Source organism: Amblyraja radiata, chromosome 15 (assembly GCF_010909765.2).
Source record: "Amblyraja radiata isolate CabotCenter1 chromosome 15, sAmbRad1.1.pri, whole genome shotgun sequence".
NCBI classification, from domain to species: Eukaryota; Metazoa; Chordata; class Chondrichthyes; order Rajiformes; family Rajidae; genus Amblyraja; species Amblyraja radiata.
In genome coordinates, this window is record NC_045970.1 from 52,204,809 (window position 1) to 52,276,897 (window position 72,089).

Sequence of the window (72,089 nt, forward strand, 5' to 3'; positions counted from 1 at the left end):
CCCCCCCTCCCCCCATTCCACCTGGATGCATGTACCCATATTTTCTCTCATTTGCCCTTGTTCTACTTCCACCCTATTACCCATATGCTTCTCGCTCACAAAATCTGGATTGTTTACTGTGGAGCGTCGGAGGCTGTGGGGAGACTTGATAGAAGTATATAAAATGACAGGAGACATCGATAGGGTAGACATTCAGAACAATTTTCCCAGGGTGGAAATGTCAAAGTCTAGAGGGCGTAGCTTAAAGGCGGGAGGGACAACTTTGAAAGACTAGCGGAGTGTATGCATACACGATCATAGCATTTAAGAGGCTAATGGGGAGGCATGTGAATATGCAGGGAATGGAAGGATATGAAACACGCGGAGGAAAGGACATTGTGGGTCGAAATGCATGTTCTTGTGCTATGTACTGCGTTCTATGAAAGTCGATATTACCTTAATCGTTGTTGTCAATGCGCCGTATATGGTACTGATCATCAAGAGGATCACGAAGGCGATAACTGTTCCAGCAGAATTTCCCTCCTCGTCTATGTATTCTATCATTCCGTCTTCTGCTACAGAGTCATGGAGACCTTCTTCCATTTCAGGAAATTCTGGAATTGACAGATGATCATTATTATTTTTTTATTTGCCAAAAGCAGAATGAACTCAAAAGCCGTCGCAACAATATAACGCGCCAGTTACGATGGGCATTGTGGTTTGGCAATCGAACTGAGAGAAATTCAAAGATGCCCAATATATTGGAAGAAATATGATGTTAATTAATGTAATTGCCAGTGCGACGTAGAGACTCGTAGTGCATAATACCATATCGCTAACACAACACGCAGGGCTGACGAAACACAAAGAACTACAGATGCTGTAATGTTGAGCAAAACCCAAAGTGAGTCAGGCAACATCTCTCGTGGGAATGGAGAGGCGAACTTTTGGATCAGAACCCTTCTTCAGACTGAAATCTCGCCTGTCCACTCCCTCAACGGATGCTGCCTGACCCCTCAAGTGTCTTCATCATTTTGTGCTATGCAGGACAGAGCATTATTTTAACCGTTACATAAATCCATAGTTCAGAATCACAATCAGAATCAGAATCACACTTTATTCGCCAAGTATATTTTGCAACATACGAGGAATTTCATTGGCCAGGTCAGTCATACAAATAAAAGTAACAGATCACTCAAAAACACATTTTAACATGAACATCCACCACAGTGACTCCTACACATTCCTCACTGTGATGGAAGGCGAAATAAACTTCTAGTCGTTCCTCGGTCGTGGGGCTCGAGCCCCCGTTGACGGGATGATCTTGACTCCCGTAGCCGGCGGCGTTCGGGTCCTCCGCTTCAAGGCGATCAAGCTCCCGCATCGGGGAGATGTCAGCTCCCACGCGCCGGACGATCGGACCTCGCGTCCTGGCTGGTCGAACCTTCCGCGACGTTGGAGCTCCCGACTCGGCCTCTCCCGAGACTGCTAGCCCCTGATGGTAAGTCCGCGGTGGCCGCGGTGCGAGCGATCCCAGGCTAGGATCAGCTCCGATGTTAAGTCCGCGCCCCGCGGTGTGGTTTACGACAGTCCGATGAGGCTTCCAGTTCTATCGAGGGTAGGCCGCAGAGCCCGGAGAATGTGATCCGAAAATGGATCACATCTCCGGGAAGGTAAGAACCTGAAAAAAGGTTTCCTCCGATCTGCTCCCTCCTCCCTCCTCCCCCACCCCCCCACCCCCCCCCCCCCCCCCCCCCACCCTCATAAAACAAACCGAAGAACATTAAAACAAAAACTTTTAACAAACTAAAAAATACGAAAAAGAGTGAAAAGCCGAACAGACTGCCGGCAAGGCAGCCATCGCCCCGGCGCTACACACAGATTTAATATTCCGCCGTGTGATTAAAACAGATTAAAACAGAATTCTGTTGAGCCGCCGACAGCAACCATACAGCGAGAGGATCAATCTTGTTTGGAAGTTTAAGAGGCCGCACTATTATGAGGAGAAGGATGGATTGGCCGAACGGCCAAATCTCTGGCACATTACATCCCAATCTGATATACGAAATGCCCAGTAAAACTGCCGCAGTTTACAATCTAACCTTGTCTTCCCTGTTTCGCGGAAACTACAGTACCTCACAGACACTTTGTAATCAAAGGAATTTGCTGACCCAGACACATCCTATAAATGAATTTCGGTCGACTATCACCGACGTGTTTAACATTATCAGCCGCGGGGTGAACCTGGAGGCATCTTTCTAATAGATCGTTGCATTGTGATTCCGCAGTCACACGAGGAGCCGGGGGACATTTGGGGAAGATATGACATTTGGGGAAGATAATTGGTAGCCGGTTGTCCGAAGGCACATCATATACAGAAGATTCTGATGTTCTGGTTTATATTTAACCATAGGTCCATTATGTACGCTAGTCCCAAACATAAATTCCCGCGTGCATGACCTGCCTGGTTACACCATTGCCTAACGAGGGGGAAATAGTTCAATAAACTAAACCAAACTAAACTAAACCAGTTCTGCAACGACTTTATCGGTTTTTCATACCTTTTTCAAATAATTGATCGCGCCGCCTCTCATGCTAAATTTCAAACAATACAATCCTAGATAGTAAATCTCTCTTCGCAGTTTAATCGATGGCTGCAGGGGAGGGGGGAGGGGTGGGGGCTAACGGGGTGGAATGGGGGCGCAGATTGAAATGGTGAGTAATTGCGTCTCGGAAGCGGAATCTAATCCTTCGTTTTAGAATGGGAACTGCACCCTAATTCAGAGATGTAAAGTCAATAGACAACAGACAATAGGTGCAGGAGTAGGCCATTCAGCCCTTCGAGCCAGCACCTCCATTCACTGAGAACCTTCTGAATTTTGTAGTCGGCACAAAGGGACACAAAGCCAATTAACCTACAAACCTGTACGTCTTTGGAGTGTGGGAGGAAACCGAAGATCTCGGAGAAAACCCACGCAGATCACGGGGAGAACGTACAAACTCCATACCAACAGCACCCGTAGTCGGGATCGAACCCGGGTCTCTGGCGCTGCATTTTGCTGTAAGGCAGCAACTCTACCGCTGTGCCACCGTGACCGCCCATGTGATCGTGACTGATCATCCACAATCAGAACCCCATATACCTTGACTCTTCTGTCTTTAAGAGAGATAGAGCTCTTAAAGATAACAGAGCCAAGGGATATGGGGAGAAGGCAGGAACGGTGTACTGTCTCTTGAAAGCATCCAAAGAATCGGCCTCCACTGCCTTCCGAAGTAGATAATTCCTCAGATTCACAATTGTGGGCAGAAACGTTTTCCTCACCCCCGTTCTGAATGGCCTATCCCCTTATTCTTCAAATAGTCTACCCATTATTCTTTAAATGAACGATGGTGGTAGTAGGAGTGGGTGGGTTGATTTGGGACTGCCATAAACTCGGGACGAAATGTGATTTCCAACTTCTTCCTTCATAACGTTATTAATTGTAGGAACAGAATTAGGCTATTCGGCCCATTAAGTCTCCTCCACTCATGGATGACCTATCCTCTAACATACTCGCTCCAACCGCACCCCCCCCCCCCTCCCGTCCCCATCCTCATTTAGTTAATCTAATACACTTGGCATTCCTTCCCCAAGGCTGGTAATATTTGTCGCTGCACTATTTCTTCTACGCCCGTGTCTTGATGTTCCATATACAAACAGTATTGGATTGGTTACTTATTACTTATTAAAGTAACCTGCATTTACATAATTATTCCAATATTCCTTTAGATCATTGGAATATCCACTGTCTTTCATACAATAGAGGATTTCAAATGTAATTTCATTTACGCTCTAAACTGACCGACTGGCGCTTTAAAATAATTGTCAGAATTTGGCCCATTCTTGATGACATCAAATCCTAAAAACCTTTGTAGAAACAAGGAACTGCAGATGCTTGTTTACAAGGAAAAATGCAACCAGTGCACGGGCAACTCAGCGGGTCAGGCAGCATCACTCCAGAACACGGATCGGTGACGTTTCGGGACGGGGCCCTTCAGAACCTCTTCAAACACCTTAAGATTACTTGTAATATTACCGGTTTTGTGTTATCGATCACCCATACCAGATTGTGGGAAAGTTTCTTCCCAGCCGTTATCAGACAACTGAACTATCATATCAAGAACCAAAGTGGTGTCCTGGCTTACTTCTACCTCTTTGGATACCCTCGGACAATCTTTAATCGGGCTCCACGGGACTTCACCTTCCGCTAAATGATGCTCCCTTTATCCTGTATCTGTACAATGTTGCTTGATTGTAATCATATATAATCTTTCCGCTGACTGGATAGCACGCAACTACAAAGCTTTTCACTGCACCTCGCTACACGTGACAATAAACTAAATTAAATTAAACTAAGCTAAACTACCTTTCTATCCTACCAGATGAACCGTTAATGAAGCCGGTAGAGACTCCCATACAAAAGGCACCGGCTCTGTAGCTGGACCCGAGAATCTTCTGATTCAAAACCGGCATCAAAGAGTTGAGATAATACTCAACTGCGTTAAGGAGATATTCTGTCCAGATTTATCTTTGATGGTATTTGCAATTTCACCAATGGACCAATACCAGAACTTTGAATTGATTTCAGCTGTACTGATTTAGCCAGTGGTTTCTTAATCTGCGCCTGCAAATTGCAACGCGGAAGTCAGGAACCGTGTGCAATTCAGATACCGGGATTCCCACTTGGTCCTCGATTAGCAAGACCATGGCAGTTGCCATTTGTACGATTGAGGTGTCTTGACTGAACTTTAAAATGGAAGCTGGGGTGGTCTTTTCAACCCCGCATATCTTCCCCGTCTTTCATTACAATCCTGGCTGTTTTTTGTCCACTGAGCTGCACATACTTGCACCAAACTCATCAACTGTGCTTCGACGATTTATATATCTGCGCCTTGAATGCTCCACACATACCTCTCATGGAAATAATTTGAAAAATGTGCCACCATGTAGCTACAGATATGTTACTAATTTCTGCCCTGAATGTCCAGTTTGGAATTGTGATATGAGATATTTAAATGTACAGCCAACCGAAGCAACCTCTCCACTTCTCCCTACTGGGTATATAATGATAGATAGCGTGATGTTCTGTCGGATGGCCTCTTTCACTTTGAACACTGCAATATAGTTTGTCCCCCTCTGCATAATGATTCCTCAGGCGCATTCCAATTTCAAAATAAATTTAGTACAATTTCCTTGCCAATCCTCACTACTTCCGCGGCAATCCGCAATATTCCGACTGCAACTCAGTGGGGCTCTATGGATTAGTTCTGACATCTCACAGTAAAATTATGTGAATCTTCACAAAATATGAAAATATTTTATTAATTTCTGATACAGTTGGTGTTTTTTTTTAAACTAAATTTGGTAAAATTACTTTCTAAACGTTTTAGAAACATAGACACATAGAAAATAGGTGCAGGAGGAGGCCATTCGGCCCTTCGAGCCAACACCGCCATTCATTGTGATCGTGGCTGATCGTCCCCAATCAATAACCCGTGCCTGCCTTCTCCCCGTATCCCTTGATTCCACAAGCCCCTAGAGCTCTATCTAACTCTCTCTTAAATCCATCCAGTAATTTGGCCTCAACTGCCCTCTGTGGCAGGGAATTCCACAAAATTCACAACTCTCTGGGTGAAAACGTTTTTTCTCACCTCAGTCATAAATGGCCTCCCCTTTATTCTAAGACTGTGGCCCCTGGTTCGGGACACGCCCAACATTGGGAACATTATTCCTGCATCTACCCTGTCCAGTCCTTTTATAATTTTATATGTTTCTATAAGATCCCCCCTCATTCTTCTAAACTCCAGTGAATATAAGCCTAGTCTTTTCAATCTTTCCTCGTATGACAGTCCCGCCATCCCAGGGATCAATCACGTGAACCTACGCTGCACTGCCTCAATCACAAGGATGACCTTCCTCAAATTAGGAGAACATAACTGTACACTGTAATAATCTACCCCCTTGTTTTTGCCACCAAAGTGGATAACCTCACATTTATCTATATTATACTGCATCTGCCACGCATCTGCCCACTCACTCAAACTGTCCAGGTCACCCTGCAACCTCCTAACATCCTCTTCATAGTTCAGACTGCCACCCAGCTTTGTGCCATCCGCAAACTTCCTAGCGTTGCTCCTAATTCCCTCTTCCAAATCATTAATATATATGGTAAACAGTTGCGGCCCCAACACCGAGCCTCGCGGCACTCCACTCGCCACTGCCTGCCATTCTGAAAAGGACCCGTTAACTCCTACTCTTTGCTCCCTGTCTGCCAACCAACACCCTACCTCCACGTCAACACCCTACCCACAATCCCACGCGCTCTAATTTTAGTCACCAGTCTCCCGTGCGGGACCTTATCAAAGGCTTTCTGAAAGTCTAGACACGCTACATCCACTGGCTCCCCTTCATCCATTTTACTTGTCACATCCTCAGAAAATTCCAGAAGATTAGCCAAGCATGATTTTCCTTTCATAAATCCACGCTGTCTTGGACTAATCCTTTTACTGCTATCCAAATGTCCCATTATTGCCTCTTTAACAATTGACTCCAGCATCTTTCGCACCACCGAAGTCAGGCTAACTGGTCTGTAATTCTCCGTTTTTTCTCTCGCTCCTTTCTTGAAAAGTGGTATAACATTAGCTATCCTCCAATCCACAGGAACTGATCCTGAATCTATTGAACATTGGAAAATGATCACCAATGCGTCCACTATTTCTAGAGCCAGTTCCCTGAGCGCCCTGGGATGCAAACCACCAGGCCCAGGGGATTTATCTTCATTAGCCTGCCCAATACTATTTCTCGCCTAATGAAAATTTCTTTCAATTCCTCTACCCCTCTTATATCCTCCGTCCTCCAGTACTTCTGGGAGATTGTTTATAACCCCTATAGTATAGTATAGTTTAGTTTAGTGTATTTTATCACGTGTACATGGGTACAGGGGTACAGTGAAAAGCGTTTGTTGTGTGCTAACCAGTCAGCGGAAAGACAATATATGATGACAATCCAGCCCATCCACAGTGTACAGACACATGGCACAGGAAATAACGCGAATAACGTTTAGTGCCAGATAAAGCCAGTAACGTCTGATCAAAGATAGTCCTCGGGACTCTACTGAGGTAGATATTAGTTTAGGACTGCTTTCCAGTTGTGGTAAATTGGATTCTAAAGATGGAACCATAAGCAGAGGTTGACTGGGTGCATCGCACAAGATGAATCTTTCATCCGTTTCAACCAGTCATCAACAATAGGGATGGTGTCAGTGAGAGGGCAACGCTTACTCGGAGGCCAGGGTCGATGTCGCTGGATCCGCACTTACAAACACGCATGACCAAAGGATTTCGGAGAAGCAGCATAAAACAACAAATGAAGCGAGGGAAGACAAGGAACTGCTGATGTTGGAATCTTGACCAAAACACCACGCACTGAAGTACCTCAGCCAGGCAGCAATTGTGGAGGGAATGTCCAGGCAACGTTTCAGGTCCTGGCTCCTCGCCGGCCTGAAGGCCCCCGACTCGAAACGTCGACTGTCCACTTCCTTCATCGATGTTCGTTGGCCCCTGTGCTACTCCAGCACTCAGTGTTTAGTTTAGTTTAGTGTAGTTTAGAGATAATGTGTGGAAATAGGCGCATCTGCCCACCGAGTCCGCGCGAACGTAAAAACCGTGTAAAATGAAGCGTGCAGTCCCGCGAGGCGAGTGAATTCAGTTTTAAGTGGGGACGTGTGGGGTTCGGCGTGTGATGCCAGCAAAAGGGCAATATGCATTCATAAAGCAAATGAGGGAAATATAAATATTTACTTGACAACATTTACAGAAATAATCCGGGAGGGAAGGCGAGTCTTTGCGGGAAATATTCACGCCATCGTTGGATAAGAATGAAACCAGAAAACCTCCAGATTCGGTGAAAATTTCAATCGTAATTTAAACCAATGCGCATTCACCCTTATTCGTTAATTCTGATACGAGGTTGTCTTTGCACAAATACGTCAAGTAAATCAAATACGTCAAGTAAATCAATCAAACTCTAAAATCTGAGCTGCGATGGTGTGCGAGGATCTGAGTAAGCTGAGTAGTTCTCACTACATCGACTCGGCCCTCCGTCCCAGTCTCCGAAAAAGCGAGAGCGTAGAAGTTTTCCTTCATATGAGGGAAGTTATTACTTTGGACTCAGTCATGCCTTCCTCTTAATTGCAAAGACAAAAGCACGCATTGGGAAACCAGAAGTTTTTCATTCTGCATTTATTGCAATATGAAGCCACAGACAAGAACAAGCGAAATCTCCTACCTATTTAACAACATTTCTGAAGCATTCGCAACATTACAGCACAATCAGAACCGTTATATTTTTTACATATTCTCGTCATAGTTTTCTGTGATTGATGAAATTATTGAGTTTACTATTTGTCGGATCATCTGAAGGGTGGGATACGTAGGAGACCGGCGGACGCAGAAACTCACACAGCGACCCAAGGCTAAGCTCTCAAGCATTAGATATTGAATCACAGAGAGTTAGATGCACGATTTAAAACTGTCGGTCAGAACGATTGACACATTAACTAAAGTAGGTTTACCGTGAGCCTTATTGATACTTCTGACTAAATTCGTGGCGAGGGACGGGTGTCCAACCAAACAGCTAAAGGTGGTCCCCTTCTCCCAGTCCTCTGCAGTCACTTTTAACTTGCTGGCAACCGAGCTGGAGCCGTTTTCCTTGTCGGTGTCAAGTTGGATGGTGTAACCCGAATCCAACAGGGTGTCGTTGGCCATCCAGGCGACGTATATGTCTGACGGATAAAACCCGGTGGCGAGGCAAACGAGCGTGGCAACTTTCTCGGCTTGAATCTCTTCCGATGATGGGTGCAGCAGGTAGACTTTAGGACGTTTCATTTCGGTAACTGGAAAGAGAACAAAACCCGTTGAAAAAGACACAATGATTTGCAGATGCTCGAATCTTAAGTAGATTACAAACTGTTGGAGGAACTGAGCGGATCAGATAGCATCTATGTAGGGGAATAGACAAGTCACCTATTTTCAGATATGCTGTTCTATCTGTGACCTAAACTTCACTCCCCATTCCATCTTTTCGCTAGATTCGGGGCGTTAACATATCAATGAAAGCAACAAATGAGGAGATCACCCGGTGCTTATGCTCTCGCCAAATATATGATGTATTGCATTTCCCCCTGTGGGATAGAAAGTTTAACATTTAGAAACTTATTCTTTCATATCTGCGGAAGCCTATATTTTTCGTTTCAGATACGTTCAGATAGTTTCACAGGAAAGGGCCCCTAGGCCAATCGAGCTACGCCCACCATCGATCACCCGTTCACCATCGTGAATCTCTGGAATTCTCTGCCACAGAATGTAGTTGAGGCCGGTTCATTGGCTATATTTAAGAGGGAGTTAGATGTGGCCCTTGTGGCTAAAAGGATCAGGGAGGGGGTATGGAGAGAAGGCAAGTACAGGATACCGAGTTGGATGATCAGCCAATTTCATATTGAATGGCGGTGTGGGCGCGAAGGGCCGAATGGCCTACCCCTGCACCTATTTTCTATGTTTCTATGTTTCTATGTTTTAAGTGACCCCAGTTTCTCATCAATCATTATTCATCTTGGCAGTTTACAGAGATTCATATTGGCAGTTTACAGAGGGCAATTACCCTACACACAAACACGTCCTTTGTATGTGGTGACAAAGCGGAGCACCGGGGGGACCTGGTCAGAGTGCGAACGTGCAAACGCCAGTCACAGAGCATCGGAGGTCAGGGTCGAACCCGGGTCTCTGGCATTGTGAGACAGCCGCTTTATCAGCTGCGTCCCCCCCCCCCCCCCCCCCCCCCCCCCCCCCATCCATGCTGGCACGGGTGGCGTGAACGTCCTATTCTGATGGGTTGCCATTCGCTGCTAAATGTAGGGCTTGAAGCATAAGCTGAAGGACAATTCTGTTATTTTCATCCTATCACCTCGGCGCGGGATAGTTATGACTCAGACTTTATTGCATGGACTATAATGGCTCTGAACGACTGTTAACTCTGCTTACCCTTGGAGCTTGTCGTGGAAACTTTCACTGGTGTTGGCAGATCACTGTCTTCTACAAAGCACAGGTATTCAACCCCACTCTCCCACTCTTCGACGCTGACCCTCAGCTTGCTGACGACGACAGATTTACTTCCCCTCCACTCAGGATCCAGAGTTTGTACCCCTTCCATTCTCAGACTCCCATTCACTCGCCACGAGACCTTGACGTTCTGCAAATCGGTGTAAACGACTTCACAAACAATAGTTGCTTTCTGAAGCGTCCAGATCTCTTCAAATGAAGGTGTTTGTATGGCAGCATTGATGTCAACCACATCGCAGTCTCCTGGCAGGAAAATAAACGGGAGTGGTTATTTTCCTTCCGAAATGTTGAAGCTACGGATAATAACAACTGTAACCGGGTTAAGTGTAACTATTAATTCTACTTACTGCATATTCTCCATAGATTTCTGTTTAGCTAAGAAGGCTCCTCCCCCATCGTGCCTTGGTTCCTGTCTTTTTAGGTTGATGTCCTTAGTAATATTTCCATTCACTTATACGCAGTGCAAGAATTACACGACCTGACTTTAACTAGAACCGATTTCGCGCGTTCCGGGGATGCAAGCATTCACCCTCTCGTCTCTCTGAAGATTGTTAGCATTTACCACTGGCTTGAACAAAAGGACCAAATCGTTTCTCTCTTTCATTCTCCAATTTAATTCTAAAACCTCCTTAACCGAAGGGGGCGAGTAAATCGAAAGTTCCTCTCAGTGCCCAATCGCCATGTTTGACAGTTATTTCCTCCATTAGGTGGTGGTGTGGGGGGGGGTTAATTATTCGAACAAAAACCACTGCTGGATGGGTTGACATTCAGTACACCCTCGTTTTATGAAGTGACTTTTTAATCTGTTCAGTATCCCCAGAACGCGCGTAATCTGTTCAATTCGTGGTGAATTAACCAGAATTGGCAAACCGTGTCTTTAATCTCAAATTAAAGCGACCACTGTGGTTTCTTACATGATCACGTGACCAAACACAACAGTGCGAATGTATTCCGCGGGTGTTCTCACCAAATGAATTACGTCGGAAATTATTTAAACTACAACAATGTATTCATCGACAACGACAACGTTTAATTTCCAACAGGTTGGATAAAGCACAGTGTTTTGTTTAAAAAGGTTCGCCGTGAAATTCGCCCACTATGTCAATAGCATAGAGGGCATTGTGGTCGATAATGCTGATGTCCTGAAGAGGGCAGAAGCTCTCTGATTTAGCTGACTTATTTGCCATCAATCTTTATCATTGCGCTCCTTACAAGATCTGTTATTTTTTAAAACGTATATTTTGATTTATAGTAACTGTTCTGTACTGCCTGGCGCTGAATGAATATATTAATGATAGTTAGGCGTAGAGAGAGGAGGTGGGAGGGGTGTGGGGCTGGGGGATTCGGATGGGATGGGGTTAGATTGCGCACATGGCGGTATTGGTAAAATAGTAGACAAGCGACAATAAATGCGATTTCCCCAATTAAACGTGTTCAGAAAGTGGAAATGTATCCCAAATATCCAGCCGAGCTCTATTAAATCCTGGTATCTTTCACTTTGCACTACCTGATGTAGTTGTATATGACATGAGTGTATTCATTATAATACGATTTGCTGTACAACGCGCAGGCAAAGTTTTACACTGTATCGCAGTACACCTGACAATATTAAAGCAATGCACTACTGCTGAAATCCATTATAATTGCAAACAGCTATAAGTGACTCAGCGATGGTAGGATATTGTAAAGTTCCATAATCACCACTGAAATGTGTTACTTTGTTCAACTGTTGCAGTCCAACTTCTGTTCTGTAGGGTATGCCAGGTTGTCAGAGTATCAGGCTATGAACCAAGCGAAGATGAAAAAACTAGATATTTGCAAGGCAGAAAGTGTGAGCGTGGATGAGAACATGCAAGTGAGTGTATTCCCGGAATTACAAACCACATGTCCATCTGATGTCTGAGGCTTGGGAGGTGGTGTCAGTACAGCATGGGTGAATAATAGCTGCGCATCTTTTAGATGGTAAATAGTGCAACCACCGTGCACCAGTGGGGCAGTAAATAATGGTTCGTGGTCGAGTGAGCTGAGGCCAACATGGTATCACGCAGATCAGCACTGGGTACTCTAAATCCGTTTGAATAATTTGATGGGGGGGATTAGATTAAGTGAAGCTACATTTGCTCTTAGTGCAGGTTCTATGGAAGTATGGGAAATATGGAGGATTTACTGGGATAAAGACGTTCAACAAATGGGTAGATGCTTCGCAGATAAAAAATAATGTGAAAATATATGACGATATCGACTTTGCTAGAAGCAAATGGAAAGATAGAGTAAGCTGGCCAGAGACTGAATGGTAAAAAGTGTTGCAAGCATCGGAAAGACAGACAGCATCTGGGGAGAGAATGGACAATAAGACTGAAGAAGGATCCCGACCCGAAACCTTGTCTGTCCATTCCCTGCACAGATGCTGCATGAACCGCTGAGTTCTTCCTGCAGCACTTAGTGTTTTGCTGTAGAATCCAGTACCTGCCGTTTAATGTGTCTCCAGAGATGAGATATTGGTGTTCAGAGATGTCCTCGTATCCTTGGGCATGAACTATTGCAAATCAAGTGTAGGTTGTCAAAATTGTAGTTTAGAAAATGGCAGCACAAATTGGAATGGAACTTTCTTTACACAGGCATGGACAAGGGCGTGTGTTAAATTGTTGTGAATTGAGTTGAACCACATGCCGACATCTGACCTAAACATCTCTTTTGAATGCATCCAGTGAATCGTTCCCCCACTGCCTTCTGAAGCAGAGAATTTCACAAATTCACAACTCTCTGAGTGAAAAAGTTTTTCCTCATCTCAGTTCTAAATGACCTACCCCTTATTCTTAAACCGCGGCCCCTGGTTCTGGACTCCCACAACATCGGGAACATGTGTCCTGCATCTACCGTGTCCAATGCCTTAATAATGTTACATGTTTCTATAAGATCTCCTCTCATCCTTCTAAACCCCAGTGGATACAAGCCCAGTCGTTCCATTCTTTCATCGTGTGACAGTCTCGTTATCCCGGGAATTAACCTGTTGAACCTACGCTGCACTCCCTCAATAACAAGAATGTCTTTCCTCAAATTAGGAGACCAAAACTGCACACAATATTCCAAGTGTGGTCTCACCATGGCCCTACATGGCCCTTATAGAAACTTATAAAATTCTTAAGGGGTTGGACAGGCTAGATGCAGGAAGATTTCTCCCGATGTTGGGGAAGTCCATGACAAGGGGTCACAGCTTAAGGATAAGGGGGAAATCCTTTAAAACCGAGATGAGAAGAACTTTTTTTCACACAGAGAGTGGTGAATCTCTGGAACTCTCTGCCACAGAGGGTAGTCTAGGCCAGTTCATTGGCTATATTTAAGAGGGAGTTAGATGTGGCCCTTGTGGCTAAGGGGATCAGAGGGTATGGAGAGAAGGCAGGTACGGGATACTGAGTTGGATGATCAGCCATGATCATATTGAATGGCGGTGCAGGCTCGAAGGGCCGAATGGCCTACTCCTGCACCTAATTTCTATGTTTCTATGTTCTATGTTACACAACTGCTGAAGGACCTCTTTGTTATTCTACTTAAATCCTAATCACGTATAGTACTTTCGCTGACTGGATAGCACGCAACTAAAATGCTTTTCACTGTACCTCGGAACACGTGACACGAATAAACGAAAGTAATCTAAACTAAAACTACTGAGAGCTCTTGTGATTATACTATGATGGTCGCCATTATTTGAGTTGGTGCACGATATGGTCCGGTTACGACGATACGACGATGCGATTATATCTCCCAGGAAAGGTTATACGATACGATTGACAGGTCTTCATTATCTCAACAATTATTGGTCTTGTATACCTTCTGAACCTTCTGAATCTGTAGCCGGCAGGACAGTACTCTGCATATCGCCAACTTGTATACTGTCTTCCCTGTGGATTGGGAACTAATGGCGTAAATAACTCCCGCATTTAAATTAACACATTTTGCTTCGTGAGTACCGCTTTATAAATGTTACTGTTATCCCAGACCCCCACCGATAATTAGCTGCGCCTACGTTTTGCCTCCAATCAATGAATCGAAGATAATCGAACATCGCCAGGCTGCTGAACAGAGAATTCCAGTGACTGGATTCTTAAACCGCTTTCCATGCCGTGCACATTGCGAGTTTGCCATTTAAGCAACTTACTTATCACTTCATTATGTTATAAAAGACGCAGGAGTAGAATTAGGCCATTCACCCCACTGATCATCCAATAGATTGAACATAGATTATTTATCTATCTACTGGCTAATGTCGCGTCAATTAATACTCATGGATCACATTCTACCTTAACGGAGAGCAGTCTGATTACAAGTGTGATCCATTAGTCCATGATCGCGGATTATATTCGAAGACGCCAAGGAAGGTTCCATACACGGTGCCATTCCTGAATTACGACCCAAATATACTGTCCATGCTACACCCTATTGGGATCTTATCACTCGTGGGGCACTTTAAAATGTCTCATGCAATTGGCCTCGATTATTAAAGGGTTGACGGTGGATATGCAATGGAAGGCATTTAAAGACTGCATGAATAAACCACAAAAAATGTTCATCCCAGTTTGGCAAAAGAATAAATCAGGGAAGGTAGTGCATCCGTGGATAACAAGCGAAATCAGGGATAGTATCAAAACAAAAGATGAAGCATATAAATTAGCCAGAAAAACCAGCCTACCACAGGACTGGGAGAAATTCAGAGTCCAGCAGAGGATCCACAAATGGATTAATTAGGAAAGGAAAAATAGATTATGAAATAAAACTGGCAGGGAACATAAAAACCGACTGCAAAAGTTTTTATAGATATGTGAAGAGAAAAAGATTAGTTAAAACAAATGTAGGTCCCTTACAGTCAGAAACAGGCGAATTGATCATGGGGAACAAGGACATGGCAGACCAATTGAATAACTACTTTGGTGTCTTCACTAAGGAAGACATAAATAATCTGTCGGAAATAGCAGGGGACCGGAGGTCAAATGAGATGGAACTGAGTGAAATCCAGGTTAGCCGGGAAGTGGTGTTAGGTAAATTGAATGGATTAAATGCCGATACATCCCCAGGGCCAGATAGGCTGCATCCCAGAGCACTTAAGGAGGTAGCCCCAGAAATAGTGGATGCATTAGTGATAATCTTTCAAAACTCTTTAGATTCTGGAGTAGTTCCTGAGGATTGGAGGGTAGTTAATGTAACCCCACTGTTTAAAAAGGGGGGAAGAGAGAAAACGGGGAATTACAGACCAGTTAGTCTAACATCGGTATTGGGTAAACTGCTAGAGTCAGTTATTAAAGATGGAATATCAGCACATTTGGAAAGTGGTGAAATCATAGGGCAAAGTCAGCATGGATTTATGAAAGGTAAATCATGTCTGACGAATCTTATAGCATTTTTCGAGGATGTAACTAGTAGAGTGGATAAGGGAGAATCGGTGGATGTGTTATATCTGGACTTTCAGAAGGCTTTCGACAAGGTCCCACATAAGAGATTAGTATACAAACTTAAAGCACACGGTATTGGGGGTTCAGTATTGATGTGGATAGAGAACTGGCTGGCAGACAGGAAGCAAAGAGTACCAGTAAACGGGTCATTTTCAGAATGGCGTGCAGTGATCAGTGGGGTACCGGAAGGCTCGGTGCTAGGACCCCAGCTATTTACAATATATATTAATGATTTGGACGAGGAAATGGTCTCCAACATCTCCAAGTTTGCGGATGACACGAAGCTGGGGGGGCAGGGTTAGCTGTGAGGAGGATGCTAGGAGGCGGCAAGGCGACTTGGATAGGTTGGGTGAGTGGGCAAATGCATGGCAGATGCAGTATAATGTGGATAGATGTGAGGTTATCCACTTTGGTGGCAAAAACAGGAAAGTAGACTATTATCTGAATGGTGGCTGATTAGGAAAAGGGGAGAAGCAACGAGACCTGGGTGTCATGGTACACCAGTCATTGGAAGTCGGCATGCAGGTGCAGCAGGCAGTAAAGGAAGCAAATGGTATGTTCGCATTCATAGCAAACGGATTTGAGTATAGGAGCAGGGAGGTTCTACTGCAGTTGTACAGGGTCTTGGTGAGACCACACCTGGAATATTGCGTACAGTATTGGTCTCCTAATCTGAGGAAATACATTCTTGCCATAGAGGGAGTACAGAGAAGGTTCACCAGACTGATTCCTGGGATGTCAGGACTTTCATATGTGGAAAGACTGGGTAGACTCGTCTTGTACTCGCTAGAATTTAGAAGATTGAGGGGGGATCTTATAGAAATTTACAAAATTCTTAAGCGGTTGGACAGGCTAGATGTAGGAAGATTGTTCCAGATGTTGGGGGAGTCCAGAACAAGGGTCACAGTTTAAGGATAAGGGGGAAGTCTTTTAGGACCGAGATTGGAAAAACAGTTTTCACACAGAGAGTGGCGAATCTCTTGAATTCTCTGCCACAGAAGGTAGTTGAGGCTAGTTCATTGGCTATATTTAAGAGGGAGTTAGATGTGGCCCTTGTGGCTAAGGGGATCAGGGGGTATGAAGAGAAGACAGGTACGGGATACTGAGTTGGATGATCAGCCATGATCATATTGAATGGCGGTGCAGGCTCGAAGGGCCGAATGGCCTACTCCTGCACCTAATTTCTATGTTTCTATGTTTCCATGTCTCCCCGAATGAAGCAGATATCCGATAATATATGCGGTATTTCGGTTGATATTTTTATACCGGACCTTCAGAGAATCCCGATTACTCCTCCCCTGCTTTAAATAAACCGATCAACCTGGTCTCCCAGTAATCTAGATCTGATCATTGGAGACCTTTGGTGGTATTTACCTGCTAACTCCCGATGAAGTGCGCATATTGACTGTGTGTATTTTGACATGTTGCCTTTACCTTTCGGGATCCGGATGCTTTGCTTTAGAGTGGATTGTGAAGGGAGGTGCGAGACTACACAGGAGTATCTTGCTCCTTTCTTCCAATCGGCTGCTGTCAAGATGAGAAGGCTCTTTGTGCTGAACAACTTGCCCTGTTCCAGCGCCGCGGGGAAGTTTGTAGCGTTAGAGAGGAATGCGGCTCCGTCTTTCTCCCAGGAAACAGTTATATCGTTTGGATAGAATTCTGTGATCAAACATGTCAGTGTCGCGGAGTTCGCACTTTCAAGCTCCTCTGGAGATGGCGGCAAGAGACGGATTGTTGGTTGCACTGGTTTGACTAGAAGGGAAAGTAAAGCAGAATTATTCTTCCAATAATTGATTGTTCCGTTCCGGGACACATGACAATAAACCACTCTTGACTCCTGACAGCAGTGATGAAATGACGCTCTATATATTTAGGGAGCCAGGAAGGTTCACACAAGGAATGGCTACACAAGGAACATATCAGAGTGAAAGTAGGCAGATAATTAATAGATGGAGTTCAACCCCGACGAATGCGACTAGATGCATTTTGGGAAATAATAGCGTTGCGGGGCATATACGGTAGGTGATAAGTCATTAAGGAATGTTGATCAAGTGAAAGACTAACGTTAAAGTTCATAGTTTCTCGAAAGGAGCGACACGGATAGACAGGACAGTGTAGTGTGGCTTACATGTTTTCACCGGTTAGGGCATACAAGTTGGAAAGTTACATAACAACTTTCCAAAATACATGTTAGGTAGGTACGCGACGCTTGGAATATAGATGGCAATTCTTGGCGCCACGCAGTAGGACGAATACCACAGCGCGGGAGAGAGCGCAGATGAAATGCACCGGATGTTGCCTTAATTAGAGGACTTTAGTTACTAGGGGAGGTTTGATATGCCTGGTTTGTCTTTAGTGAAGTAAAGGAGACAGAGGGTGAGATGATAAAGGCATACAATATTCAGAGACACATATTCAAAAGGCTTCCCCCTCGCTGTTGTATCAATACTAAAGGGGGATTTATTTAAGCTGGGAAGAAAGTGTTTTACGTGCTCTGGTTCCACTTTGCAAAGACGGGGCACTGCTAGTTTGATCGGCCTTTGAAAATCAATGATGGAAATGAGGGTGGAGGGGGGTACGCAGGGGTACGGCGTTCCCCTAGTTTTCAATTTCCAGCTCGGATGTAATGAATACTGCAGAAAGATTCCAGCCGTTTCTCACTTTATTCAACTCAGCCGAAAAAGATTTGTTCACATAACATAGAAACATAGAAACATGGAAAATAGGTACAGGAGGAGGCCATTCGACCCGTCGAGCCAGCACTGTGATAATTGTGATCATGGCTGATCGACCCCTATCAATAACCCGTGCCTGCCTTCTCCCCATATCCCTTGACTCCACTAGCGCCTAGAGCTCAATCCAACTCTCTCCTAAATCCATCCAGTGACTTGGCCTCTACTGCCCCTCTGTGGCAGGGAATTCCATAAATTCACAACTCTCTGGGTGAAAACGTGTTTTCTCACCTCAGTCTTAAATGACCTCCCCTTTATTCTAAGACTGTGGCCCCCTGGTCCTGGACTCGCCCAACATTGGGAACATTTTTCCTTCATCTAGCTTGTCCAGTCCTTTTATAATGTTATATGTTTCTATAAGATTCCCCTGATCCTTCTAAACTCCAGTGAATACAAGCCTAGTCTTTTCTATCTTTCCTCATATGAAAGTCCTGCCATCCCAGGGATTAATCTCGCGAACCTACGCTGCACTGCCTCAATCACAAGGATGTCCTACCTCAAATTAGGAGACCAAAACTGTACACAATACTCCAGATGTGATCTCACCAGAGCCCTATACAACTGCAGAAGAACCTCTTTACTCCTATACTGAAATCCTCTTGCTATGAAGGCCACATTCCATTCGCTTTCTTCACTGCCTGCTGTACCTGCAGGCCAACTTTCAGTGACTGGTGTACAAGGACACCCAGGTCTCGCTATACCACCCCCTCACCTAACCTAACCCCATTGAGATAATAATCTGCCTCCTTGTTTTTGCCGCCAAAGTGGATAACCTCTCATGTATCTGTATTATACTGCATCTGCCGCGCATCTGCCCACTCACTCAACCTGTCCAGGTCACCCTGCAACCTCCTAACATCCTCTTCACAGTTTACTCTGGCACCCAGCTTTGTGTCATCCGCAAACTTGGTAGTGTTGTTCCTAATTCCCTCTTCCAAATCATTAATATATATGGTAAACACTTGCGGCCCCAACACCGAGCCTTGCGACACTCCACTCGCCACTACCTGCAATTCTGAAAAGGACCCGTTCACTCCTACTCTTTGCTTCCGGTCTGCCAACCAATTTTCTATCCATGTCAACACCTTACCCCCATGTGCTCTAATTTTAGTCACCAGTCTCCCATGCGGGACCTTAACTGCCACTGTTGGCACCCGTTAAGAGCCAGTAGTTAACAGTAGTTATACAACGTGTCATCAATACACCGATCCACATTCCTCAGTAAATGTAATTGTGTTTTAACGCCGCGTTCCTTTGACTAAAATTAAAGGGAGAATTTCTTAAACTCACTATCAGGGCTACCGGACCGCGAGCACTGGCTCAGGTAAAGTCGCGTTATTTTATTATTCCACGTTATTTTATCTGCCTCCGTGCCTCTCTCTCTCTGCCTCCGTGCCTCTCTCTCTGCCCCCGTGCCTCTCTCTCTGCATCTGTGCCTCTCTCTCTGCCTCCGTGCCCCTCTCTCTCTGCATCTGTGCCTCTCTCTCTCTGCCTCCGTGCCCTCTCTCTGCCTCCGTGCCTCTCTCTCCGCCCCGTGCCTCTCTCTCTGCCTCTGTACCTCTCTCTCTGCCCCCGTGCCTCTCTCTCTGCCTGCGTGCCTCTCTCTCTCTGCCTCCGTGCCTCCCGCTGCCTGCGTGCCTCGCTCTCTGCCTCCGTCTCTCTCTCTCTGCCTCTGTACCTCTCTCTGCCTCCGCGCCTCTCTCTCTGCCTCCGTGCCTCTCTCTCTGCCCCCGTGCCCTCTCTCTGCCCCCGTGCCTCTCTCTCTGCCCCCGTGCCTCTCTCTCTGCCTCCGTGCCTCCCGCTGCCTTCGTGCCTCTCTCTCTGCCCCGTGCCTCTCTCTCTGCCTCTGTACCTCTCTCTCTGCCCCCGTGCCTCTCTCTCTGCCTCCGTGCCCTCTCTCTGCCCCCGTGCCTCTCTCTCTGCCTCCGTGCCCTCTCTCTGCCCCCGTGCCTCTCTCTCTGCCTCCGTGCCCTCTCTCTGCCTCCGTGCCCTCTCTCTGCCTCCGTGCCCTCTCTCTGCCTCCGTGTCTCTCCCCGCTCTCGAAAACTCGATGATGTATTTTGGGAGGTATTTTGGAGAAAGGAGATGCATAAAACGTGCACATTTTAAAAAATCCGGTTTCGGATATACAAAAGCAAATGAAAGGCTACATTTTCAAATGGGAAATGATGCTTAAGAAGCTAATAGAAAACTTGTATAATTCATTGGTTTTGGTACAGTTGGAATTCTGTGTTCAATATTTCTGGAACGATATGTCCTTCAGCTAACAAAAATAATGAATAATTAGTCTGAGCTAGTCAATTAGTTAAGTAACGCTTGGCTAGCAGTCACCGTTGAATGGTATTCGATATACTAGTTAAGAGGGAAGGATGAGTCGGAAAACAAGGCTCTAAATCTAAGTAAACTTTGGGAAAGTGAGGCAGAAGAGTAGACTATGCAGAGCATTGACAAATAATGTGAAATGTTCCAAGATCTTCTTGGTAATAGACCTGTACATTTTGAATTGAATTGAAATTATTTGTCATTCAAAAATAAATGAAAAGAAATGAATGTTATCCATAACAACTAAGTTCAGGTAGACAGCAACATGGATAAGGGAGAGCCAGTGGATGTAGCGTACCTGGACTTTCTGAAAGCCTTTGATAAGGTCCCACACATGAGATTAGTGGGCAAAATCAGAGCACATGGTGTTGGGGATAGGGTATTGACATGGAATGAAAATTGGGTGGCAGACAGGAAACGAGTAGGATTAACGGTTCCCTTTCAGAATGGTAAGTAGTGACTAATGGAGTGCCTCAAGGCTCGGTGATGGGACCGCAGCTATTCACAATATATATTAATGATTTGGATGAAGGAATTATAAGTAACATTAGCAAATTTGCAGATGACACAAATCTGGATGGCAGTGTGAACTGTGAACAGCATGCTATGAGGATGCAGGATGACTTGGATAGGTTGGGCGAGTGGGAAGATGCATGGCAGATGCAGTATAATGTGGATACATGTGAGGTTATCCATTTTAGTGGCAAGAACAAGAGGCAGATTATCTTCTGAATGGCAGGTAGATACAAAATTCTGGAGTAACTCAGCGGGTCAGGCAGCATCTCTGGAGCAAGGGAATGGGTGACGTTTCGGGTGGAGATCCTTCTTCTGTATGGTGTCAGATTAGGAAAAGGGGAAATGCAGCGAGACCTGAGTGTACTGGTACATCAGTTACTGAAAGTAAGCATGCAAGAAATAGCAGGTAGTGAAGAAAACTAATGGCATGTCGGCTTTCATAATGAGAGGATTTGAGTATAGGAGCAAAGAGGTTAAAGAAGGAACTGCAGATGCTGGAAAATCGAAAGTAGACAAAAGTGCTGGAGAAACTCAGCGGGTGCAGCAGCATCTATGGAGCGAATAAAAGGTTCTTCTGCCGTTGTACAGGGCCCTGGTGAGACCACACCTGGAGTATTGTGCGCAGTTTTGGTCTCCTAATTTGAGGAAGGACATTCTTGCTATTGAGGGAGTGAAACGTAGATTCACGAGGTTCAATTCCCGGGATGGCAGAAATGTCATATGATGAAAGAATTGAACGATTGGGCTTGTATCCACTGGAATTTACAAGGATGAGAGGATATCTTATATAAACATAAAATTATTAAGGGATTGGACATGCTAGATGCAGGAAATATGTCCCTGATGTTGGAGGAGTCCAGAACAAAAGGCCACAGTTTAAGAATACGGGGTAGGCCTTTTAGAACGGAGATGAGGAAAAACCTTTTCACCCAGAGTGTTGTGAATTTGTGGAATTATCTGCCTCAGAAGGCAGTGGAGGCCGACTCGTTGGATGCATTCAAATTAGAGTTAGATATGGCTCTTAGGGCTAGTGGAATCAAGGGATATGGAGAGAAGGTAGGATTGGTGTACTGATTGTGGATGGTCAGCCATGATATCATTGAATGGCTCAAAGGGCTGAATGGCGTACTCCTGCACCTATTTTCTATGTATCTATGTAAAATGCTGGAATAACTCAACGGAACAGGCAGCGTGTCTAGACAGGGGGAATGGGAGACGTTTCGATTCGAGACCCCTTTTCGTACAGATGTCAGGGATTTGTGGGTCAGAGATAGAAAGCAGTCGGAGACAGTAAGACTGGTGGGAGAACTGGGAAGGGGGAGGGGATGGAGAGAGAGGAAAATCAAGGGCTATTTGAAGTTGCAGAAGTCAATAAGCTACCCAAGCGAAATATGAGGTGCTGTTCCTCCAATTTGCACTGGGCCTCATTCTGACAATGGAGGAGGCCCATGAGAGAAAGGTCAGATTGGGAATGGGAGGGGAATTGTGTGAATTCGCAGTTTTATCCTGCGCTATTTAATCCAAGGGCGAGCGGACAAACGGACGAAAGCAACGATCATAGAGTGCAATAGATGACATTTCGGGTCAAGACCCTTCTTCAGACTGAGTCAGGGGAAAGAGGAACAAGAGATATAGACGGTACTAAGGACAAATGAATGGAAGATATGCCTATATCTCCCGTTTCCCTTTCCCTTGACTGTCAGTCTGAAGAAGGGTCTCGACCCGAAATGTCATCTATTCCACTCTATGATCATTGCTTTCGTCCGACTGAGAGAGAAAGATGCAAGAAAGCAGCTATGACTTATAATACACAATAAACTAGATTATACATACATAATAAACATGTTATACATTCTTGTTACATGGGTATGACCACACGTAACCCCCCCCCCCCCCCCCCCCCCCCACTTCATCCCAAGCTCAGCGTCACGGACCTTAGAGTACCCATAGTTCCTAAAATCCACCTCTATCACTGTTGAAAATGATCAGGTGTATGAAGGTGGGCGGTGGAGGAGTTATTGAAACAATGGCAACATAAAAAAGGTTTAGTGTATGTAGATTGGCTACAGCATGTTAGCCAAATAGAATGCTTAGTAATTATAACCCAGCCTAATTATAACATTCATAGTGTAAGATCCTACACACTGTCTACAAGTTAGAGTAGCAGTGTGAATGTGTGATGACCTGCTGTGTAGTTGATGACCTGAACAATAAAGATGCTTGTGTTTCAACCCGTGTGAGTTTGAGCTCTTTACGGTGTAGAAATAGTTTCAATAATTATCAGCTCACTTTGGTGCTCAGTTGCCCGAACGGCCCGATGCTATGCGGTAGAACTCAATTAATTGATCAAACAGTTCAGTTCAACGAAACATTAGAAACATCAGGGCGGCACCGTGGCGCAGCTGGTAGAACTGCTTCCTCGGAGCGCCAGAGCCCGAGTTAGATCTCGACCTCGGATGCTCTCCGTATGGAGTTTGTATGTTCTCCTTATGCCTGTGTGGGTTTCCTCCCATTGCTCTGTTTTCCGCAAAACGCGCGGGTTTGTAGGTTAATTAGCCTCTGTAAAATCTGCCCCAAGTGTGTTGGGAATGTATGCGGAGATGGGGTAACAGAGAACAAGTGTAACCGGATGATCGGTGGTCAACGTGGATTTGGTGGACCTAATGATGTTTTGATGCTGTCCATCTAAACGAAATAAATTATAGCTGAATCGATTGATTATCTCCCTCTTTCGCCCTGACCTCTGTATCAGTTTTTACCCCCCCCCCCCCCCCCCCCCCCCCCCCCCCCCCAACTCATCTTCATGCATGTTTAGCTCTGTAATCTGACTTCCATTAGTTTTCTTGCTAGTTCAGTATGTACACCGTTTTGCATTTTCATTGTTGTTATTGCACGCACCTTCAGCCTTCCGTGTCCGCTGTGATACCGGAGTAGCTGATTGATGGTCCCGCGCCGAGCACGAGTACTCCACTCCGCTGTCCCATTCTGTGAGGTTACTGGTCAAGCGGCCGATCGTCAAGTACTGGTTCCCGGCCTTGGTAGCTTGATCGGTTTGAATATCAGCAACTCTTTCCTTTCCATCCACTGTCCAAGAGATCGTAACTTCAGTCGAAGCTGTGGCGATCACTTCGCAGACCACGGTCGCAGTTTTGTTGAACCAAATTTCTTCGACGGTGGGATCTCTGAGAAATATCGCGAGGTCTGGCAATGACATTGAGACAATGGTTTATTGGTGGCGAATCAGTTGTTAGGCAAGAAGCTCAATTTCAACCGTTTTTGATTTCTACGTATATCAGAGATTATGGAGAGAGGGCAGGAGAATGGGGTTAGGAGGGAGAGATAGATCAACCATCTATGGCGGAGTAGTCTTCATGGCCTAATTGTGAGAGATTATTATTTCACAAGTAATGGGTCACATACTAACAACTTAATATAACATTTCTTTATTAACTTAGTGCATAAATCGCCATTCTGTGCGTACTTATGTTACGTCATAACTATTCAAATACTGAGGTTGAAAGTAGAATTGTTTTATCTAGGAATTAACGGCCACCCTTTACCTGATGTCTTTTGAATGTCTTTTTGGAGGTTGCTGCCGGTTGCAGAGTGGGAAACTTGGCAGGAGTATCGGGAACCGCTGGCCCAGTCGTCAAGCGCCACCTTGAACACACTAGTCGAGGTAAACGTTCCGTCTGCAGTTTTAGCTGGGGGGGCAGTGGTAAATCCGGACTGTACGGCCTGTCCGTCTTTCTGCCAGTTCACCCTGATATCTTGGGGATAATATTCGCCGATGAGACAAATCAGTTCGACAAAACCCTTTGCCTTTAGTTCGTCAGATGCAGAGTAGGAGAGGTTGATGATTGGTGGTGTCGGTTGTTTTGCTGAAATTAACAACATTAAACATAATTTTACAGCTATGCGCAGATGTTTTCTACCTTGCCTTGCTCAATATTCACCCTCAGCCAACTTGCAATTCGTACGATTAAACCAGTCTCTGTTTTTGTGACATTCTGCTGGACATTAAATATCGAAAATGTGTCCCACATGTAAACTATGGCGACATATTAATAACTCAGATAAGGCTGTAAGACAGTTTAGCTGTAAGCCAGGGGCGAGATGAAATTTAGGCGTATCATTTAGTACATCGAAATTATTGCCCGTACTGCCATTTAATTGTCTTATAATTTCTGTGAAAATTCACCTAAAGTACTATCTAGAAAATACGATTAACTCACAATAGACACTGATTAATGTACACCTTCTTGAAAACTAAATGCGTCTGAGAAGCGGGCATTTTGCCAGATTCAAAACACATAATATTTTTATTGTCTGCACAATGGAAAACTCAGTTATTCCTCGGATGGGCCAAATGCATGTTGCGATCTCTGCATGTTTAATTTATTTGTCTTACTGCACTTGTAATTTGACGGTGGCTGCGGTGTACTGAATCTGGGAGGAAACATGACGATGTCGCAGTGTGTCTGCTTAGTTTAGAGATACTACACGGAAACAGGCCCTTCGTTCCACCGGGCCCGCGCCGACGAAACAAAATTTCGTTCAGACCGAAAGGTCTGAATGACAATAAAACGAATCTAATCTAATCTAATCTAATCTAATCTAAGCGAAGATCTCGGAGAAAACCCACGCAGGTTACAGGGAGAACGTACAAACGCCGTACAGACATCAACCGTAATCGGGATCGAACCCGGAACTCCGGCGCTGCATTCGCTGTAAGGCAGCAACTCTACCGCTGCGCCACGATGACTGCCACCGTGATAAATGTGCTTAGCTGATCAAGGCCATAGAGTTATAGAGAGACATGACACGTAAAAGGATTTGAGTACAGGAGCAGGGAGGTTCTACTGCAGTTGTACAGGGTCTTGGTGAGACCACACCTGGAGTATTGCGTACAGTTTTGGTCTCCAAATCTGAGGAAGGACATTATTGCCATAGAGGGAGTGCAGAGAAGGTTCACCAGACTGATTCCTGGGATGTCAGGACTGTCTTATGAAGAAAGACTGGATAGACTTGGTTTATACTCTCTAGAATTTAGGAGATTGAGAGGAGATCTTATAGAAACTTACAAAATTCTTAAGGGGTTGGACAGGCTAGATGCAGGAAGATTGCTCCCGATGTTGGGGAAGTCCAGGACAAGGGGTCACAGCTTAAGGATAAGGGGGAAATCCTTTAAAACCGAGATGAGAAGAACTTTTTTCACACAGAGAGTGGTGAATCTCTGGAACTCCCTGCCACAGAGGGTAGTCGAGGCCAGTTCATTGGCTATATTTAAGAGGGAGTTAGATGTGGCTCTTGTGGCTAAGGGGATCAGAGGGTATGGAGAGAAGGCAGGTACGGGATACTGAGTTGGATGATCAGCCATGATCATATTGAATGGCGGTGCAGGCTCGAAGGGCCGAATGGCCTACTCCTGCACCTAATTTCTATGTTTCTATGTTTCTATGTAACTAGTCATTTGGGTTGTCACGTCCACACCTTCCATTTTTACACTAAACCGTTTTACTTCTCCCTACATTCTCATCAACTCCCCGTTCCCACCATCCCTGCATTCTGCCACGATGGACAATTCACAGTGCACAACGGGGAAACATTTGAGGCAATCACAGAAAGCATATGTAAACTCCACGTAGAGAGCACCGTGTGTGAACATCGAATCAGGGTCCCTGAAACTACCCTTCCAGCTGCATTGTCGTACCTCCCACTACCCGCTTCTGAGAAGGACGAACGGTGAACTATTCCAACACCATTTTCTCTTTGTGAAATCGTTGTGAAGTGCAAACACCATACCTTCAAGTATACTAAGATGATTTCAGCATTATTCAGCCTGTACACTTAACTATGGCCGATGTGACTGTGTGAGGCAGGACGCAGATATTCGAGTATGTTACCAGAATCCACAATAGGCTGCGTGAATTCCTTCGGGTTGAGGCGGTATTTCCAGCTTGAATGGATAGTTTCGAGTATTGTGAGGGACTAATTAGAGTGAAGCTGGGTATGTTGAAGTTGGCGTTATTTGGCTGGACCAGCAGCTGTCGTCCAAGACCATTGATGTGGCCTCATTGATTCAATTCTCAACATACCAATTTAAATTCAACAACCTAAATGACCTCCTTTAAAAAAAATACCAGTCCTGTAACTGGAACTAAGGATTTTTGCTAAAAAAACATATCCTGTTCAATAATATCCTTCAAGGAAAGATGTAATTGGAGGACCCGGAGAAAACCTACTTGGTCACAGGGAGACCGTGCAATCTCTACACAGACAACGTCCGAGGTGAGGTTCGAACCCAGGTCTGTAAAAGGCCAGAGAAAGCTAACATAATGTTACCGTTTATTGTAAATGAACAGAAATGGGTTGGTCATATTTCAGTTATGTAGAAATACATAGGCAAATACAACGAGCACCGCTTATGACTGTACTGTTCTTGTTACTAAATCACAGATGGGGAATATGTCACTTCAAAACGGAGCACCTTAAACAAGAACAGTAAAACGCACCCTCACGAGTTACATCGTGAGACCACACCTGGAGTATTGCGTACAGTTTTGATCTCCAAATCTGAGGAAGGACATTATTGCCATAGAGGGAGTGCAGAAAAGGTTCACCAGACTGATTCCTGGGATGTCATGACTTTCATATGAAGAAAGACTTGATAGACTCGGCTTGTACTCGCTAGAATTTAGGAGATTGAGGGGGGATCTTATAGAAACTTACAACATTCTTAAGGGGTTGGACAGGCTAGATGCAGGAAGATTGTTCCCGATGTTGGGGAAGTCCAGAACAAGGGGTCACAGCTTAAGGATAGAGGGGAAATCCTTTAAGACCGAGATGAGAAAAAAAAAATTCACACAGAGAGTGGTGAATCTCTGGAACTCTCTGCCACAGAAGGTAGTTGAGGCCAGTTCATTGGCTATATTTAAGAGGGAGTTAGATGTGGCCCTTGTGGCTAAAGGGATCAGGGGGTATGAAGAGAAGGCAGCTACAGGATACTAAGTTGGATGATCAGCCAAGGTCATATTGAATGGCGGTGCAGGCTCGAAGAGCCGAATGGCCTATTCCTGCACATATTTTCTATGTATCTATGTATCTGGCAGAGATTAATTCATTAAAGCAGAAGCGATAATATTTGATTAGTCTCATGGTTGAGATTGACGGGCTGCCTGGTGAAAGAAGCATAGAGTCATAATGCACGGAAACAGCTCTTCGGCCCATCTCGTTCAATGCGACGAAGATGGTCCTACTAATCAATGCCCATTTGCCCTCGTTTGGCCCATATTCCTCTAACCCTGCCCAATCTGTGTCCCTGTCAAAGTGGCGTTTGAATGCTGTTAGATTGCCTGCCTGAACTACCTTCTTTGGAAGCTCGGTCCATTTACTCACCATCCTCCTTGAAAAGAATTCCCTTCAGGTTCCTGTTAAATCTTGCCGATGTTAAATTAAACCTATGTCCTTGTTCTTGATTCATCTAACCCACGTAAAAGACTCTGTGCATTCACCTTATCTATTCTCCTCATTATATATCACACCTATATAAGATCACCGTTTAGCCTCCTATGCCCAAGGAATAATGTCCAAGCCTGCCAAATATTTCCCTATACTTCAGGCCCTGAGGTATCCCGGTAACATCGTGGTGAGAACAGTTTGGGCAGTCTAGATTGTACCCGATGTCGTTTAGAAGGGTGAGAACCGACCTGATAAGATCTGTTAAGAACTTGGTGGTGATGCGGCAGACGTGGAGGGGGCACTCTACTAGTGGAAGACATCTGTAACTTGAGAGAACTGCTTATAAATAACGGGTCGCCCATTTAAGACAGAGAGGAGAGAGGGAGTGAACATTGTGTTCCTCCTCTCCCTCAGGTTTGCACATCTTTGTATCCCTCTTCCTCAAATAGTATCAGCAGACCTTTTGCATATTGATAAAGCAGGCGCAGATAGACACTTGCTAAGTGAAGTGCGAAACGATTACTGCAGGTAAATCAGAGAGTCGAGTTTAGAATTAACATAGAAACATAGAAAATAGGTGCAGGAGGAGGCCATTCGCCCCTTCGAGCCAGTGCCGCCATTCATTGTGATCATGGCTGATCGTCCCGTATCAATAACCCGTGCCTGCCTTCTCCCCATATCCCACGACTCCACTAGCCCCTAGATCTCGATGTAACTCTCTCTTAAATCCATCCAGTGATTTGGCCTCCACTGCCCTCTGTGTCAGGGAATTGCATAAAATCACAACTCTCTGGGTGAAAACGTTTTTTCTCACCTCAGTCTTAAATGACCTCCCCTTTATTCTAAGACTGTGGCCCCTGTTTCTGGACTCGCCCAACATTGGGAACATTTGTCCTGAATCTAGCTGTCCAGTCTTTTTATAATTTTATATGTTTCTATAAGAACCCCCCTCATCCTTCTAAACTCCAGAGAATACAAGCCTAGTCTTTTCAATCTTTCCTCATATGACAGTCCCGACAGAATTAGAATTAGATTAGACATACAGGTAAATGGCAGGGTAGATATAAGGGAGGAAATTACATATTCGCACTCCTCATTTGTAAAGATTACGGAGTGGTGGATTAAATCAGAGAGAAAGACAGCATTTCTGGAGGACATCGATAGGTGACGTTTCTGGCCGGGACCCTTCTTCAGACTGAGCAATTACATTTGTCTGAGGAAGGGTCCCAACCCGAAACGTCGGCCATCCATGCGCAAGAGATGCCGCCTGACACGTTCGAGGTAGGGGTGGGGAGCTGACGGCTGTGGTATTAGATGAGGAAACTGCTTTAATGTATTCTTGGGGAGGAAACATTGTCAGATTTTACAACCCCACTGCAATCATGGGCCATGTTCTATAGATTAATTGCTCTTAAGATCACGTGCTTGTAATTTCTATTTAGATTTTTGCTTTTGATATTAATGTTGAAACTAAATCAATTCACGTTTACAAAAAAAGAGTTTCAAATGAAAAGTGTTGAATTTCGAGAGTAACAATGCAGCAAAAGTTATTTTATAAGCGTTTAAACATAAAGAAGGGTGCTTACAAGTATGTATGTGGTCAATTTATTTGGGGACACCTGAACCCTCAAGTGGAATCTTCGGCGAAACGCAAAGTACTGGAGGAATTCGAATCCGGAGTCTTCTTTGGACTCGGAAAAAGCGGCCCTACACAGTCTGTCCATTCACTCCACGGACGTTTCCTGACTCGATGAGTTCTTCCAGCACTTTGTGTATAGATCAAGTTATTTACATGGATGAAGACGCACCGTGGCGCAGCGGTAGAACGGTGGCCTTACAGGACTTGCAGCGCCAGAAAGCCGGGTTCGATCCCGACTTTGGGTGCTGTTTGTACGGAGTTTGTACGTTCTCCCGTGACCACGTGGACTTTCTCCGAGATCTTCGGTTTCCTCCTACACTTTGGCTTGGTTTAAGTGCAAATTGTCCCTGATGTGTGTAGGATGTGCGGGGATCGCTGGTCCGTGCGTTGGGCCGAAGGGCCTGTATCTCTAAACTAAAAACTAAATGCAATAATTACGTTGTTTTACTCCGCATGCAAGGGTGCCATAATAGCGTCAGAAAATGGCATAATGTTTCAGTGTTTTGGGGAGGAATGCTCTGGGGTTTTTTTATTGCAGCTAATGCACAAAGTAATATTGGTGGCATTGTTACATATTTTTCTCATGACTATTTCTCTGGAATTGTTACGCTGCCATGCTGCAAACTCCATTCTACAGTTTGTGCCATCCCCTTCCCTCTACCCATTGTACTTGAGTTGCCTTGATTGTATTTATGTTTGGCATTATCTGATTGGATTGGATAGCATTCAAACAAAAGTATTTCACAGAACCTTGCTATACGATAATAATAATAATAAAGCTAACAGCTAAACATATTTCATCTCTGTATTAAACCCCGTTGCTCAGTAATCTTTGTATTGCAAAATACAGTTTACCATTCTCCTTCAATATCACGAGTTATTACGAGTCAATATCATCCGATGGCTCAGGCATCGAATACAAGAAAGCACATCCTATATATGTATGTTTATAGCACATCCTATATATATAAACCTACATATATAGGATGTCCTTTCTTGTATTCGATGCCTGAGCCACTCAGAAGCACTGACATGTCATCCAGCAAACTCTGCAATACAGCTTATCTTATGATCGATTGTAATACGTTGCGAATTGACCGAGAAACATTTGGTGGGAGCGGAAAGACCCAGGATATTTTTATGTCCTGTTTTGTGAATGCTGCATTGAGTATGTTATTAGATTCAGTGCATCTTATTGGTTTGTATGTAGAACGATCTTTCACACACCACGAAAAACCTCGAACACTCCGATCATCAACGTTGAAATATAACCGGCATGATCACTCGCTTTAGCGACTGAAAACTTCAAAGCATATTATCAGCTGCTTTATTCTGAGCTATAACGCTCTGATTTAAATTATGTCATGTTTTAAATTTATGAAGAGCAGATAGTTTTCCCTATTCCAGAAAGTAAACAAACTTTTCCCAACGAAGGTCTGCTTGGCAAATCCCCTGACTATAAGTTGACGAAATGCTGTTTAAATTTCTATTGACTTCATTCTTCACTGGAGGTCAATGCCCATTCAAGGTTTTATGTCACCCGCACTATAACAAAGACAGAATCCACCTTTGAGAGACCAGGTTTCCTGTATATAAACCTATATTGGTCGCTCATGTTAGTTAATTCAAACTCCAATATGTCTACATATATAAATACATATTTTGATAATAATAATATTGCAACAGCTGTTATCGGGCACGTTATCGGGGGTTGGGACGAGAAGTGCTGTACAAGGAAATTTGCGGATTTCGTTTTGCAAAATTACATTTTTGTTGAGTTACCCTTTGGTCCAGCTGAGGAATGCAATAGAATGTTGATATTTAAGAAAACTAAACTGACAGAGAATCAAACCAATATTCCAAAAATACACTATATTCACAATTCACACCAATTCATCGATAATCTAAATTATTCTTACCACGAGCGAAAATAAAGCAACAGAATACCAAAGTAAAAGTATTAAAAGATCACATAAATAGGTCACTTACCACGTTTCACAGTCAGCGTTGTGCCAGCTCCATCATAGTCACACAATGATTCACTTCCTCGTAAGGTCAGGGCAAAAAGTGTAGTTAAAGATAAGGTGTTGCAATAGGTTCTTCTAAATATATCATTTTAACTACAAAAATTTAATTCATGGGTTGCGGTCGGCAAAATCATTCGTTGTTTCCTTCAGTTTTCATCCTTATGATCTTAAGTTTCCCCTGATCGTTATGTGTTGCAATACCAGGTCGTGTGATCCGGAAAACGGAATTCCGCTGATTGAACAGTGCGAATGTGGGGACATTGGAAACAAAGAAGAAAACTTAATTTGACACCATATCCAACCATATCTCTGAGCATAGAGATCCCATTCACGGATGGTTTATTCGTTGTTTTGGCAACTTATTATCCAGTGGATGATTATAACTCGTAGCCACTCAAGATATTTTGGTCATATCAACGTTCTGCTTTGAATACGACGGTAACACTTATATAACAATCACGAAGTATACGGAGATAAAACTCTGATATGTCCAGCCGTGCTTGGCAAAAGCAGTGGGTATTTGGCAATTACGGTTTCAATTGCTGAAGAAATGTTTCGTATTCATTTTTGCATTGAGAACTTCTGGGGAGGTTTGTGTATTACGGGGATTGAAGATTCGCCACTGTGGGTACCATATACCCTATATATACCACAGTGGTAAAGCCCAGCACAATAATAGACCCACCTGCGCAACTGGTTAAACAGCGAAACTGCATATCCAACTCTCCCGACTTCGGCAAGTGACGGGTGTCACCACATCTGACCACTCATTGCCAATCCGCCCTCGTCCAACACAGGATTCAGCAGCTAATTTGGTCATTTTATGTTCAATTCAAGTGAAGCGATCCATGATTTCTTCAGAGAAAGAGAAACACAGTGTATTTGTATTGCATGAACTGCAGGTTAATCACGGTGCCTTCCCTGGCAGACGTACGTGGCCGTGTCATCAACGGCCAGGTTCCTGATCTGCAGGGAAAATGTATTTTGCTGTCTGTTGACTTTTTCAACGTATCGTCCTCCAATCGATATTCGATACCGTCGCGATTGACCCGGTTTTTGCCGGAACCATAGTGTACTATGCAGCGAGTAGTAGTTATCACGTAAAGCGCACTGGATGGTCAGAGTTTCGCCGGTTACTTTTGTTGCCCAACGCGGTGTTTGTTCCACACGTGCACTGAAGGCACCTGAAGAGAGAAACCCCATATTTAATTCATTGCTTATTTGAAATAATGTACGGTTCAACACGTAATGACAGTCGCACAAGGTGGACGCACTGCACTATTACAATTAATAATATTTTAAAATCAAACTGCACTCACTCGATAACCAGGCCAAAAGTATTGAAACACAAAAAACATTCATGTTTTTTTCACGATAAAACAATGGTTAAGCAGAGAGTGTACTGGAGCTTAGCGTCCACTGTCTGTGTAAACATGCGGCTCTCAGCGAAGACCTTATAAGCCTCAAGAGTCAGAGCTCATTTGCATAAAGGCGTTGTGAAACTGCACTGACTGCAAATACATTTCGGGTGATAGCAAAATTATGTCCAACTTTTCTGCTATCAATTCGCTGGAATCTGCAGTGTATTAACGTGAATATGTTGATAGAGATATAGAGAATGCTCTTGCACTCTCTTGGTTTAAGCTTCTGGTGATTTTTTATATTACTAAAATAACAAAAGTAGCCAAGGGTAACAATCCGATTCAGATGGCCAGTCGTTTGAGTTTGAGTTACACCTCATTACGAAATTAAATAACATTTGATACAGAACAAAAAATAGTCGCACTAAAATGCATCTCTTCGCTGTGAGACCACTGATTAATCCTTCCCTTCGAGAGCCCAATTTCAAAGGGCCCTGATGATCTCTTGTTTTCGGGACTGCTAGATTAATTCGAATACCGAATTCCGGAAATTGTTTTACACAGTCGATAAAGCGATGGTGTGACGAATGTAGATACTTACACTACGGTACATAGAAAGAAAATGGGTGAATAGGTACATGACTGGGGAATAAAGTAATTAAGGGCGACCTGCTGAGAAAGTGTCCAATCGAATAATGGTGCCAGTCTCATTAATTGAACATGTTTTCCAAAGAAATTTGAAAGCGCTGCTCTCACTTTCCTCGACATTACTGCGAGAAAATATAAGAAGTCGCTACCCGGAGGTTCCCAATCTTCAACGTAAACCAATGATTTGCCAAGAATGCTTTCGCAAATGCTCATCGATAGAAATTAGAGGATGGCATTTTTTTTTTACTGTTCCGTGAAGTGTCTAAATGAAAAGATGCAAAGCTGAATAGCAATTGCAAATGATTTCTGCACAGGCAACATCTAGTATATTTAAATCCCACCATGCCGATGTTAAACTTCAGCATGCATATTGATATTATCCATTTCGCTGAATTGAATGAGAATGTACAGGACCACTATGAGAGAGTTTGGAGATTAAATTCAAGTAGGTGATATCGTTGGAAGTGAAAATGGTTGTCATGGATTGCCGCAGGATTTTGATCAGATGGGCATGTGTACAGTGGAATGGTCCATAGTGTTTTGTTCTGATATTGTGACGTGTTGCATTTTTGGCAAATAATGTCAGGGCACGACCTTCCCAGCGAACGGCAGGATCCTGCTAAGTGCCGTGGAGCAGAGCGATCAAGTCGTTCCCTGAAAGTGGCAACACAGGTAGACAGAGTGATGAAGAAGGCTTTGGGCACGTTGGCCATCATCAGTGAGAGAACTGAGTACAGAGGTTGGGACGTAGAATAAGGAGTAAGCCATTTAGAATGGACACGAGGAAACACTTTTTCTCACAGAGAGTGGCGAGTCTGTGGAATTCTCTGCCTCAGAGGGCGGTGGAGGCAGGTTCTCTGGATGCTTTCAAGAGAGAGCTAGATGGGGCTCTTAAAAATAGCGGAGTCAGGGGGTATGGGGAGAAGGCAGGAACTGGGTACAGATTGGGGATGGTCAGCCGTGATCACATTGAATGGCGGTGCTGGCTCGAAGGGCCGAATGGCCTACTCCTGCACCTATTGTCTATTGTTTATTGACGTTATATTACAGTTGTGTTGGAAAGGGCGCGCATGCATCACGATGTTCGGGTTTGAACACCCAACAATAGGAAATATGCCATTAAATTGGAAAGAGTGCTGAGAGGATGTTGCTGGGTCTCGAAGGCCTGAGATATATCAAGTGGTTGGACAGGCTAGGACATAATTATTTAGAGCGTAGGAGGCTGATAGGTGATCTTATAGACGTGTAAAAAAGTAACTAGCGGTATAGATAGGGTAAAACCACAGTCTTTTTCTCAGGATCGCGCAAACGAGAACTAGAGAGCATACTGTTGTAAGTGGAAAGATTTAATAGTTGGGGGCAACATTTACCCACGGACGGTGGTCGTTATATCGAATGAGCTGCTGGGGGAAATAATCGACACATATACATTGCATCATTTAATATTATTTGCAGGTGTACATGGGTTAGGTAAAGAGAGGTAAAGAGAGATAGGAGCCAAACGTGCGCAAATAAGACTAGTTTTCGCGGCCGGTATGGATGTGTTGAGTCGAATTGCCTGTTTCCATGCTGCATAACAGACCATGTGACTCTATCAAGGAATATAATCTACCAGGTTTAATATGAGGTTTATATGCCCAAACACGAATGCGCAAAAGGGAATAAAGCCAAATAGGGAGTGTTTGAGTATGGAGAAGCAATTGTTCGTCCAGTCCTCAAGATGTGCGCACAGCGGCGAATATACTTCCCCCTTTTGCACGAATCCCTGGCCTTCACCAGAAACTGAACTCTATTAGACGCTATGGTTGTCTGACTATGAAGTCAGATCATGTTGAGTCTCCTAACTCATCAAAACCTTTCCAGTATCTACAAGATACAAGGCAAGAGTGAGACGAATCATTCTCCATTTGCCTGGCTGAAACAGTTTGTTTGAGGCCCAAATCACCACGCTAAACACATATGTTAAAATGTGTTCTGTGTGATCTGTTGCTTTTTATTTGTTTGATTGACTTGGCAAATAAAATTCCTCATATGTTACAAAACATACTTGGCTAATAAAGTATTATTGTAATTATGATTGTGATTTTGATTTTGATTTCGATTGTGATTAAGTTAACGTTTATGTAGCTGTTTGTCTTGTTGCTTTTGTTTGGTATGGCTGTATGGTAATTCTAACTTCACTGTGCCTTAATTGGTACCTGACAATAAACTGACTTTGGAACCTTGAAATCTTAAAACTTTGAAACTGAATTACTGTTCAGATTCATGATCATACCTCGACACCATCCTACCCCCCTCCCCCCCCCCCCCCGGTCAAATCTCTCCCTACCTATGGCCAAGACACCTCACACGCTCTTCGTCTCCTCTCCATTACTCCGTTTTCCAGGCCCCCACTCCCTCACTTCCACCATGGATGTCCAGTCACTCTGCACACCCAGCCCCCAACAGGAGGGTCTTCAAGCACTCCGTTTCATCTTCGACCGCAGAACCAACAAATCCCCGTATACAAATACTCCCCTCCGCCTAGCGGAGCTGGTCCTTACCATGTCATGTTGGCCTTCATTACGCGAGGAGTTGAGTATAGGAGCAAAGAGGTCCTTCTGCAGTTGGACAGGGCCCTGGTAAGACCACATCTGAAGTATTGTGTGCAGGTTTGCCCTCCTAATATGATGAAGGACATTCTTACTATTGAGGGACGGCAGCGTAGGTTCACGAGGTTAATTCCAGGCGTGGCGGGACTGTCATATGATGAAAGAATGGAGCGACTGGGTTTGTATTCACCGGAATTTAGAAGGATGGGATCTTATATTAAGTGATTGGACACGCTGGATGCAGGAAACATGGTCCCGATGTTGGGGGAGTCCACAACCAGGGGCTAGAGTTTAAGAATAAGGGGTAGGCCATAAAGAACTGAGATGAGGAAAAACCTTTTCACACAGAGAGTTGTGAATTTGTGGAATTATCTGCCTCAGAGGCAGTGGAGGCAGATTCACTAGATGCATTCAAAATAGAGGTAGATAGAGCTCGTCGGGCTAGCGGAAGCAAGGAGTATGGGGAGAAGGCAGGAACTGTTTATGGATGATCAGTCATGATCAATTTAATGGGAGTGCTGGCTGGGAAAGGGAATGGGAAAAGGCCGAATGGTCTACTCCTGTCTATGTATCTACGTATCTATGATCTTATAGTGGCGTATACAATCAGAAGCGGTATAAGATCAGAAGCAGTGAACGCACGTTGGCCTTTACCCACTGTAAAGAAATGAACAATAAAATGACATCCAGTAGGTTTAAGGTGAGAGGCCAACGATTTCATAAGAACCTGAGAAGTAACTTTTTTCCCGACAGATGGTGGTGGATATATAGATAGAGCTGCCAGATAAGGTAACATAGAAACACAGGAACATAGAAATTAGGTGCAGGAGTAGGCCATTCGGCCCTTCGAGCCTGCACCGCCATTCAATATGATCATGGCTGATCATCCAACTCAGTATCCCGTACGTGCCTTCTCTCCACACCCTCTGATCCCCTTAGCCACAAGGGCCACATCTAACTCCTTCTTAAATATAGCCAATGAACTGGCCTCGACTACCCTCTGTGGCAGAGAGTTCCAGAGATTCACCACTCTCTGTGTGAAAAAAGTTCATCTCATCTCGGTTTTAAAGGATTTCCCCCTTATCCTTAAGCTGTGACCCCTTGTCCTGTACTTCCCCAACATCGGGAGCAATCTTCCTGCATCTAGTCTGTCCAACCCCTTAAGAATTTTATAAGTTTCTATAAGATCCCCTCTCAATCTCCTCAATTCTAGAGAGTATAAACCAAGTCTATCCAGTCTTTCTTCATAAGACAGTCCTGACATCCCAGGAATCAGTCTGGTGAACCTTCTCTGCACTCCCTCTATGGCAATAATGTCCTTCCTCAGATTTGGAGACCAAAACTGTACGCAATACTCCAGGTGTGGTCTCACCAAGACCCTGTACAACTGCAGTAGAACCTCCCTGCTCCTATACTCAAATACTTTTGCTATGAAAGCTAACATACCATTCGCTTTCTTCACTGCCTGCTGCACCTGCATGCCCACTTTCAATGACTGGTGTACCATGACACCCAGGTCTCGCTGCATCTCCCCTTTTCCTAGTCGGCCACCATTTAGATAATAGGTAGTTGGGGCAGGTACTATAACAACATTCTAAATACATTTGGGCAGGTACATGGATAGGGAAGCGTTGGAGCGATATGGGTCAAACACTGGAAGGCGGAACTAGGTAAGATGGGGCACCTCGATCAGCATGGACAATTCGGGCCAAAGGTCGTAGTTCTGAGCTCTGTAACAACGTGCCGCATGCGGGAGGAAACGGGCAGCCGGTTAAGTTGGCATTCAATGATAATGAACATCAGGCAAGAATGAGAAATGGATGCCAATGATCAGAATAGCCAGCATGTTTATTAGCAGAACTTGTTCGAGGAACGTAATGGATTGCATCTTCTCTTTATGTTCTCATGCTCTCATGGTCTGCGTAATTGTGTTTGTACATAACAGGTCTCCATGTTACGGGACCCTTTTCCATATTATTCCATATTATTCCAAGAAAGATTCCAAGGGGAGAAGGGGACGACTATGGCTGACAATGGACGTCAGGGACAGTATAAAAATTAAAGCGAATAAGTACAACGAAGCAAAGATGAGCGGGAAGCAAGAGATTTAGGTAATGTTTAAAGAACAACAGAAGATAACCAAAAAGACAATACGGGAAGAAAAGATGAGGTACGAAGGTAAACTAGCCAAGAATATAAAGGAGGATAGTAAAAGCGTCTTGAGGTATGTGAAGAGGATAAAATTAGTTAAGACCAAAGTTGGACCCTTGAAGACCGAAAAAGGTGAATTTATTATGGGGAACAAGGAAATGGCAGATGGGTTGAACAGGTAATTTGGATCTCTTCACGAAGGAGGACACAAACAAACTTCCTGATATAGTAGTGGCCAGAGGATCTGGGGTGACGGAGGAACTGAAGGAAATCCACATTTGGCAGGAAATTGTGTTGGATAGACTGATGGGACTGAAGTCTGATAAATCCCCAGGGCCTGATGGTCTGCATCCCAGGGTACTTAAGGAAGTGGCTCTAGACATCGTGGATGCATTGGAGATAATTTTCCAATGTTTTATAAACTCAGGATCAGTTCCTGTGGATTGGAGGATAGCTGATGTTATCCCACTTTTTAAGAAAGGCGGGAGAGGGAAAACATGGAATTATAGACCAGTTAGCCTGACATCGGTGGTGGTGAAGATGCTGGAGCCAATTATGAAAGATGAGATAGCCGAACATTTGGATATCAGTAACAGGATCGGTCCTAGTCAGTATAGATTTACGAAGGGAAAATCATGCTTGTCTAATCTTCTGGATTTTTTTGATGATGTAACTAGGAAAATGGACAAGGGATAGCCAGTGGATGTAGTGTACCTGGACTTTCAGAAAACATTTGATAAGGTCCCATATAGGAGATTAGTGGGCAAAATTAGGGCACATGGTATTGGGGTAGAGTGCTGACATGGATGGAGAAGTGGTTGGCTGACAGGAAACAAAGAGTAGGGATTAACGGGTCCCTTACAGAATGGCTGGTAGTGACTAGTGGGTGCCTCAAGGCTCGGTGGTGGGACCGCAGCTATTTACAATATACATCAATGATTTGGATGAAGGGATTCAAAGTAACATTAGCAAATTTGCAGATGACATAAAGCTGGGGGGCAGTGTGAACTTTGAGGAGGATGCTATGAGAATGCAGGGTGACTTGGACAGGTTGGGGGAGTGGGCAGATGCATGGCATTTGAAGTTTAATGCGGATAAATGTGAGGTTATCCACTTTGGTAGCAAAAACAGGAAAGCAGATTACTATCTAAATGGCGTCAAGTTGGGAAAAGCGGAAGTACAACGGGATCTGGAGGTCCTTGAATATCAGTCTATGAAAGTAAGCATGCATGTACAGCAGGCAGTGAAGAAAGAGAATGGCATGTTGACCCTTATAACGAGAGGAATCGAATATAGGAGCAAAGAGGACCTTCTGCAGTTGTACAGGGCCGTAGTGAGACCACACCTGGAGTATTGCGTGCAGTTTTGGTTCCCTAATTTGAGGAAGGGCATTCTTGCTATTGATGGAGTGCATTGTAGGTGTACAAGGTTAATTTCCGGGAAGGCGGGACTGCCATATGCTGAGAGAATGGAGCAGCTGGGCTTGTACACGCTGGAGTTCAGAAGGATGAGAGGGTATCTCATTGAAACATGTAAGATTGTTAAGGGGTTGGACACGCTAGAGGCAGGAAATATGTTCCCGATGTTGGGGGATTCCAGAACCAGGGGCCACAGTTTAAGAATAAGGAGTAAGCCATTTAGAACGGAGACGAGGAAACACGTTTTCACACAGAGAGTGGCGAGTCTGTGGAATTCTCTGCCTCAGAGGGCAGAAAAAAACTTTTCTAGATCGGTGTAATAAATACGTTGCCAAGAGTTGAAATGGAATGGAAATCGCCATTCATAAACTTTAATCTCGAAATCTCAGCAGTTAATCAGCAAGACGTAGTGTAGTTTGGAGATACAACGCGCAAATAGGCCCTTTGACCCACCGAGGCCGCACCAACCAGCGATCCCCGCACATTAACACTATCTATATACACTAGGGACAATTTTACATTGTTACAACTGCAATGTGTTCGAGTAAACCGAAGAACTAGGAGAAAACCCACGAAGGTCACGGGCAGAACGTACACGTATAAGCAAGCACCCGTGGTCAGGGCATTGGCGCTGTAAGGCAACAACTCTACTGCTGAGCACCTTGCCGCATACGTTGGGTGTGTTTCCTATATTTTAGCTTTGTTTATTCCTGATATCAACTTAGTCGGATTCCCGCATTCATCGGCCGAGTTCTAATGAGGTCAGTGTCAGCATTCAGCAGACGCCGCATTGAAAGGTTATCAGTCCTTGGATAATGTTGAACGTGAAAGCAGCCTTGCAAAGAAATAAAAAGGGCGGGATTACAAGCAAATGCCTGTCGTGTCCCATCTTTAGTTTCCGCTTGTTTTAAAGCCCACCTGTAGTACACTGCCGACCGCAACATTTGAAGCCGGGTTTACCCCTTGCATCATATAGAAGGAGGCTCTCGATATATTTCAGGAAGTAAAACTACGGGACGAGTCACTGAGTACAATTAAACCGCAGGTTGACAGGTGGGCTGAGTGGGCGGAGGGGGTTGATGGCTTGGCTTGCCATCTGCATTGTGATGAAAGTTCAAAACCATAAGGAAATTTATTGGGCAGAAGCTTGGTAATATTAGACCAAAGATAAACACTGGCTTCATTGGGGTTTTTAATCGTTGGCTCTTCAATAAACTTAAATTACACGGTAGCCGCAGAAACATTTGTAGATGTGTTTACGACTGATCAATACAAATACGATGTCACCAGCTGCCCGTATCGTCCATCCCCTGGTCACTGTTCATACCTTCACTGGCGAACATGTTCAAAAACCCTTCTTTACATAATCCTATCACTTTGTGTGCACGACAAGGGTAGACTGAGCAAAACATCACAGGCTACTTCTACTGAGAGTGTAGGAATTTATAATGGGGAAAAAACAGATGTCAGGTGAATTCAAAAGGTGTTCTACATCGGTTTCGCGAGAGAGGATATTGCTAAAGTTCCAAAAAGGGGCGTCCGTCAAAAATTGGAAAGGAGTGGGGATCTAGGATAATTATAATCAGAAGTAATACAGAGTACAGTATGGAGCAGGGGTTGACAACTCTTCGTGTTTGATGGCTTCAACCAATGATTTCTCCAGAGATGCTGTCTGCCATTTTTATACATATTGATTTCACCATGTAGAAATTACAGCTGTGTTTATACATAGTCCCCCCATTTCAGGACACAAGAATATTTGGGACACATGGCTTCATAGGTGATTGTTATTGCCCAGGTGTGTTTAAATGCTGGTATAAGAGAGCTATCAGCACCTATTCATTCCTCGAGTCTTTCCATCACATTTGGACATTTTTATTGTTGTTTATCAACATGAGGACCAAGGTTGTGGCAATGAAAGTCAAATAAGCCATTATGAGACTGAGAAAAATTGCCTGTTAGAGACATCAGCCAAACCTTAGGCTTACAACATCAACTGTTTGGAAGATCATTAAGAAGGAAGAGACCACTGGTGAACTTACTGGGGTGGAAGATTGCAGCCTTCTCGTGGTCCGCCCTGTTTCGACTAATGCAATCAACTCGACGTGCACAAACGGAATATCAAATAGAACATGTTGTCCAACAACTTTAGGCTGTGCACGAAAGAAGAAGAAGAAGTAGCTTACTAATCGCAAATGGACTGGCAGGCCATGGAAGACCTCCACAGCTGATGACAGAAGAATCCTCTCTATAATAAAGGGAAAAAAACAAACACCTGTCCCACAGATTTGAAACACTCTTCAGGAGTCGGGTGTCGATTTATCAATTAGCACAGTCCGCAGAAGACTTCATGAACAGAAATACAGAGGCTACACTGCAAGATGCAAACCACTGGTTAGCCGCAAACATATGATGGCCAGGATACAGTTTGCCAAGAAGTACCTAAAAGAGCAACCACAGTTCTGGAAAAATGTCTTGTGGACAGATGAGACGAAGATTAACTTGCATCAGAGTATGGAGGAGAGAAGGAAGGGCCCAAGATCCAAAGCATGTCACCTCATCAGTGAAACACGATGGTGGGGGTGTTATGGTCTGGGTATGTATAGCTGTTGAAGTCACTGGCTCACCTATCTTCGTTGATGATACAACTGCTGATGGTAGTAGCATAATGAATTTTGATTTGTGTAGACACATCCTATCTACTCAATTTCAAGCAAATGTATAAAAACTCATTGGCCGGCGGTTCATTCTACAGCAAGCCAATGACCCCAAACATAGTGCTAATACAACAAAGGAGTGTATCAAAGCTAAAAAATTGTCAATTCTTGACAATAGAGTATATACAATACAGTAGGCCATTCGGCCCTTCGAGACAACACCGCCATTCAATGTGATCATGGCTGATCTTCCCCGATCAGTACCCCGTCCAAGCCTTCTCCCCGTATCCCCTGACTCCGCTATCTTTAAGAGCCCTGTCTGGTTCTCTCTTGACAGCATCCAGAGACACGGCCTCCACTGAGGCAGAGAATTCCACAGACGTACAACTCTCTGTGAGAAATGTGTTTGCTCGTCTCTGTTCTAAATGGCTTACCCCTTATTCTTAAACTGTGGCCCCTGGTTCTGGACTCCCCCAACATCGGGAACATGTTTCCTGCCTCAAGCGTGTCCAACCCCTTAACAACCTTACATGTTGCAATGAGATGCCCTCTCATCCTTCTGAACTCCAGAGTGTACAAGCCCAGCTGCTCCATTCTCTCAGCATATGACAGTCCCGCCATCCCGGGAATTAACCTTGTAAACCTACGCAGAACTCCCTCAATAGCAAGAATGTCCTTCCTCAAATTAGGGGACCAAAACTGCGCTCAATACTCCATGTGTGGTCTAACTAGAGCCACGTACAACTGCTGAAGGACCTCTTTGCACCTTTACTCGACTCCTCTTGTTATAAAGGCCAACATGCCATTCGCTTTCTTCACAGCCTGCTGAACCTGCATGCTTACTTTCATAGACTGATGAACAAGCACCCCCAGATCCCGTTGTACTTCCGCTTTTCCCAACTTGACGTCTTTTAGATAGTAATCTGCATTTCTGTTTTTGATACCAAATTGGATATCCTCATATTTATCCACATTAAACTTCATCTGCCATGCATCTGCCCACTCCCCCCAAACTGTCCAATTCACCCTGCATTCTCAGGGCATCCTCCTCACAGTTCACACTGCCACCCAGCTTTGTGTCATCTGCAAATTTGCAAATGTTACTTTCAATCCCTTCATTCAAATCATTGATGTATATTGTAAATAGTTGCGGTCCTAGCACCGAGCCTTGCGGTACCCCACTAATCAATGCCTGTCATTCTGAAAGGGACCCGTTAACCCTATTCTTTGTTTCCTGTCTGGCAACCAATTTTCTACCCATGTCAGCACTCTCCCCCAATACCATGTGCCTTAATTTTGCCCACTAATCTCCTATGTTGGGCTTTATCAAATGCATTCTGAAAGTCAAGGTACACTCCATCCACTGGCTCTCCCTTGTCGATTTTCCTAGTTACATCCTCAAAAAATTCCAGATGATTAGTCAAGCATGATTTCCCATTCGTAAATCCATGCTGACTCGGACCGATCCTGTTACTGCCATTCATCTTTTATAATTGACTCCAGCAACTTCCCCACCACCAATGTCAGGCTAATTGTTCCATAATTTCCAGTTTTCTCTCTCCCGCCTTTCTTAAACAGTGGGATAACATTAGCTACTCTTCAATCCACAGGAACGGATCCTGAGTCTATAGAACGCTGGAAAATTATTACCTATGCATCCACGATTTCTAGACCCACTTCCTTAAGTACCATGTGATGCAGACCATCAGGCCCTGGGAATTTATCAGCCTTCAGTCCCATCAGTCTATCCAACACCATTTCCTGCCTGATGTGGGTTTCCATCAGTTCCTCCGTCACCCCAGATCCTCTGGCCACCACTATATCAGGAAGATTGTTTGAGTCCTCCTTAGTGAAGACATATCCAAAGTACCTGTTCAACTCATCTGCCATTTCTTTGTTCCCCATAATAAATTTACCTTTTTCGGTCTTCAAGGGTCCAAATTTGGGCTGAACTAATTTTTTTTCCTCTTCACATACCTAAAGAAGCATTTACTATCCTCCTTTACATTCTTGGTTAGCTTACCTTCGTGTCTCATCTTTTCTCCCAGTATTATATTTTAGTTATCTCCTGTTGCTCTTTAAACATTACCCAATCCTCTTGCTTCCCGCTAATCTTTGCTACGTTGTAATTCTTCTCTTTTATTTTTATACTGTCCCTGACGTCCCTTGTCAGCCACGGTCGCCCCTTACTCCCCTTGGAATCTTTCTTCCTCCTCGGAATGAACTGATCCTTCTGTATTATTCCTGGAAATACCTGCCATTGTTGTTGTTGTTTTAGCCAAGTCAATCACCCGATCTGAACCCAATTGAGCATGCCTTTTAATGCTGAAGAGAAAACTGAAGGGGACTAGCCCCCAAAACACGCACAAGTTAAAGATGGCTGCAATACAGGCCTGGCAGAGCATCACCATAAAAGACACCCAGCAACTGGTGATGTCCATGAATTGCAGACTTCAAGCAGTCATTGCATGCAAAGCATTTGCAACAAAATACTAAACATGACGACTTTCATTTGCAGGACGTTGCTGCGTCCCAATCATAGATGTTCCCGACATCTGCACCATCGGGGCGTCTCCCCTCCATCTCAAAACAATGACGACCTCATTCCTTTATTCACTACCATTTGCTCTTCCATCCTGCATTCTGTTGCTTCTCTTAAAATGAAAAAGCCTAAGCCGAAAGGTTGTCCCTGGCTCAATGACACCACCAGAACCCTAAGAAGAAAGTGCAAAAAATCAGAAAGGAAGTATGTCTTAAAAGCTTCAAAATTTCCTTCAAACTTGTGAGAAACAATCTTCTCAAATACCAGGAAGCAGTAAAGTCTGCGAGAACACAATACTTTTCCGACGTTATTTCCAAAAGCGCCCATAATTATCTCTGTCATATGTCCTGCCCCAATACCAGCTCAGCTGGGTCCCCTGCGACGAATTTATTACATTTTTCACCAGCAAAGTTGAGAACATTAGAACGAATGTTTCCCCTCCTATCCGTGACCTAGCTGTCTAATAGGTATGTTCTTCTAAATTAGACTGTTTCCAACCCGTTACTCTACCCTCCCTTGTAAAGCTGGTCTCCACTATATAAACTGCAACTTGCCCCCTCGACGTTGTCCCCATTACCCTTCTGAAGGATGTCATTGCAACAGCCGGTCCCAACATCCTCTCTATCATCAACAGTTCTCTGGCCACTGGCACTGTTCCAACCTGTTTCAAGCACGTGGAGGTTCACCCGCTCCTGAAAAAATCTAACTTAGACCCCACCTTGCCTACCAACTACAGACCTATCTCCAAACTGCCTTTCCTTTCAAAAGTCCACGAAAAGGAATTTCTAAATCAACTAATGCCTTACCTACACCAAAATACCATCCTGGAAAGTTTCCAATCAGGGTTCAGGGCCCACCACAGCACAGAGTCTGCCTTGTTGAAGGTACATAACGACCTGCTTCTCGCCATCGACTCCGGCGACTGTGAAATCGTGCTCCTTCTCGACCTCAGCGCAGCGTTTGATACAGTGGACCACACCATCCTGCACCGATTCCAGCGGCACCAACACCGATTCCTGCGGAACTCCGCTAGTCATTGCAGCCAATCAGAAAAATCACAATTTATTGCCACTCTTTGCCTTCTGCCACCCAGCCAACCTGATGTCCATGCTAGTATCTGCCCTTTGATACCCTGGGCTCTCATTATCCTATCACCCTATCAAAGGCTCTCTGAAAATCTAGCTATACAACTACTGATTCCCCTTTATCTGTTATTTCTTTATTAAATAATGCCAATTCTGCAATTATTTGCCTTGGTATACAGCGGAGTATAGAACAATTTTGAAGATTAATTTAGTGTCTACAGTTCTTGTGCCCGTCTCATAAGACATCTGATCAATCCAATAACAATAAAACCTATTGGAAAATAAACAGTCCAAGCAAAATGTGCAACACAACCTTTCAAATAGCGACTTTTGTTTTTTAACTAACACGCCCCAGATTACGATTAGGCAAGACGGCCAGGTGGCAGAATTGGCCTTGTGTTCAGTTACGGGTCAACAATCACCTTTCATTCAGCTGCGCGTTATTTTGCTAGAAACTAAAATAAGATGATAAATTAGGTACAGCATATTAAACTGTTAATGTTTTTTTAATGATTCATATTAAAGTAGTTGTTAACAACTCATGCTGTCCATTTATCAACCCATCACATAGCATTTGAATTATTGCATATATGCTATTTCTATTTTTTTCAGAAGTAGTTATTTTATATATTTTTAGTTCCTGCAGGCACAAAACTATATTTATGTAAATCTGGGGCAACCCCACCCCGTATCTAGCAGTTTCACAACACGACTAAAATCAACCTAACATTGTTGAACCATGTAAGTCTGAAGTGGAGCAGGAAACAACAAAATGTGCAAGATATTGATAAGAAAGGCAAAATCTCCCACAGGTTCATTGTGATTAATAATTGCATAATAAATACACACTTTCAGGACCATTTTATGAGGCTGAGAATTGATTCTAAAATGTTGAGGTACAAACCTGTAAGCTCGGTGAATACATTTCAAAGTTGTTAACAGCAAGAGGTGCACAGGTTGCTCACGAAATTTACCGGTTCTTACGTTTTATTAACAGGCGCTGAATAAAAAGAATGGAGATTTTATTAAATCTTAATGCTAATCACATCACGTATATCCCACACAACTGAAATTCTGCCGTGAGAAACTGCGGCCCTCTTCTTCCACTACCGTATACGTTTTTTTCCTAATTGTGTTTGTACTAATGTCGTGTGTTTTTGCCGCCTCTTTCCTTTTTAAGTCTTATAGATTTTTGTGTATTTCGTGTATAATGTACGGTTTCACATGTTTCTCTGAGACAATTTGCCCGTGATACTGCTGCGAGCAATGTTATGATTGTACCCATACATTACCGTACTTAACTATATATGAATAAACTGCAACCTGATGCTGCTGTGTGTCATAGTACTTGTGACAATAAATGTGACTTAACTTGACTTGAAGGGACTGCAAAGCATTGCCACGAAAACATAATCAATGCATGAAACATAATTGGAGGAACTGTGCTCTCCTTCAAACCCGCTCAAGCCTTCACGAGATATTGGGTGATCTGAACTTGGCCTCAGCACTTTCCTGTCTGATGACCAGAATCCTTGAGACTGATTTGATGAAGGACGAAGTTGTACTTAGATTGTTCTGCAGTCGATAACAGAGACGAACGAGGCATTTGATAGAAGTGTTCCGTTACATGGTCTTTTGATTGAAAAGTTAAAACACGTTTTTATTGGCAAAAGAGTTTGATGCCAAAGGATTCAGATTTAAATAAATGGCAATAAAGCCAATTGTAAATTCCTTTTTACGTTTCCACGCGATTTGAATGCGGCTGATAGCATTTCAATGATAATAATCAATTGAGATGCACCTAACAAGGAATTCTGTGGGAAAGGAAAACTAACATTTTTTGTTGTTTTTTGTTTTTGTTTTAATACATTTTTATTAGAGCCATCTGCATATCCTAATACAAACCAGTGCAGACTGTGTTTAACCGTTACATATTAAGTATCCAGGTTTCCAGGGACCCAGTTACCAAAGTAGCTGGGATCCTCCTTTATCGGTTACCTATTAACATTGCCTCTAATTATTTATTTATATAGAAAGAAAGAAAGAAAGAAAGAAAGAAAGAAAGAAAGAAAGAAAGAAAGAAAGAAAGAAAGAAAGAAAGAAAGAAAGAAAGAAAGAGAGAGAGAGAGAGAGAGAGAGAGAGAGAGAGAGAGAGAGGAGCGAATAGCTAAGAGAGAACGAGAGCAAGCACATCACCTCCCTCCCTCCATCACTCCAGCCCTCCCTAACTAACTCCCGAACCCTACCCTCCCATACCTCCCTCCCCTCCCTCACTCCATCCCTCTCCCCTCTCTCTCTCTCTCTCTCTCTCTCTCTCTCTCTCTCTCTCTCTCTCTCTCTCTCTCTCTCTCTCTCCCTCCCTCCCTCTCTCCCTCTCTCCCTCCCTCCCTCTCTCCCTCTGTCTCCCTCTCTCCCTCTCTCTCCATCTCACCCTCTCTCCCTCCCTCTCCCTCCCTCTCTCTCTCTCTCTCTCTCTCTCTCTCTCTCTCTCTCTCTCCCTCTCTCCCTCTCTCCCTCTCTCCCTCTCTCCCTCTCTCCCTCTCTCCCTCTCTCCCTCCCTCCCTCCCTCCCTCCCTCCCTCCCTCCCTCCCTCTCTCTCTCCCTCCCTCCCTCCCCTCCCTCCCTCCCTCCCTCCCTCCGCCGCCCTCCCTCCCTCCCGCCGCCCGCCCGCCCGCCCTCCCTCCCCCCTCCCTCCCTCCCTCGCTCCCTCCCTCCCTCCCTCCCTCCCTCGCTCCCTCCCTCTCTCGCTCGCTCTCTCCCTCCCTCCCTCCCTCCCTCGCTGCCTCCCTCCCTCCCTCGCTGGGTCCCTCCCTCCCTCCCTCCCTCCCTCGCTCCCTCCCTCCCTCGCTCGCTCCCTCGGTCCCTCCCTCCCTCCCTCCCTCCCTCCCTCCCTCGCTGCCTGGCTGCCTGCCTGGCTGCCTCCCTGCCTCCCTTCCTCCCTCCCTCCCTCCCTCGCTCCCTCCCTCCCTCCCTCGCTCCCTCCCTCCCTCCCTCACTCGCTCCCTCCTCGCTTAGCCCCCTCGGCTCACCTCTCCATTCTCCCACTTGGGAGATAGGTCCGTAGGTCAGAGAACATAACTATTCATCTAATCCTGGGTTCAGGCTTCAGTCCGGCCTCCGTGCCGGTCCGATTTACCCCTTCAAGTAATCTATAAATGGGAATAAACGAGAATACAGAACCAGAGAACCAGAGATTCTAGATGAATGTTTGAATAAACACCCTAACATAGTCAAATTAATATCTCACATTTATAATACATTTTTAGACAGTGAGAATCCGTCGATGGAATTATACAGACTAGCATGGGAAAAGGAATTAGCTCAACCTATAACGAAAGATACTTGGGACGAAAGCCTACAAATACACCAATGTTCGTTAAATACCAGACATTATTTAATACAATTTAAAGTCCTACATAGACTGCATTATTCTAAAACAAAATTAAATAGAATTTTTCCTAATATCTCTCCTATCTGTGATAAATGTCAATACCAATTGGCTAATTTAACCCATACTTTTGTAAACTGTATTCAAATTAAAAAATTACTGGATGGATATTTTTTAAATAATCTCTGTAGTCGTCAATATCCAAATGGATCCCGACCCTAAATTAATAATATTGGGCATATCAGAACATTACCTAAAACTCACAATATACCAAAGAAATTTCCTTGATTACAGTATAATAATTGGGAAAATTGTTATTAACATTTTGGAAAAACCCAACAACCCCCACAATCAAGATGTGGAGTATGGAGATGTCGGAGACCTTACATTTGGAAAAAAAATAGATATGTCTTAATTGACAAAACAGAATTATTCATTATAATATGGTCTCCATTTATAGATTACTTGAAAACTAACATTTAATGGAATATTTAGACATCTGGCAGAGGCACAAAAGGCAGATTGCCCATTAAATATATGATAAATCGTGACCAATAGATTTAGTTTAGTTTAGTTTAGTTTAGTTTATTGTCAAATGTACCAAGGTACAGTGAAAAGGTTTTGTTGCGTGCTAACAAGTCAGCAGAAAATACGATCGCGATACCAGTGATTTATCTCAAGACGATTTATGTTTTTTGGCATTGGTATAAAGGCTATTCATTGAATGGAAGAGCTTATGCTGTCGAAACATGAATTAAGAAAGGAATGAATTATGTGGCTAGTCTGTCTCGTATTTCAATGTGTCCCGATTGCCAATGAAGAGAGGCAAACGAAAAAGGAAATTGAATTCAGAATATAGAGTTACAGCTGCAGAAAAAGCGTAGACAAAAGAAATGCAAGATTTACCGCGAGGTCGATTGACAGATGGGGAATGTACCTCATTTGAGTGGATAGACAGAACGTGCTGGAATACTCAACGGGTCGGGCAGTGTCCATGGAGAAAAAGGATGGGTCATGTTTCGGCTCATTGAAACTTAGAAACAAAGTGCATGAATAGACCATTCAGCCATTCGAGCCAGCACCGACATTCAATATGAACATGGCTAATCATCCTAAATCAGTACCCCGTTCATGTTTTCTCCCCATACTGCGAGTTCCTCAATATTGAAATCCGCAGACCGCAGTTGGAGTTTCAAATCAGGCAAGGGATCGCAGGCTCCGATGGTTCGTCCACGGCCCCGCGGTGGGTATCAAAGTCCGTCTCGAGCAGGGCCACCACCTCCATGATGTTAGGCCGCAAAGCGACCGGAGATACGATCCGGAAAACTAACGCATCTCCGGCAAGTGATTGAAAACAAGTTTCCCCCTACCCCTTCCCCCACCCTACCAGAGAACATTAACACAAACGTTTTAAAACACACTACAAATAACAAAAAATGTTAAGAAACATTTCTATCTCAATGTGTCCCGATTGCCAATGAAGAGGGGTTTTTTTCTGATTGGCCGCCAGTGACCAGCGGAGTTCCACATGGGTCGGGTCTGGGGCCACTACTCTTCACGTTGTATATTAATGATTTGGACGAGGGGATTGAAGGCTTTGTCCCTAGGTTTGAGAATGATACACAATAGGTGGAAGGGCATGTAGTGTTGAGAAAGGAGAGAATGCAGAAAGGCGTGTACAGGTTGGGAGAGTGGGCATAGTAGCGGCAGATGGAATATCGTGCAGCATAGTGTGGAGTCGTGTATTTTGGTAGAAGGTATAAAGGTGTAGATTAGGTTCTAAATGGGGAGAGAATCCGGCCGGTGTTGGTCGGTGTGGGCAAGTTGAGCCGAAAGGTGTGTTTCAACACTCTATCACTCTATGAATCGTTGAGTCTATTCAGAAATCGGAGGTGCAAAGGGACTTGGGAGTGCTTGTGCAAGATTCCCAAAAAAGTTAACCTGCATGTTGAATCGGTAGTAAAGAAAGCAAACACAATGTTCGTATTTATTTCACGGGGGGTAGAAAAAAAGACAGGGATGTAACGCTGAGGCTCTATAAAGCGCTGTTCAGGCCACATTTGGAATGTTGTGAGCAATTTTGGGCACCATATCTGAGGGAGGATGTGCTGGCTCTAGAGAAGGTACAGAGGACGTTTACATGAATTATCCCAGGAATTACTGGGTTAACACGTGATGAGAGTTTGACGGCCCTGGGCCTGTACTTGCTGGAGTTTAGAAAAATGAGAGTAGACCTCATTGAAACGTTCCGATTGTGAAAGGCCTGGAGAGAGGATGTGGAGAGGATGTTTCCCCTGGTAGGAGGGTCTAGGACTAGAGGTCATATCCTCATAGTTAAAGTACGTCCCTTCAGGAAGGAGATGATAAGGAATTTATTTAGTCAGAGGGTGGTGAATTTGTGAAATACGTTGCTACAGAAGGCTGTGCAGGCCGTCATTTATGTGTTTTAAGATAGATAGATTATTGATTAGTGCGGGTGTCAGGAGTTATGGGGTGAAGGCAGAGAATGGGGTAAGGAGAGAGCGATAGATCAGCCATGATTGAATGGAGGAGTAGACGTGAAGGGCCGAGTGGTCTAATTCTATTCCCATCTTTTATGACCTTATAAGCATGTGACGCTGGAAAGTTTTTCAAGTACAAACTGCCTGCCCACACACAGTTTTATTTTTTGACTTTTTATTTCTAATTATTTTTTCTGGAATTATGGTGATTTTAGCCGTGCGGTGTCCAAGACACAACTCTTAACTCGATTATTTGCTCAATTGAAGAATTGTGCTTAAACCACGCAGGTGGATTTTTTTCTTCTTCTTTTAAGTAATGCATTGAAAGCACAGGATATCCCACACACCCGCCATTCTAATCTGAATCATTCAGATGAAACGACCCGAACCGATACGTCGCCAATCGATTCGCACCCCCCAGATGCTGCCTAATCCGCTGAGTTGCTCCAGCACCTGGTATTTGCTCAAGTTTGAAGCATTTGTAGTTCATGGTAAAATAATTGGGGTAATCGTGTCAATGTTATCATTCTGTGAGTCGTGTGAGGGGAGCACACACACTTGCATGTGACCACTTTATAACGCATACGGCATAAAACGGCGCACACGGTCCACCCTATCTATGCTGATCATGAATCATGAAGTATAGATACTATAGATAGATACTAATCTATCTAACCAGATTGCCCTGCAGTTAGTCCGTAATCTTCAATATTTTAGTGATTCCATTGCTCCAGTAGATACTTATAAATATGGTGGCAGTCTCTGCATCCACTATTCTCTCAAGCAGTGCATTCCAAATTCCAGCTATCCTCCGCGTAAAGACTTCCTCTGAAACTTTTATTTCTTACCTTCAACCAATTCTACGTAGATATTGTGGCAATATCCAATAATCCCTAATCTACCTGTACCCTACATAATTTTGTACATCCCCATCAGTTCATCCCTCAGCCTTCTCCATGAATCACGAGGAACTCTATTATCACCCTCGCAGTCCTATAGCTAAGCCTATTTCCATCATATTTGCCAATTACCCTGGATCTCATGGCCTCTATATGCGAAGCTGCGGATTTATTGCCGTAGAGGAAGATAAGTGATCTATTTTAGTGTACGGACCTGTTTACACTGGCAACATATTACGGGGGGCTTCGTTGAGCATCTTATCACAAAGATCTTGGGTAATTCACAACTCACTGCACGAAGCCAAAACATCCATAAAGAGACGTGCAGTCCAGGAGTTGCACAATCAGCCACAATACCCCACAGACGGGCTGTCGCTAACTTCTTCGTCGCGGTTCCTCCTCCCAACTGAGTCAGATGGGACCTGGTTTCAATTCCCATTACCAAGATTTATGAACATAATCCTATTCTGGAACTCCAGTACTGTAGCTACTGTATGGCCAGGCATGGTGTATTTAGGGGGATGTTATGAAGAGAAAAAATCTTTAAATTAGGCGCAATATTCCGCGATTGGCTCATTGTTGTTTATGGAAGTTCACTTACCACAAAATACCTGCTACATTCCTTACATTGGACTAATGACCAAAATCAGATACTGAACATTAAGCTTTTCCGTGTTCCGTGACAATATTAGCCCTAAATCTGAACCTAAATGAGTCTACCACTCACCTACACCATATAGGTAATTTATAGCGACAAGCTAAACGACTTCAAGAAGTGGGAGAAAACCGAACCGGGGTAAACCCACACGCTCACAACACAAGCTGCAGCGCAGATCAGCATCGAACTCTCTTGCGTTGCGAGGCAGAGGGTTTTCTAGCAGCGCCACCGTGTGGCCTGTAACTGTGCACAAGCCTTCCTCACCTAATCTGCCATGAACATTTCATGCATTACCTTAAATGATTGCAACACCCGCCCAGTTGTGTATTTTTAACCATCCACAAAAGAATAGTTTATTTTTATTTATCTTGTTGAAACGTATATGTAAATTTTTACGAAATATTTCCAACCTTCCTTGCTCTGGGCAGTAAGAAACCTCAAAACTTGCCACAATGCATATGTTGTCAATAAATGTTTTTCACATTCGTCCTAAACATTCGCATTCTCATCATTCATACATGATAAGATACAAATCATATATTATTACAACAGGCAGTGCAAACGAAAAAGGAAATTGAATTCAGAATATAGAGTTACAGCTGCAGAAAAAGCGTAGACAAAAGAAATGCAAGATTTACCGCGAGGTCGATTGACAGATGGGGAATGTACCTCATTTGAGTGGATAGACAGAACGTGCTGGAATACTCAACGGGTCGGGCAGTGTCCCTGGAGAAAAAGGATGGGTCATGTTTCGGCTCATTGAAACTTAGAAACAAAGTGCATGAATAGACCATTCAGCCATTCGAGCCAGCACCGACATTCAATATGAACATGGCTAATCATCCTAAATCAGTACCCCGTTCATGTTTTCTCCCCATACTGCGAGTTCCTCAATATTGAAATCCGCAGACCGCAGTTGGAGTTTCAAATCAGGCAAGGGATCGCAGGCTCCGATGGTTCGTCCACGGCCCCGCGGTGTGTATCAAAGTCCGTCTCGAGCAGGGCCACCACCTCCATGATGTTAGGCCGCAAAGCGACCGGAGATACGATCCGGAAAACTAACGCATCTCCGGCAAGTGATTGAAAACAAGTTTCCCCCTACCCCTTCCCCCACCCTACCAGAGAACATTAACACAAACGTTTTAAAACACACTACAAATAACAAAAAAGACGAAAGGCACAGACGGTTGGCGAGGCTGCCATCGCTGGCAGCGCCACCCGGCGGATAGTCTTGAACTCAACCGGCACAATGCCCAAAAAGCTTAATACTTTCGGCAAAACCTGTGAATTACCTTTTCGGTCCCATATTTGCATAGCCTAAAAACAGGTGAGCCAATGATACAAAACCTCCCTTAGGCCAGCCAGGACATCTAATTTGTTGACACAAAACGCTGGAGTAACTCAACGGGACAGGCAGCATCTCTAGAGAGAAGGAATGTGTGACGTTTCGTGTCGAGACACTTCTTCAGACTTTTCAGCGTCTAAAGATGGATCTCGACCCGAAATGTCATCCATTCTTTCCCTCCAGGTAAACTGGCTGCCCCGCTGAGTTACTCTAGCATTTCTGGTTTATTTTCGGTTTAAACTCGCATCTGCAGTTCCCTGCTACACTATTCCTCAACATGCTTTCGTTTGGCAAACCAATTTTGAAACTTGACAACTTCAGATCCCGTTCCACATCCTCCAGCCCACTCGAATGTCCTTCCCCAATCCCCCAATTAGATTGGGACAATCTAACGGCAGTCCATTGGGACTAACTAGAACTAAAATTCTGACCTAAACCTATAGCTGAGCTTGAGTTTCTCACAGCTTCTTAAACAATTTCACTACCCCATCATCCTTGGTGTGAAGAAATGTTTTGCTGACCTGCGCAAAGTGGTTTGGTTTAGATTATACAGTGCACGGATTTTGCAGAATCTCTCGTGACGTGTGTTTGATACTGTCATCCTAACAAATTACTTTGAAATTCCTAAAACCTGCAATTAGAATAACGCGTGAACTACTATCCTTTCGTGAAATCAATTTGTTTAAGCAGACATATTATATTTCGTCCTTGAATTCCGCCAAGGGTCTCAACACAATAGTTTGAATGAATGTGTAAATGCTCACCACTGAAGCCGCAAAGCACATGTGAAAGGGGTTTTAACAAGGCAACATTGCACTCATAAAGTCATAAAGCACCGGCAACAACACTCTCGGCTCATTCACCTATTCGGTGTTTGACATATTCCTCCAACGTTTATTGTCCATGTACCCGTCCAAATGCGATTTATACGTTTTTATTACAGAAACATTGAATAGAAACTTATAGAAAGATCTTATAGAAACATTTCAAATTCTTAAAGATTGGACAGGCTAGACGCAGGAAAAATGTTCCCCGTGTTGGGGGAAATCCAGAACCAGGGTTCACGGTTTAAGAATAAGGGGTAGACCATTTAGGACTGAGATGATGAAAACCTCTTCACCCAGAGAGTTGTGAATCTGTGGAATTCTCTGCCACAGAAGGCAGTGGAGGCCAATTCACTGGATTTTTTTTCAAAAGAGCGTTATATTTAGCTCTTAGGGCTACAGGGATCAACGGATATGGGGGAAATGCAGGAACGGGAACTGATTTGAGATGATCAGCCATGATCATATTGAATGGCGGTGCTGGCTCAAAATGCTGCATGGACTATTCCTGCACCTATTTTTCTATGTTTCTGTTATAAATGTTTATATGTTGTTATTGTGATGAAGATAACCATTTAATGTTTCTAAAATAATCAAATCCTTCATTCCTCAAACCTTCCTTTATAACTTTACACTTCATGTTCAGATATAGTTGTGGAAAACGTGCAGTGTTCTCGCTCCGAGCACAATGTATCCTTTTTCTGATGTGGTGGCGAAGAAATATCAAATGCAGTTTAACACGGGAAAGCGTGTGGTGTTTCACTGTGATCGGCCAGATAATGTGGTAGTCATAAAGCACAGAAACACGCTTTGGCCAAACTCATCCATTCCGACCAAGAAGGCCCGTCTAATTTAGTCCCATTTGCCTGCATTTGGTACAAATACCTCTACTCGTTTCCAATCCATCTACATATACAAGTGACTGTCACCTACCCTCCGGTCAGATGTAGACCAACAGTCACTGCCACAAATTTCATGCCTGATATAAAATTACTTCACAGTGATTAACAACAACGTCATTTTGGGTGACATTGGTTTATTATTGATACGTACAAGGCACAATGAAAAACTGATACAGAACAATCCCGGAGTGACCTGGATGAGTTCTCTGCTGCCCGGCATGATCCATCGCCTGCCATTTTGCGTCAGAGATAAATTAGCTGCACAGAACCAAAAATATCCAATGCAATCCATTATTAAGGAGCTACTGTCTAAGAGAAGGACATCACTTGGGTATTGCAATTAGGGTAACAGGGTAATACCGCTAAGAAACATGCCTCCATCGCCCGACTTGTCCACGCTGATCAAGATGTCCCTTCCAAACTAGACCTATTTGCCTGTATTTGGCCAATATCCCTTGAAACATTTCCTATCCATGAACCTGTCCAGGTGTCTTTTAAATTGTGTTATTGTGCTTGCCGCAACTATCTCTTTTGGCAGCTTCACAAATACAATCTCATTTTTTTACATCCATTTTGTCCAGTTTGTGAATGTTGGTCAGGATAATGGGAGATGGGCGAGCATCGGCAGAAACAAATGGCAATTAAGAAGATGAATACAGGATTGCCATGGAAATGAATAAAAAGCAGAACACGGTTGTGTTTACTAAAATTCCAATATTCTAATATCTGCCATCATCCTTCACCACTCCTAGGACATGTATTAGCTCCTGTCTCACCACCCCCATTCGCCCCTTAATACTAGCTATACCCCCCCCCCCCCCCCGACACACACACACACACGCACACACAGATGCAGCGCAACCCACGGATCTTCCTGCAGCAGATTTTTGTCGCTCCAGATTCCAGCATCATGAGTGATAAGTGATAGGAGCAGAATTAGGCCATTCGACCGAACAAGTCTACTGCGCCATTCAATCATGGCTGATCTATATCTACATCCAAGAAGACATCTCCATCCTGCGGCTTTGGGTAGCTAAACTGTAAATCATACGCGTGTACTATTAACTGTGATAAAAATATATGATTATGTTATTATTTGTGGAAATGCTGCATAATCAAGACACTGTGCAGATTCTTTAAAATAGCTTTTCAATGCAGTAATCATTCAATCAGTTGCCCGTTTGCTGTTTAAAAAGATTGCGAAGAAGGATGAACCAGTCCAAAATTTGTGGTGATTGATATGGCATAAACTTGGAGGTATGAACAGTGTGTGAGATCAGATCCAGAACGAATCGGATTGGAACAGGGTGTGAATAGGGCATCAGAAAAATCAAAAGAAATGAAGAGAGATAGCAAGCAGAGCAATTTGTGGATTGTCAGGCAAATTCCACAGAAACTTTGCAGATCCATAACCGAAAGTCTGAACAAGTGTACAAAAAGCTGGAGAAACTCGGCGGGTCAGGCAGCATCTCTGGAGTAAAGGAATTGGTGACGTTTCGTGTCGAAACCCGTCTGAAGAATGGTCTTGACCCGAAATATTACCTATTCCTCAGAGATGCTGCCTGACCCATTGTCACTCCAGCATTTTGTCTGTCTCTAGTTCATGGTTGCCTGATTATGAGACTTATTAAAGATAGAATTCAGCGCGGCCGCATCTATTGCATTTTGAACTTCTCCTTTTCCCAGAGAGGTCAGGTCACCACTTGACTGGCGCGTCGAAAAGGGCACTTTTCTTCAACTCTTACCCAATTCGGAACAAGAACAAAGAACCCTCGCTGTTCTCTCCGATGGGTGGTGGGGATGGGGGAGGGGGGGGGGGTCATTTTTAAGCTAAACAGGTAGAACGAGCTATATAAGTGGTGTTTGCTCTCCAGAAATTCGGCTGGAATCCTGCTTCCACGACTATAATTTAAAAAAAACACCCATGCTCGCCACAAATTAGGCTGTAAAATATATGTTATTTTTGTGGTTATCATTTCGATGGTTCAGTTCCAAATTTTACCAAGAGCCACAGTTTATCGAACGGATAAGTAATAGCTTATAAAACAAAAGGATCTTGGATAAGGTGCAATCAGACCCATTTTCCATGGGTGGAAATATTGAAGACGAGACGATATGGTGCTAAGGTCAGAGGGGCAACATTTAAAGGAGACAAGACTAAGTTGCCAGTGGGGGGGGGGGGGGGGGATTTCTGGAGCGCTAGTGTGGGTTTTGTGGGCCAAAGGGGCTGGTTTCCAGAGGGCTAGTATGGACATTGTGGGCCGAATGGATTCTTGGGCAGGCAGCTCAGTCACTCAGGCCTAATGGGCTGGCACATCAGTCACTCAGACCTGGAGGGCTGGCAGCTCAGTCACTCAGGCCTGGTTCGCTGGCAGATCAGTTACTCAGGCCTGGTGGGCTGGCAGCTCAGTCACTCAAGCCTTGTGGGCTGGCAGCTCAGAAACTGCCAGAAATTCCGCCCAAAACAGCTGAGATACTCTGTGAGAGAGAAGGAGGAGAGGGTGGAGAATCAATTTTAGACATTTTTCATATTGTTCTGCAGATGACAGCAATGAAGGAGATTTCTCGGCTAATAGTGGCCTTGTGGGCCGAAATTAGTGGTTTCAGGTAGGCCAAACAACTCATTTAATTTGCATTTAATTTACATTTTTGCATTGCAGTTTCAAGCACAGAGCAGGCCAAACAACCCATTGCATTGTCATTTCATTTCCCTTTTGCATTGCAGTTTCAAGCACAGGGCAGGCCAAATAACTCATTGCATTGTCATTTCATTTCTATTATGCATTGCAGTTTCAAGCACAGGGCAGGCCAAATAACTCATTGCATTGTCATTTCATTTCTATTTTGCATTGCAGTTTCAAGCACAGGGCAGGGAAAACAACTCATTGCATTGTCATTTAATTTCAATTTTGCATTGCAGTTTCAAGCACAGGGCAGGCAAAACAACTCATTGCATTGTTATTTCATTTCCATTTTTGCATTGTAGTTTCAAGCACAGGGCAGGCCAAACAACTCATTGCATTGTCATTTCATTTCCATTTTCCATTGCAGTTTCAAGCACATGGCAGGCCAAACAACTCATTGCATTTTCATTGCAGGCACACAGTTCAGTTGATTCACACCTTAGAATCACAGTTGTCGCCTCTCCCTCGCGATCTTCCAGAGTGACTGACTCACGTCCAGGCATCCGGGGTTTTATAGTCCTGCTCCCCCCCCCCGGAAGTGGCGTTACCTTCATCATGGTGATTGACAGGCGAGGGGACCAATCAGCTGATCTCAAGATTTTTTAAACATTCATTACTTTTTTATTTTTCATCGATCGGAAAAATACTTGGGGCTGGCTCAGCGGAGGAGGACTTTGAGTAAGATGGCCAAAAATCATAGCGATATAGGGTAACTTTTTTTCTAAAATCAATTAACAGCTCAGGCAGGAACTAGTCAAGATGAGACCTTTAGTTAGATAGATGTGCAAGCCAGTCTTAAACACATAGGGTGGTGGTGCCAAGAATGCACTGCGAGTGGTGGTGCTAGAGGCCGATATGATAGTGGTGTTTAAGAGGCTTTCAGATATGCCCATAGATATCAGGGAGTCGAGGGGTAAGTTTAGGGTAGCTGAGATTAATTTATTTTGGGATAATGTTTGTCACTGGCCTGGTTGGATGAAGGGCCTGTTCATCTGCAGTGTTATTCTGTGATCTATGTTTGATGTATATATGATTTTTTTAAATCACTGCAAAACAGTTAAATTAAACCTGTAGGAGATATAACTATTACCTCAATAAAAAGAGTGACGTAACATCCTTGTCCATGGCGAGCGAGAATCTACTCCTTAGCGTTGTACCTCTTCTAGTTATTTTCAAACGAATCAATGCAGTGAACGTCAACGTTGGCATAAATGATCTACATCGATTAACTATTGATTTCCTCAGTTTTTTTTTGTCATATAAATTTTGAGGTGCACCAAATCAAGTTTTTCACTGTATCTAGATAAATGGACAATAATAAACGGATGCCAAAATTTCAAGGACTATGCCGATCAGACCTGTACATCACCACCCTCGTTATTTCATTCCTTTAGTGGCCCAAACATATACAAATATTTGTTGATAAGCTAATATTATTCAGATCGTATTTGTTTCTGGTATTATTCTTAAAACAACTACTTAGGCAAAGCAAAAACGTGGCCACTTGCCAGTCCAAAAGTAGCAGAGTCTGCCTTCCTCTTATCTTCCGTCGGCAAGTTGTGCTGACCTCGATCTACAGAAATGCGTCCGAGACCTATCTAAATTTTGGTAGCGCTCCAGTTACATTTGAGGCCAGGCAAAATAGAGAAAATTGCCAGGTCCCCTTCCTGCGAGGCAACTAAATAATTAGCTGCACATCCCCCCTCTTCGCACTGCTTGTCGGATGCATAGGACAACAACGGTGCCTTTTCCAAGAAAATTAATGCATTTCGTATATATTTCAAACATATTTTGAGTTTAGTTTAGAGATACAGCGCGAAAACAGGCCCTTCGGCCCTTCGGCCCACCGAGCCCGCGCTAACCAGTGATCCCCGCACATTAACACTATCCTACACTATCCACACTAGGGACAATTTACACTTATACCAACAATTAACCAATAAATCTGTACGTCTTTGGCGTGTGGAAGGAAACCGAAGATCTGCCGGAGAAATGCCACGCGGGAGAACGGTTAGAACGTACAAACTCCGGACAGACGGCACCGTAGTTGGGATCGAACCCGGGTCTGCGTAGTTGGGATCGAACCGGGGACAAGGTTCTTTAGTAACTTTAGTAACTTATCAGATTCTTTGTTGAACTAAATGAAGGCGCATGTTGCAATCAAAAGCGCTTGAACAATTGGTTGGGAAGAAAGTCAAACTGTAAGGCTGCAGCTCTACCGCTGCGCCACCGTGCCGCCCTGTATGTTCAGGAGGCTTGATGCATGGCATATAGATAATATAGATAAATTTACAAAAGATAAATAATTATGCCACGATTACAAATAAAAATTGTGAGCATTTAATGATGAGACTCATTGCATCTGTTTCTGAAATTTCAGCTCCAGAACTAAACTGATCCTTTCTCGCCACTATTGACGTTCTAACCAAGAATAAACAACAGTAACAAGAGTTATCTTTGCTTCAATTTGCATCCTTACCGCAGCTTTTGTTATTTATATTAATCTATCAAACTGAACTATTATGGGCAACTTGCAATGGTTTGCCCAATTTTCCAGGCTCGATTCTTATTTTCGTATTCGTGGGCATGAGGCGGTTTTGTTCACTGGGTCAGTATAACTGCACAGATCAAGCAAAATCTAGAGGTTTCTTAAAGTGGAAAATGAAAAAGTATAATGTAAAAATTGACCGTCGCAGAGAGGGGAGAGCTCGGCTCACAGTGCAGCCTATTTTTTAAGTTAGACCAAGCGAAGGCACAATGATTGTGAGGGTCAGATGTGTTTTATGGTGTGACGTACAGTAACGTGCAGCATAAACGAACGGTCTGATGTTCGAAATATACGGCCATTCAGCTCTGTGAGAGGGTTACTTCAGAGAAGCTCCATGTAAACAAATGTTACATAGAAACATAGAAAATAAAAGACGAAAAGTGTTAATATATCTCAACGGGTAGGGCAACATTTTTGGACAACATGAATATGCGATGTTTCGGGCCACGACCCTTCCTCGGACTGATTGCATGCGGCGGCGGGGGGGGGGGGGATGAGGGGGAGGGAGGGCTAAAAGTGAAGACGGACAGGACAACGCGTGGCAGGGTTCTGATAGGCAGATGTATGCACAAAGTCAAGAGATGTAAAAACAGAAGGCATGTGACAAAAGGATTGAAGTGTTTCGAATTGTGAAACCGGATGAAGGAATATAGGTGTATGTAGAGGGCGAGGGGAGACGAAGGTGCGAGTCCAGTTAGTGCACTGGGAAGTATTTATGGAAGAAGGAGGGTCTGGGGAGAACGGGAACGGGGAGGGAAAGGGGTTGATAGATGTTACCGAAAATTTGAGAATTGGATTTTCATGCCGTTGGGTTGTAAAGTACCCAAACGGAATATATATTCTGCCGTTCCTCCAGTTGGCGTGTGCCTCACTCTGGCTGCGGAGGATGCTCAGGTCAGATAGGTTAATATGGGAATTGGTAAATAAGTTAAAATGGTGAGCAACCGGGAGTTCCTTCAGGCCACGGCAGACCGTGGAAGATGTACCGGAGGCCACATCGGGAACACGGGGCGCAGTGAATGAGGTTGGTGGAGATACACGCGAATAAACGGTTGGGTGTTTACCGTCCTCTGATCAGCCACACTATACTCCGATGATTTCGGACATCAAATGGTCCCGACAGCTATGTTCCAATGGAGATTGTTTCACTGACTTTGGATACACGAGGACAGCGAATATTCAATATGTCACCTCAATTTATCGATCTTAATTTGCCTCTGTAAATTACTTTGTTGAGGGAGTGCGTGTGGAATCACGTGAAGGCGAGGCCTTCATATTTTGATCAAGACCCCAATTATCCCAGTTTTGTGCTCTCACAAAGGTTGAAAGGTTAAAAGGTTCAAAGGTTATTTTATTGGTCACATACACCCAGGTGTAGTGAAATGCTTCTTGCCAATGCAGCACATAAAGAAAGAATACAGACATGACAGTAATAAAGAAATGTAAACATAAAAACAACCCCCCACAATGGTTCCCATTATGAGGGAAGGCACAATGTCCAGTCCCCATCCCATGTCCACCCATAGTCGGGCCTATTGAGGCCTCCACAGTTGCCTTTAAGGAGGCCCGATGTTCCAGGCCGTTCTCGCCGGGTGATGGTGCTCCGGCGTCGGGAGAGTCCTCTCAGCGGCATGGGAACCCTGGAACGGCCGCTTTCCTTACCGGAGACCGCGGCTTCCGAAGCCAACTAGGCCTCGCCGAATGGAGCTCCACCACTGGCGATCTCATCGAGAGATCCCAGGCTCCCGATGTTAATATCAGCGCCGCCGCCCGCAGCTGGCCGCTCCACAGACCGGCTGCTCCGCAGACCCACAGCTCCGCGATGTTTTTCTCGGCGGTCTCGGGATTCCGGAGTTCCAGCGCGGCGACCCGGGCAAGGCATCGCCCGCTCCGCAATAGCGCTCCAGCGCTGTGCCGCCGCCGAAGCCGAGGTACTGTGCGGTCCCCTCAGGAAACGCCGCTCCAGGCCCGCTGGTAGGCCGCGAGGACGGGTCGAAAGTGCAGCCCGGAGAAAAGCTGCTTCTCCGACCAGGTAGGGACCTCACCTGCTTCCTCCCTCCTTTCATCACAGAGTTTCCTATTGCCCTCCCATTTGATTATCGCTGCCCATTAGCCTTCTCTTTTAAGGTTCGACCTCAACGTTGCTGGTCAGATTCCAGCATTTTTGCCTCTTAAAAGTCTCTCGTTTTAACTCTCCATCGTCGGCTCTATCTCCACCGTCACTTCCGCTATCTTAGCTCCAACTGACTTCCTTCCCTTGCCCTTCGTTTACTCCCATCAATCCCAGTTTACCAGCTCTCCCCTCCTCCACCCCCACCCCCCTCACCACGTGACACCATCTCGGAGAAATATTCAGATAAACATATGAAATACACAGGGTCGAGTAACTAATACCTCTACCATTGCTTTTCTTTTTATTCTTTCTTCACAATCCTTCCTTTATTTCGTTGTCTCTGTACTGTACATTGCACAATGACAATAAAGTTGAATCTGAACCTGAATCTGAATCTTATTTGGATTATCATAATGGCGAATTCATCCCCTTACGCTTAAACGTCTTACACATGTTACGTACTTTGGAAATGGTTAAATAGTACACTGCAGCACCTCATATTGTACAGAGTAAACCTGCTGTTGTGATCAAGGTGATTGTTTTTTTGTGAGCTATTTAAAAACATGCCTATGTTTTGTGTTAAGTATGAACCTTTATATATAATTGACGATGTGCCGTGGATCTGTAACATAAAGTCACGTTTTTATTCTTCTGCTTGGGAGGGAGGGGTTGTTAGAGTTCATCTAAAATTGGAGAATTCGATGTTCATACCGTTGGTTATAAAGCAACAACGAATATTAGGTACTTTTCCTCTAGTTTACGTGTGGCCTCACGAGAGCAATGGAGGAGACAGGCCAGAAAGGTCCGTATTTGAGTGGGAATGGGAGTTAAGATGATTAACAACCGGATATCCGGATGGTTCGGCGAAAGGTCGCTGAGCCCACTCTCTTGGTATCGCCGATGTACAGGAACAGTGGCCACACTGGATTGCTGCAGATGAGGTTAGAGGTGTTTCACCTGAACCTCCATCTCACTTAGTAGGACAGTTGTGCCTCTGGATGGTGGCGAGGGAGGAGGTATCAGGGCAGGTGCTACATCTCCTCCGGTTGCAGGGGTAACTACTTGTGGAGGGGGTGGTTTGATAGGGAAGGTGATGAGTGAAGCCACGAGGAGCGCAGGGAACAGTCGGCTTGGGTGGCGGAAAGGGGTGGAGATGGGAAAATGCGACTGGTAAAATCACGTTCGAGTCGACAGAAATTTAGGAAGGTTATATCTTTGATGTGAAGGCTGGACGTGAAGGTCCGCCTTTTTGTTGGTTATGTCGAACCAGGCAAAGAGTGCAACTGAAATCTAATACAACCAGCCGACTCCCACAGTTATCTCGACTACACCCCCCCCCCCCCCTGCCTTTTGGAAAGACCCCATGGCATACTCTCTATTCCTTTGTCTCCGCCGCATCTGCTCCCAATATAAAGGTTTTCATTGTAGTAAACGTGGTCATTTTTATTCATTTTTATTAATCGAGTTTAGGGCAGCGACTCAACAGACATCTCACCCCAGTCTGCAGTTCGTCCCTGAATTTGTTTTGGGTAATTACATATATAAACGTGTTAACACAACAGCTGGTGAGCTGAAGTACATTTCCGCTTTCCTGCAAAATAAATTTGGGATCATTGAAATTCGAGCCGGTGAAATAATAATCATTTGTAATTCGAACATATAAAAATTCGACCAAATAGGCCGTCCATAGCAGGATGAAGCTTCCTGAGATGCTGAAGAGTAAAAGCATGGACTTTCTGCGACTCTCCATCTCCGAGTCACTCCGCGTCACCTTTTTATTCTGTCCCTGCAATCGCATGCGGACTCTATTTGCCATCAGAATGTGCCTGATGGTGAGAGTATTCAACAATAAAATTAGGAGGAAAGCTATACACGGGGTGAAGGCGCGGTCAAGCCAATGAAACGCTGTCCAGAGAGGTGAGGAATAAAACATCAATTTGATGCTGCAATACCAAGGTACATTTCCAACTATATAGAGAGGCGCGTATGCAAAATACCACGGGACATTCTTCAAACAGCCCAGGAGACAAACCGTCGCTATAACCCATGTGGCTATTTTCTTGGTGCAATATTTTGCTTTCAGATTTCGGCAACAAATGGCAATGAATCGATCAAAGGTGAAAGCGACAGTCAGCCAGACAGAACAGTCTCTCGCTGCATAAACGAGGGCATTACTGAAGCAACAGACCGGTGTGATGAATAAGAAACTGCTTCGGAGATAAATGCCGCTAATTCGATTTAGCATGACTCCAGTGACCACTACCAGGAGATCCGTCACTGCCATGGAAACCAGGTACCGGGTGATACATCTAGAGAGACCGCATTTTCCTCGGGGAAGGATAACAATCGCCACCAAATTAACTGCGAGAGAAAGGGAAAACAGAGATGACTGCGACAGTTTTGCTGACATTTCTGTTTAAGTCACATATTTTGCTATTAATCGTACAATCTGAAAACTACTTTATCTCCACCGAAATGAATTTAGTTTAGAGATACAGAATCACTATCGATCTCACGCACATGAGGGACAATTTGCAGAGGCCAATTAACCTACAAATCTGCAAGTCTTTGCAATGTGGCAGGAAACCGGAGCAACCGTAGAAAACATATGCGGACACAGGGAGACAATACAAACTCCGTACTGACAGTAATCCGGGTGGAACCAGGCTCTCTGTCGCTGTCAGGCAGTAACTCTACTGCTGCGCGACTGTGCGGCCCTTTAAGTTAAATGTTAAATATTGCTTATGCTAAATAATTGACATGGTTAAATGACCTTGAGGAATAACATATCGGTGATGACATTTTATTTACACCTGATGCTCGGACATTCGAAAACACTCGGACAACCCTGGCTCTGCCAGTTCATCGAATCATTAACATCATAAAATTCTTCCCAGTTTCGTGCTTCCTTTTCCAACACTCATTTGCAAACATTTATCTTGTACGTTAAATCGAAATATTCTCTTCTTTCATGTCCCGAGGGATTCCATATTCCTTCAACCACCTTGAGTACCGCGAATTATGAAATGCAGTCGATCTTGGGACAAATGGAACGGGGCGGGTTGTTTCATCAGGTAGAGATAACAGACAGGAGCAGAATTGGGCCCATACAACCCATCAAATCTGGTCCACCATTCAATCATGCAATCGTGCATCAACGGCTATTTTGCAGGCACGTCTTAAAACAAGCTTTGTGTAATCTACGGCTGAAAATGGCACAGTTCCTTCAGTTAACCAGTTTAACAAATTCCCTCCGCGTTTATTATCATTGAACTAGCCGCTCGTCATTCAGGTACATCGTCCTCGCCGATGTTCTGAATAGCTATCAATCGCTTAGTGGCACTTAGGCATTTAATATATTCATGAAGGGATTAATGCTTTACCCTTGCTGATTTATGTTGTTTTATATTGATGACGGGGAACGGGGAAAGTGGAAAGTATGAGGTGCTTTAGTTTGATTCTTACTAACGCTCATCGCTTCACCTGAGGTTTACATATTTATTCGGCGTCGTTGCAATGGGTTCTTCCTCCTTTATCGGTTGGTCGGAGATATAACGAACGGCAGATGCTGGCTTACCAAAAATCACAATGTGCTTTAGCAACTAGCATCTCTGGAAGACACGGATAGGCCACCTTTTGGAGCGGAACCCTTCTTCAGACAAGAACAGTTTGAAAAAGAGCCCCGACCCGAATCGTCGCCTATCGATGTCCCCCAGACATATGCCTGCCCTGAAGAGTTACGTCAGCGCTCAGTGTTTTTAATCTGTTCTACATACTACATTCTCGCTCTACATACGCAAAAGTCGCGTATTTACTCACAATTTTATAAACGTTAGCAAAAAAATATATTGTAACGTTAAAACTGATATTTTAAATGTTTTGCATTTTTAATCATCACCATTAGGAAATTTGAGACTATAGAATCCGTAGCCTTTTTCAGTGCGCTCGCCGATTCAACGTATTCACCCCAGTATCCACCCCAGTATATCCGCCAGTATACCAAATAGCGTTTTAACCTATGTGCGCCACAGATTACAACTGATTATTATATACCTGTACAGGAATAACTCTGGGCAGATCTTTCACGCTCAATTTTAAAGAAATATTCCAGTTTCAGTGAAACCTCGGTGACTTCCCAGAAGAATCTGACGATTAATTATTCATCAAGTATCCACCACAGAGAAGAGGAGACAATGTAACGTATTCAACGAATGCAGTTGCGACACAAACTCCGCACAGCTATTTTGGCAAGTGTTTGAAAGTCTTACCTGGAACGCCAAGTGCAGCAAGAACGAGATAGAGGACGTTAAAGACCGGGTTATTGGTCGGCGTATGCATGGTCTTGGTGAACCACTCAATTCGTCAGCACGATTACCAAAGAACCTATGACGCATTTCGTTCTTTATCTCTGCTACTGAATCCTTGTGGAATAACTAAATTGACACATCTATCATGTTTGTTCCAGTTATTTGCACAAACAAAACCAAGGTATCATACTCATTTTCGGTCATTAAATACATGGAATTTAAACGGAACCATCACAATATTCTAACCCAATGATTGTGTTATCCATTCATTTGATGCCGTTGGTCTTTTCACAGCAGTACATGGTTTCCTTGTAGATAAGCTTATCCTGCTCCCACGACTATAATTTTAAAAAATCACCCATGCTCGCCACAAATTAGGGTGTAAAATATATGTTATTTTTGTTGTTATCATTTCAATGGTACATTTCCAAATTTTACCAAGAGCCACAGTTTATCGAACGGATAGCTTATAAAACAAAAGGATCTTGGATAGGGTGGCAATCAGACCCATTATCCATGTGTGGAAATGTGGAAGACGAGACGACATCGTTCTAAGGTCAGAGGGACAACATTTCAAGGAGACAAGACTAAGTGTGACCCATTGGGTCCCATGTTCACACGGGAGGGCTGGTCCCCCAACGCAATATTGCACCTCTCCACCAATTCCAATATTGGTGGCCAGTGGGCAGGAGTGGGGGGCTTTCTGGAGCGCTAGTATTAATGTTGTGGGCCAAAGGGACTGGTTTCAAGAGGGCTAATATGGACATTGTGGGCCGAATGGATTATTGGGCTGGCAGCTCAGTCACTCAGGCCTAATGGGCTGGCAGCTCAGTCACTCACGCCTGGTGAGCTGGCAACTCAGTCACTCACGCCTGGTGCGCTGGCAACTCAGTCACTCAGGCCTGGTGGGCTGGCAGCTCAGTCACTCAGGCCTGGTGGGCTGGCAGCTCAGTCATTCCGGCCTGGTGAGCTGGCGGCTCAGTCACTCAGACCTTGTGGGCTGGAAGCTCAGAAACTGCCAGAAATTCCGCCCAAAACAGAGATACTCTGTGAGAGAGAAGTGGCAGAGGGTATAGAATCAATTTAAGACATTTTTCATATTTTTCTGCAGATGGCAGCAATGAAGGAGATTTCTCAGCTAATAGGGGCCTTGTGGGCCGAAATTAGTAGTATCAGGGAGGCCAAACAACTCATTTCATTTTCATTTAATTTCTATTTTGCATTGCCATTTCAAGCACAGAGCAGGCCAAACAACTAATTGCATTATCATTTAATTTCCATTTTTGCATTGCAGTTTCAAGCACAGGGCAGGCCAAACAACGCATTGCATTGTCATTTCATTTCCCTTTTGCATTGCAGTTTCAAGCACAGGGTAGGCCAAATAACTCACGACATTGTCATTATATTTCCATTTTGCATTGCAGTTTCAAGCACAGGGCAGGCAAAACACCTCATTGCATTGTCATTTCATTTCCATTTTTGCATTGTAGTTTCAAGCACAGGACAAGCCAAACAACTCATTGCATTGTCATTTCATTTCCATTTTCCATTGCAGTTTCAAGCACAGGGCAGGCCAAACAACTCATTGCATTTTCATTAAGGACTAACACATCATTTATTGCAAGTACATTGCAGACACACAGTTCAGTTGATTCACACCTTAGAATCACTGTTGTCGCCTCTCCCTCGCGATCTTCCAGAGTGACTGACTCACGTCCAGGCATCCGGGGGTTTTATAGTCCTGCCCCCCCCCCCCCCGGAAGGGGCGTTACCTTCATCGTGTTGATTGACAGGCGAGGGGACCAGTCAGCTGATCTCAAGATTTTTAAAACATTCATAACTTTTATTTTTCATCGATCGGCAAAATATTTGGGGCCGGCACAGCGGAGGAGAACTTTGAGTAAGATGGACAACAATCAAAGCGATATAGGGTAGCGTTTTTTCTAAAATCATTTAACAGCGCAGACAGGAACTGGTCAAGATGAGACCTTTAGTTATATGTGCAAGCCAGTCTTAAACACATAGGGTGGTGGTGCCTAGAATGCACTGCGAGTGGTGGTGCTAGAGGCCGATATGATAGTGGTGTTTAAGAGGCTTTTAGAGATGCCTATAGATATGCTGGGAATCGAGGGGTAAGTTTATGATAGCTGAGATTAATTTATTTTGGCATAATGTTGGTCACAGCCCTGGTCGGATAAAGGGCCTGTTGATCTGCAGTGCTATTCTGTGATCTATGTATGATGTATATATGATTTTTCTAAATCACGGCAAAACTAAAATTAAACCGTAAGATATATAACTATTCCCTCAATAAAAAGAGTGAAGTAAGAGCCTTGTCCATGGCGAGCGAGAATCTACTCATTGGCGTGTACGTCTTCTAGTTATTTTCAAACGAATCAAGGCATTAATGCAGTGAACGTCAATGTTGGCATACATGATCTACATCGATTAACTATTGATTTACTCTGTTTTTTTTAATCATATAAATTTTGAGGTACACAAAATCAAGTTTGTCACTATCTAGGTAAAAGGACAATAATAAACGAAGGCCCAAATTTCATGGGCAATTCCGATCAGACCTGTACATCACCATCCTCGTTATTTCATCCCTTTAGTGACCCAAATATATACAAATATTTGTTGATAAGCTAATATTATTCAGATCGTCTTTGTTTCTGGTATTATTCTCAAGACAACTACTTAGGCAAAGCAAAAACCTGGCCACTTTCCAGTCCAAAAGTACCAGAGTCTGCCTTCCTCTTATCTTCCGCTGGCAATGTGCGCTTACCTCGTCCTACAGAAATGTGTCCGAGACCTATCTAAATTTTGGTAGCGCCCCAGTTACATGCGAGGCCAGGCAGAGAGCGTCCATTTGGAAAATAATAAATTGAACAAAGCTTTCTGAACGTTAGTCGAAAAACAATAAGAAAATCAACACTGCAGCTGTTCTTCACCTGAAAGAACAAAAATAATCTATAAATACTCTGCAGCTCAGTAACATCTGTGCATTAACAACTTTCGCAAATTGTGCATTGGTCTAGATCAAATGGAATCCAGAATAAGCTAACCAATTGCATTGAGAATTTGTTTTTGTGCAAGGACTCAGAGGGTGATAGTTGAGAGCGACATTTTTCAGATTGCAGATATTTGACGGGTGGTGCTCGTTCCCCGTTTCGTGTCATTGGGTTCTAC

At 44.1% G+C, this 72,089-nt stretch overlaps 1 gene segment (V, D, J or C); it reads right to left on the reverse strand.

Moving 5' to 3' along the window:
- Window positions 1–8,529: 8,529 nt before the first annotated feature.
- LOC116981513 lies at window positions 8,530–33,704 on the reverse strand. The segment is given in 8 exon segments: window positions 8,530–8,912; window positions 10,057–10,377; window positions 17,013–17,330; window positions 24,047–24,349; window positions 24,709–25,029; window positions 32,238–32,294; window positions 33,187–33,459; window positions 33,595–33,704. Coding segments are annotated over 8 exon segments (2,019 nt in total).
- Between the last annotated feature and the right edge of the window lie 38,385 nt (window positions 33,705–72,089).